This window comes from Apium graveolens, chromosome 5, assembly GCF_009905375.1.
Source record: "Apium graveolens cultivar Ventura chromosome 5, ASM990537v1, whole genome shotgun sequence".
Lineage (NCBI taxonomy): Eukaryota > Viridiplantae > Streptophyta > Magnoliopsida > Apiales > Apiaceae > Apium > Apium graveolens.
In genome coordinates, this window is record NC_133651.1 from 230,434,546 (window position 1) to 230,506,634 (window position 72,089).

Here is a 72,089-nt window from a genome sequence, read left to right on the forward strand (position 1 = left end):
AGAAGAAATTTTGAAGAAGCAGCTCGAGCGTGAACAGGAGGTGATTAAGGCATGGAAAACATCTAGGGATGTCCATGCTCAAATTATCAAGGTTCAAGGAATTGAGTCTTTCTGTGATGTAGCCTGGAAAAAGAACAAAGAGAAACAATAACTAAATTTGGTGGATGGAGTGCTAACAGATGTAGACTCGACGGATGATGAGGATCATCCGTCAGATAACAAAAAGGGTTATCCGTCGAATGATGAAAATCCTCATCCGTCGACTGTGAGCAAGCCTATCAGTAAAGCCAAACTTGTTAAGCTGAATGAGAAGTATGGATCTGTTTCCAAGAACTTTGTTTCAGGAGAATCGAGTCAAGTTAAGAAAGGGAAAAAGGCTAATGTTGGTCACATGACTGTCAAACAGTTAAGTGACAGACTTGAAAAGATTAAGGTAAAAACAGAGGCTAAAAAGAAAAATAATAACTACAAACATGATAAATATGCTCCTAGAAAAATCTGTGTCAAGTGTGATAGTGTAAATCATTTGTCTGTTAATTACAAATCTGCCATGCCTACTTCCATGTCTGTGCCACCTCACTTTCCTAACATAAATGCCATGCCTCTCATGCCTATGAATGCTATGTCTACACAGAATATGAATGCACAGTTTGCTAATATGCCATTTGCACCTAATCCTTATTATGCTGCATTTAGTATGCCACAAATGCCATTTAGCATGCCTTACTGGAATAAAATGTTTACTAATAGCATGTCATTCCCTGTTGATTATAATATGCATGATAATTCTGTTGCAATGAATGGTTTCAAAGGCCCAACTCAAATGACCAAGGATGAATCTGATATCCCCAAGTCAAATGAGATAAAGCCTAAGAAACAGAAAAAGAAAGCTAACAAGGCAGGACCCTAGGAAACTTGGGTACCAAAATCAACTTGATTTGATTTTGATATGTGCAGGGAAGCAGAAAGAATCTGTGGTACTTGGATAGTGGTTGTTCAAGACACATGACTGGTGATTCTACCCTGCTCACAGAGTTTAAGGAGAGAGCTGTCCCAAGTATTACTTTTGGAGATGACAGTAAGGGTTATACTGTGGGATATGGCTTGATTTCAAGGGACAATGTCATTATTGAGGAGGTTGCCTTAGTGGATGGTCTCAAACATAATCTGTTGAGTATCAGCCAGCTTTGTGATAAAGGCAACTCAGTAACCTTCAACTCAGAAGCCTGTGTTGTGACTAATAAAAGAAGCAACAAAGTGGTTCTCACTGGTGTGAGAAAAGAAAATGTGTACCTAGCTGATTTCAACTCATCCAATGCAGAATCTGTTACTTGTCTTCTCAGTAAAGCAAGTCAGGATGAAAGTTGTCTATGGCACAAGAAGCTATCCTATTTAAACTTCGAGACCATGAATGAGCTAGTAAAGAAAGAACTGGTTAGAGGCATTCCTCTAGTGGAGTTTTCTAAGGATGGATTGTGTGATGCCTGCCAAAAAAGGAAGCAGATTAAAGCATCATTCAGGAAGGAACTTGATTCAACAATTGAAGAACTTTTGCAACTGCTACACATGGATTTGTTTGGACCAGTCAATGTGTTGTCTATCTCAAGGAAAAGATTTTTCCTAGTAATTGTAGATGATTTCTCAAAGTTCTCTTGGACATATTTCCTAAAATCTAAAGATGAGGCTAGTGAAATCATCATCAATCACATAAGGAAAGTCAATAATCACCCTGATTTCAAGGTTAGAAGAATCAGGAGTGAAAATGGAACTGAGTTCAAGAATTCTGTCATGAGAGCATTTTGTGAGGAAAATAGGATTCTGCATGAGTTTTCAGCAGCAAGAACTCCATAACATAATGGAGTAGTGGAAAGGAAGAACATATCACTTATTACAGCTGCAAGGACAATGCTTGAAGAATCCAAACTGCCAACATATTTCTGGGTTGAAGCTGTAAATACTGCATGCTACACTCGGAATATTTCATTGGTTATTCAGGCAAGATGCATGACTCCCTATCAGTTGTTCAAGAATAAGAAGCCAACTCTAAATTTTCTTCATGTCTTTGGCTGCAAATGCTATATTCTGAGAAATCAAACTGATCAAAATGGGAAGTTTGATGCTAAAGCAGATGAAGGAATTTTTGTTGGGTATATTGTTGGTAAAGCATATAGAGTCTACAATCTAAGAACCAACATTGTTGTGGAATCAATACATGTTGTGTTTGATGATAAAAAGATTGAAGGACTGCAAGATGGAGATTACTATGAGAGCCTCAAATTTGACAATGTGGAGATGGTCAGTGATGATAGTGATGATGAAAGTGATCAAGAAACGATATCTAAGGATAATGCAGAAAAATCTACTACCAATGAAGCACAAAACTCAACATCTGTCGAGTTACATAATGCTTCATCCGTCGGGAGGCAATCTGTGTTATCCGTCAGGAGACAACCAGCTTCATCCGTCGGTACTCAAAATTCACCATCGTCGGTTTATCAAAAGGAGCAGGAAGTCAAGATAGATCACCTACAGAAAGTTCCCCTTTCTCAAATCAAAGATCCACAAACTCATGGGGAGTTTCTAACAGTCAAAACTCAATCACACATCGAGACAACAATGAGGTCTCTTCATCTAGAGCTAATCTACCTCAACAAAGAAAATGGACAAAAGATCACCCCTTTGAGCTTATTATTGGTGATGTTTCTTCTAGAGTTCAAACCAGAAGAGCAACTCAAGAAAAATGTCTATACATCAGCTTTCTTTCCAAGGAAGAACCAAAGAAGGTAAAAGAAGCTTTGTTGGATCCTGATTGGATTTTAGCTATACAGGAGGAGCTAAACCAATTTGAAAGGAATAATGTATGGAAGCTGGTGCCCAAACCTAAAGGAAAGAATCCAATAGACACCAACTGGGTATTCAGAAACAAGATGGATGAAAATGGCATAGTAGTCAGGAACAAAGCTAGATTGGTTGCTAAAGGTTATTGTCAACAAGAAGGAATATATTTTGATGAAACATTTTCTCCTGTTGCAAGACTTGAAGCCATCAGAATCTTCTTAGCCTATGCAGCCCATGCCAATTTCAAGGTCTATCAAATGGATGTCAAAAGTGCCTTTCTGAATGGAGATTTGGAGGAGGAAGTCTATGTCAGTCAACCTCCTGGTTTTGAAAATCCAAATTTTCCAGAACATGTCTATTATCTTTTGAAAGCACTTTATGGACTGAAGCAAGCACCTAGAGCCTGGTATGACACTTTATCAAAGTTCTTTTTGAAAAATCACTTCACAAGAGGTATTGTAGATAAAACTTTATTTTTCAGAAATGTTAATGGCTCTAGTATACTTGTTCAAATTTATGTAGATGATATTATTTTTAGCTCTACAGATTAGAAACTTTGCAAAAAGTTTTCCAAATTGATGCAAAGTAAGTATGAAATGAGTATGATGGGAGAACTGACTTACTTTCTTGGTTTATAAGTTAAGCAAGTTAGTGATGGAATATTCATTAGTCAAAATAAATACATTTTTGATCTTTTAAATAAGTTTGATCTAGTGGATTGCACATCTGTAAAAACTCCCATGGCCACTGCAACTAAGCTTGAATTAAACACTACTGAAAAGTCTGTGGATATTTCAAGTTATAGGGGCATGGTTGGCTCACTTTTGTACTTAACAGCTAGTAGGCCAGATATAATGTTTGCTACATGTTTATGTGCTAGATTTCAGGCTGATCCTAGAGAATCTCACTTAATAGCTATTAAGAGAATTTTCAGATATCTCAAGGGAACACCAAAACTTGGCATTTGGTACCCTAGAGATTCTGGTTTTGATCTAATTGGTTATTCAGATGCAGATTATGCAGGTTGTAGAACTGATAGAAAAAGTACAACATGAACCTGTCAATTTCTAGGAAACAAGCTTGTGTCCTGGTTCATTAAAAAGCAAAATTTAGTTTCTACCTCAACAGCTGAAGCTGAATATATTGCTGCTGGGAGTTGCTGTGCATAGATTTTATGGATGAAAAATCAATTGCTAGACTATGGTTTGCAAGTTGAAAGGATTCCCATTTTCTGTGATAACACAAGTGCAATTGCCATCACTGAAAATCCAGTACAACATTCAAGGACAAAGCATATAGACATCAAGTACCACTTCATTAGGGAACATGTAATAAATGGTACTGTGGAACTACATTTTGTTCCAAGTGAGAAGCAGCTTGCAGATATTTTTACCAAGCCACTGGATGAATCCACATTTTCAAGGTTGGTAAGTGAGTTAGGTATGCTTAATTATTCTTGAATCTTTATGAGATAATTTGCAAGTTGAAATGCAGCCAGAAATTTAATTGATTTTTCAGTCTTGGATGAAATTTTGGCTAAGTCAAAATTTACATCTCGACGGATGATCTCTGTCCATCGAATTTGATCATCCGTCGGTATGCTATTTGCTAATAAAAATCAATTATTTTTCTGGAATATTTTATGACTCGACGGATAACAGTTTATCCTCATCCGTCGAATTGTCTTAATCTTAGCCGTTAATTTCCTGAACATTATCCATCGAGTATACTTACAGTTTGTAAGCATAACACGACGGTTAATGGGTGGAATTTTTATAGTTTATTTTTAAACGGCTATTTTAGGCAATTTCTGTTGGTTACTTTATTTTACTTTATTATTTTTAACAGTTATTTTTTAGATAGTATAAAATCTTATTTCATTTCAATCGCTTTTCTTTTATCATTCTCAATTCAACTGCTCAAATTTCATTCTCTCTCAAAGCACTTATTATTTTTCTCTTCAAGCTCTTATTCTCTAACAATGGCACCTGTTGTAAAGATTATGTCTCAAACTGGATTCATTTATGAGAAGAACAATTTCACTGCACTAGTGAACAAGGGTATTCAGCAATCTGGTGACTGTCACAAGATGATGGACTTTGTGAAGAGTTGCAAGCTCAGCTATGCCATGCTAGAATCACCCACAATCTTTTGTGAAGTTGTTGAAGAGATGTGGACCACTGCTACCTACAATTCAACAGACAAGACAATCACACTCACCATTAAAGGTAAAGAGTTATGTATCAATAGTGATGTTATAAAAGCATGTTTCAAGATTCCTGATAACACTGTGACCTCACCACACACTGACACTAATGTAATCAATATGCTTAATTCCATGAACTATGCTCTTTTTACTTCTAAGTTAAGTGACATTAGGAGAATGGGTCTTAGGAAAGAATGGAGTTTTATGTGTGATGTTGTGACAAAGGTCTTTTCAGGAAAAATCAGTAATTTTGATTCAGTCAATATATCCATGCTTAACATGCTCTACATGCTAGTTACAGATAAATTCTATAATTTCAGTGACCTTGTCTTGTTTGAGTTAGGCTTTAAATTAGGAGAATTAAATAAAAGAGGTAAGAATGTGTATTATGCTAGATTCTTTATGATGTTAGCTAACCACCTCTGTGAAGAGATTGTGCTTGAGAACCCTAACAACAAATTAGATTATTGGGTTCAAGAGAGAAGGCTCATTGCAGATTTGAACAGGGCCAATCATCATAAGGATGTGCCATTGTTCTATTTCCCTGTAATGGAAGCACCTCAGGTAAGTGAGGTAAGTTCATCTATCCCTACCACTATTCCAGCCTTACTAATTTCTTTGAGTTCTAGTGTGGAAATGGCAACTGTGTCAATAACCCAACAGTTGCCTACCCAAGCCACAAAACCTGCAATTATTTCAAAATCCGAATCTAAGAAAGCTCCCTCTGGTATCTCTCAAAAGATGCCAGTTGCAAAATCCACTAAAACCAAAGAGGGGGTGTGAAGGAGGGAAAGATAGGTGAGGGAAGGGGTGAACATAAAAGAAACCCTAAGGATAAGGATGGAGAGTTGAGTGGATCCCAGCCTAGCCACACTGCAGTTTCCCAACAAACTGCAGTGCTTAAAAGGGTAAAAGCTCATTTCTAGCTGCATCCTCCCAAAAGGATGTAGTTATTGAACAAATCTCTCAACCAAGAGCACAAGCCAAGTGGGTTAGGGACACAAGCTCACCACAAACTTATTCCAAGAAGAAGAAATCTAAAACCCTTGGGGATGCACAGGGTACACACACTGTGCAAACTGGTACTAAAGACATAGTCACTGTACCTTCACAAATTCAGTTTGATGTGGCTCCAATAAATATGGAGTCACAGCCAAAATCTCTAGTCATAGAAGCACCTCAAACACCAAACTCACCAACAAATTCTCTGGATGTGGATATGATAAACACATCAATTCCTGATTCCCCTTCTTTAACTCTGTTGGGGAAGCCAAAATCTAGTGCAAGTGAGCATCATCTTTTAGATGATTTGTTGGCTCACTTGCCAATTCTTTCATGAACTGTTGTATCATCTGTGCCCAAAATATCTTCAATCAGCACAGAGTCAACAATACTTTCTTATCCCAGTTCATTCATTTCTACTCTCTTGATGGATATTGCTCATCCGTCGAGTAGTGATTATATCCCGACGGATAAGCTTAACAGCAGTTATCCGTCGGATAGCAAAACCACTCACTCGATGGATATCACTCATCCGTCGAGTATCTCTGCACAGCTTCAAACTTCATTTATTTCAAGTGCAGAAGATTTAGTGGTTGTACAGTCACTCTTAGGATTGAGAGAGAAGAGTGTTTTGAGTGAGAGTCTGGGTTGCTCCCAGGAAAAAGGAGAGGAAATGAGTGAAACTATGCAATCCATTTCTTCAGGATTGGCAAAAGAGAGTGAGTGGAGTCCCACCTTAGATGGTGAAGGTGAGGGTGTGAGGGTGGGGAGCCAAGGTGAGACCATGATGCAATAAAAGAGAGAAAACGAGAGAAATGCAGGTACTGGAACTATAAGGATGGATGTCATTGCTAGTGAGTTAATGAATGTCCAGGATGTAGACAGAGAGGGACTATCTCAGCAACCTAAAGTTGTTATAGATTCCATCTCCCTTGATGCTGAGGCATTTACTCACCCTGTTCCAGCTTATCAACTTCTAGCTGAATAGGGCAATGACAATGCAGAAAGGATGCTCAATCTGGTGCATACCACTCAGTCTATGCTAAGAGACAAGGATGCCATCATAGCTTTTCCTTCTATAGCTGGTGATGTAGACTATGAAACTGGTGGTTCAGCTGATTTCTTTGGTGATGGGAGTGGGGATAGTGAAGATGCGGCAATGGACATAGGGGAGAAGTAGGTTCAAGTTCAAGATCTGGTATGCCATCATGGGCATTTTCAAAGCACTATGATGAGCACTACTTCAAGACAACCCTGATCCAACTAATCAATTAGACAAATACTGTTCTTCAAACCACTACTAATGCCAGCACCAAGAAGCTCATTCAGGCACATCTAACCTCCCTGCAACTTCAACAAATCCAAGGCTTCCAACATGCTAGGGATGTAAACACCATGAAGGGTGATATTGAGGAGATGAAGAAGGCCATTTCAGATAAGATGGATTCTAAACTTCCAGAAGCTACAATTCTAGACATCAAGAGGCAATTAAGGAAAAATTCTGATCTTGGAACCAAGATAGATGCCTTGGACACAAGAATGTCAGCTATGGAAGCATCTTTAACAGCCATTCATCTTCATCAAGCCCAACAGACAGATTTACTTCAAAAATTGGTGGCTGCTCAAACCTCCTCCTCTACTCAACTTGATGATAACAAAAAGGGGAGAAAGGACCAAGTGAGGGGGAGAGGCTTCAGATTCAAATCAGTAAAGTAATTGTGCCTTCAATTACTATCTCAAAGCCACCAGTTACAGATAGTATAGATCTGATCAATGCAGCAGCAGCCAACATAAGAGCAGATGATAAGGAGAAGTTGAGTTTAGTCAACTGGGAGAAGATTGATGAGGAAATATAAAAGAAGTTTGAACTAGTCAAGGAGCCAGTTAAGTCAACCATCCATCACTCTCAAGTCAAGTAAATTAGTGTGAATGAGATGAGCATGAACTATCTGGAAAGGGGACAGTCATCCTGCATCAAATCTCCAAAGGCTGAGATGATTCTGAAACCAAGGGTGAACTACTCAAAATCATCATTGAAGAACCCTTTGGATATGTGTATGAGACACCTAAGCCTGATGAAAAGAAGCTTCTGTCAAGGTCAATTGCTTTCTACAAAGATCCAGCTGATTCAGCCTCTAAAAGAAAAATTGCTAAGATTTTCAGGAATGGGAAAGAAATTTGTGTGGTAGCTGGACATCCTCAATTTGCCCAAGCAAAGAGAGAAGAAAAGGCTAGATTGAAGCAGAAAAAGAAGCAAGCTGCTCTAGATACTAAAAAGGCTAAACAAAAGAAAGAGCAGATTGCTATCTTAGCCAAGCTACATGCTGTAAATTCATCACAACAAATTCCTTCTCAGCCATCTGAAGTTATTGAATCAAAGAAGCAAGTTGAACAACAGAAGAAATCTCCAAGAATTAAGGAATCGGCTAAAAGAACTAAAAGGAAACTGGACATTGATGATAAGGAATTGGAGAATCAGTTTCCCAAGAAATCCACTCCAAATACAACTCAAGCATCAAAACCCTCTGTGGTATTTGAAGATATCAAAGTGGTGGATCCTTACAGGAACATCTATGGTGAACCTATTGTGCCTAAGGATGGACCATTAGAATGGGAGAACATATCAATTCATGACTTCTATTTTCCAATCCTTAACAAGCCAAAGAGAACAAAGTCAAGAGCAGTCAAGAAAGTGAAGCTGTCACCTCTCAAATCCAAATCAATAGTCAAAGCTCAATCTAAAGTCAATAAGGGAGATTACATGTACTTGTGTGACATCAAAGAATTTTCTGATCTAAACCTCTATCTAGATGAACTAGATGAAGTGAGAGGAATTGATGCATACAGAAACCTACCTAAAAGGTTAGTGTTCAAGTACAAAGAAGGAAAGGAGATTCAGTGGCCACTTCACAGGATCCTTCAAGAAAGCCAAGCTATACTGATTAAAGTTTATTCATCCTTCAAGAAGAACTTTGGGTTCAATATTACTGTAAGAAGACTGGCACTGAAGAAGATTGAAGAACTAAGGAGTGTTAGAGCTAAAGATGCACTCCCAAAGACTCTAATTATCCCTTACACAGGGAGAAGAGTGCACCTAAGGCCCTACTGGCTGATGGAGTTCATGGATGATAAAGGTGTGTGAAGATTTTTCAGATTAGAAGACCAATTGAGCATCTCCAGCAATGAGACTCTTTTGGAAATGCAAGGAAAGTTAAATCTCTCATAATCTGATGAACTGAAATTCCACAGGCAGCTTCAAAATCAGATTGAGGAAAAAAACAGAAAGCTTGGAAAGAGATCCAGACCTTCAAGGAACTAGATAAATCTGCTCAGGCTAGAGGAGCATCTTGAAAATGACTGTGAGCAAAACTTTGTACATTTTGTTAATTGAAGCACTTTTCAGTATTATCTATTGTCTTTTAAAAGTTGTATTTTTAAGGTGTTTTGTCATCATCAAGTGTCTCTTAATTTATGGCTACAATTCCAGTAGACATAAATTGGGGGAGATTGTTGTGTATATGTTGTGTACTTGATGATTTCATGAACAAAATACCTTGGTAGATTTTACTTAGTGAAATTATGTAGCACTCGACAGATAAGGTTTATAGTCCCGACGAATGACTCAATATAATCCCGACGGATGATGACTTATTATCCATCGAGTGAGTAGCTTATGTAACCATACGTCAGTAGCACATTTCTGCATACACATTGTTTAGAATCTGTAGTAGTACTTAAGTCATGTTGACTTTAGTTAGATATGCAGAATAGGTTGATTAATTGTACATAAATGATGTCTTGTAATTCTGCATAAGTGAAATGAAGTCAAGTGCCTGATTGCTACCCGGCGGATAAACAACAATGAATTCGACGGATGATCAACAACCCGACGGATGATCAATAACTCGACGGATGATCATGAACCCGACGGATAAAGAATTCAAATATCTATTGACAGTGACAACACGGTCACATGTGTCGAGTGGATGCAAATGGAATGTTGTAGCCTATTCAACTAGGTTTTCAAGAACAAAGAAGCATTGCCATTTCCATGCTATTATGAAGATATTCAAAGATGCTGGAATAGAGTAATGAAGTAGCATTGTAATAGACTAGATAGTTTTTGTTTTATTATCCTGTCTCATTACTTTGTAATCTTGGTGATATATAAACCAAGAAGTAGCAACTAAGGAACTATCTGAGATACAAGCAGAGAAACATTTGTAAGCAGAATTCTTAGCATTTCTCTGCATTCTTAGTTGTTCAATATTTGTAAGCAGCTGTGAACTTTTTGCACACAGGGTTCTCTCGATATATATAATATATCTCTGGTGGAATTATTCAAATCCACCAGAAAGTTTTTAAAGACTCTTGTTTTTAATTACTTGTGTTTTGATTCATTTAAGTAACTATTCCGCATTGTGCTAATCAATTCATACTTATATATATATTCGAGTTAGATCATATTTCAATCAAGAAAAAGTTTCAAGAATTCCATTTAACCCACCTTCTGTAATTCTTGTTATATTGTTAAGGGACTAACAATACCAAATTAGATGCATATTGAGGCAAATTGATTAAAATATAAACGTTTAATTATATTCAAGAATAAATATGCCTTAAAAATTAAGAAATGTTATCATTTAAAAACTTAGGAACATCTGACAGAGCAAATAAGTCAAAAGTGTATGGTTTGATCAGTGACACATCCTTTGTTACTCTCTCACACCTTATTTGTTATGAAAGTAAATATGATTCTCATTCGTGCCATGTTAATCTCATCACCATTATAATTATAAACTTTGAAATTAGATAATATAAACATGACTCTCTTTAAGATTTTCTCCAAAGCCATCACATAACTTCCCACTCATAAACTCATAAATGCATGAATCGTAGAAAAATAATAATAGGAATAAAACATATAGTTGAACTCCTTTTATTACATCAATGAAGTGTAAAAGTTGTTGTCTTTGATCATGAATAATCATGATTTTCTCGCTCTTCAGACATAACCATGTGGTAAACTTAGTATGCATTTTACCGAAATGAAGAATGTGTTTGTTTCTGTGATGGTGGACTTCAATTAAAAGTTGGAGGATACAATTGTCTCTTTGGTCACTCACTTATAAGTGGCTTATCACTTATAATAAACGTAAGCGTTGTCTACACCTTGATAATAAAACAAAAGATCTGATCACCTATAACTCAATAACAATGATTAATAGTACATTTTTTGGGTAAAATATAACAAATTTAATGTGGCCATTAATAGTAGAGTAATCAACTACCAACTTGTCTATAATCTTATAAATTTTAATTTGGTTTTTATAGTTTATTCCCTAACATAAGAACACTACGATGTGTTTCTCCTCTACCTAAATAATTTGAAAATTATGAAACATGAATCTCAATGATCTAATTTTAACAGTTATTTTCAAATTACATGATTAAAAATTTGTTAACTTTCGTCATTCTAAACTATAATGACAATTACCTGTCCATCCAAGATTTGTTAAACATCTCTTGGAATCTTTGGTCATATCATTAATGAAGGTAACATTGACTTTATTTCTAAAATTTCATGTTTGGTATCACATCTAAACAAAAATGAATAATGTAATTGATTTCAATAGTCCTGCTATCTAAAATGTGAACAGAGTTTAATTTTTTTAATACCATCTATCTGTTAAAATAAATTTCATATATGACTTAGGTGGGTACTTCTTTCTGGAAATAAATCTGGTAGTAGAAGGGTCTATATTTTAATAACATCTAATAATTTTAATAAGATACCAAATTAGATGCATACTGAGGCAAATTGATTAAAATGTAAACGTTTAATTATATGCAAGAATAAATATGCCTTACAAATTGAGAAACGTTATCATTTAAAAATTTAGGAACATCTGACAGAGCAAATAAGTCAAAAGTATATGATTTGATCAGTGACACATCCTCCATTACTCTCTCAAACCTTGTTTGGTTGTGAAAGTAAATATGATTCTCGTTAGTGTCATGTTTGTGAAATCTATATATCTATATAAATTTTGAAATATATAAATCTATATAAAGGAAAAACTCGGGGTGTGTGACGTGGCAGTTCTCGCCATCCTCCAAACATGTTTCTCCTATTTCACAACCTTCCTCTAATTAGGGCTATTTTTTATAAAATAACGATTTTAAAACTTGTCGTTTTTCCGTTCCAATCAATTTCAGACGCTTGACTTTGCATCTCCTAGACTAACAGTTTTGGGCTTTTCTCATGCAAAACTCAGTCTCAGTAATCAACCTATTTATATATGGAGATAGACGACTACGCGGAGAGAGGAAAATATTTTTATTTCCATAAATCAGGTTTGTTTCAGCTCAATTTCATTTCATATTTGGAGAGCGGTATTCTTTTTTTGTGATGTATGTGGTAGGTATTTGCTTTGAGTATTCTTCCGCGAAATTATTCTGGTTGGTCTCAATTTTCAGAAATTTGATTTATAGTCATGGATTATATATGATCTTTTACCATCTCTTTTGAAAAATAATTCAGGCCAGTATATGTGGAAAATAGTATGCTATCCGGTCAGTTTTAAGCTTTCCTCGTACTAAATTTGACCGATTAGTGACACTATTTATTATTTGTGTATAATCATGCAGCTTCAAAAGCAATCTTGGGATGAGGGATGGAATCGAGAAATTCACCGAATTTTTTTGTCTAATCAGGTTTGTTTCTTTTTAGTATTCAATTCAGAAATTAATTTCGTCTAATCAGGTTTGTTTCTGAGAGATATGTACCTTAGAAAGGAGTGATCTACCGCAATTTCATTTTTTAGGCTTTGTTTAATATTTTTTATCTGCCCTTTGGCCTTTACAAAGGCCTATACTCTTACATCTGTAAAAAAATAAATATGTAAATTTGTTTCTTTATTTGACAATCTGTGTACTGAAAATAATAGTGTGTAGTTCTTTATACTTGATCATTTCAGGTTATTCTCAAAAATTAGCTACACTGTTCTTTTTTGGCTTAAGCATATACACCTGCAAGTTAATGTTTACAATTCTACTTTTTATTGATATGTTCATATTATGTTGGTCATTATGTTCTTTTTTCCTTACATTTATTCATGTATTGTATATAGAGTCTTACAGTTGCATAAGCTATGCTAAAAAGAGAAAGAACTCGCTGTATATAATTCACAAATGCAGGGGAAATTCTGCTCAATTTCAGCTCACCCTTATAAAGCTATATACATATGTTGTGTGATATACATGCACGAAATAGTATTCCGTGGACAAGAATTTGGGAACATCTGAATTACAATTGCATTTACAATATCCATTATGTTGGTTTTACAAAGTATAAATTTTTTGTTTGGTTAGCAATATATGGCCTTTTATGCTATGGTTCTGAGTCACTTTACATTTTATAGTGCCTTGCTTTGAGTTCTTACTTGAATTTTGATTATTATGCACAAGATAGGTTTGTCAGGGGTTAAAATTAATAATCTAGAAACTGTAAAATACTTCAAAAATACCTTTTCACATATGTAACGCCCCCAAATCCGGGGTCAGGAATCTGGGTTGTCACACATCCATCAAATCCTTTGAAACCTGTATTAGTCTCAATAATCCAACAAAATCACATTAAGACCCCAATCCTTCACACACACAAGTTATAACCTTAGAAACAATACATAACCAATAACATCTGTTATTACCCATCAAATACACCTTCCAGGATCTCACACTATTACTCATAACCTCTACATGAAGTTATGAATATTTCTAACTCGAACAACATCCTATCTGCATACTCCGGTCCACCTGAGCAAAGCTGCAAAGAGTTTGTGGGCAATCTACGTATTCTCCACGCAATTGCCTTCTCTCCAGCATACTGGCTATCTGTTGTGATATAATATATAAAAGCAAGAGTGAGCACTATGGCTCAACAAGGTACATATATATTTGTATGTATACATATATATATATATAACAATAAATGTACTTTATATTTTTCAAAGATTTCTGAAAACATATGTGCTTGTCAAACTTGTAATATTCTCAAAATTAACTGTAACATTATATCCACTTTATACTTGTATCCTTCTCTTTTTCAAACTTCAAGATTTTACTCGAACCGGAATTATAAACTGGGTTTGATATTCACATCATGTATCTCATGATTTAAAACTCAGCCTTATCGGCCTTCTGTTGTAGATTGCACAACAATTTTCCAAAATGGAAGAAAGGGACTATACTGGAATAAACCACGTACCGGTGATCAGCCGAGTACGAAATTTTCTCTACTAGTAGAAGGAATACAAACCTAGCCGCCTTTGGGCTTATCAAGATATTATACGATGGTTGCCCATTTCCGTGCAAGTCCAAAAGTCAATGGTCACAGAGACCATATAACTGTACACTGCGCCACTCCGCGCCTGGTCACTACTCGATACCTCTTCGTGTCGGGCATGCCACATTCCAGTCCCAAAACAATTATATCATTTACACAAAATCCTTTATCGAAGGAATAGATCGTTCTGAGTTGACCTTTAAATAAGATGATTTATTCATCACTTTTAATTCAATTGATCCTTGGGAGTTGTCGTAGTTTTGAATTTAAAATCATTTTCAAACCCTTAACTGTAGTAAAGTTTTACATATATTGTTCACTTGTTTTTCATTGAGCGAGGAAGCAAAACCCTTATGCTCCTAGACTAAGTTCCCTAAGGTTTTAATAAGTTTCAGATGATTGATCTCTTCCGAGAAATTTTGAATAATTTAGAAAGTATCCTTAGGAACTATGTCTATTTTTAAATGATTTTTAGAGGTACGTAATATTAAATATTTACGGTCTCATAATATTTTTAAGAAGGGTTCAATGAATTGATAAAACCTTAAGTACAAAATATTTCTCAATAAGGTTCAATGAATTGATAAAAATCTTAATTAAATACTTAAGACAGGATTTGACATCTTATAATTTTCCTTTGAATGGTTACATGCGTTTTAGACAGAGTGAATTGATTTAAAAACTTTTCAATATGTCTTTAAGTATTTTCCGGATATTTTAGTAACTCTTTAGGTATTACTTATAAATAAATAATCAAATAGGATATCCCTTGAGTGAATATTCGATTATCTCTTATAGTTATAAATCAAATCTCAATCATTCGCTTAATATATATGTTACGTGAAGGGACTTTGTTTATTGAATAGAAATCTTCCGCGTCCGGCTCGTTCCGGAATTAAATCAATTTAAAATATCTCTGACTCCCACTATCTTGTATTATAATAAAATTACGTTTCAATTTCTCATACTCGTATAAAATGAATTTTGTTTTCGTGAACAATCGCATAATTTGAATGTATTGATATCACAGACAAACATATATTTTCAAACTGTAAATTATGGCATCAATATCACAACAGTGTATATAGCATGGATAATTTGTGATAGGGTTTCGTAAACTTGCCTGATGTCCAAGCTCTACCTTGATGTATCCCTCTCGGTCCTGGAACCTCTACCAAGACATAATATAACCTCAGTTAGTCGGGTTAACCAATGATCGACTTATTCTAAGTAGACTCACTCTACCCGATCTTCACTCTCTCGGGTTCATTTAACTTACGACATCTCACACCTCGTTACTGTCCATTTAAAATCTCATTTGACACACCTATGTGTTCTTCTTACAATCCTTAACAACTCTCGTGTTTTGATCATCTCCAAATTATATTATTAACTTGGCCAAAACGGGCGGTCAAAGTAATACTTCCATAGTTGACTTTTCATTGAATTACTATTACGCGACTTGCACGCTAGCATTTTTAATAAATCAAAAAATTAAGATTTAAATGCGAAACCACCTCAAGGACTTCTTGAGTGTTTTTGATAATTATCACAAAAGTTTCGATTTGAAAATATGAATTTAAATAGGCGAAATCATTTCCAAAGTTCGGTCGACTATGGAGTTCTACTATTCGCGCTAGTTTTACTAAAACGCTCATAACACACAAACCGTTAAATCAATCGACACGCCGTCTTTGCGTGCACGATCTAGATAACTTCTAATCTTTAATCAAAAACAAACTCTGTCCTTTTTAGAAAACAAATTTCCCAGATTTAATCAAAACAGGGCAGTAGCTAAGCAGTGGCTACGCGTCGTGTAGCATTACCGCGCGACTTTGGTTCCAACATTTTTATAAAATTGAAATATCATTATTTTAAACTCAAATTTTGCAGAGACCTTTATTACATCTATATATAGCTCCTGTAAAATTTTCATGATTTTATAAAATGATTAAGTGAGCTTTTCATTGTAACCAACTCGGCAAATTCGCAAGTGTACGCCATGAAAACCGGTTTTACTAAAATGGCCATAGCTCCTAAACCGTAAATCGTAATCAAGCGATTCAAGTTCCCACGCGAAGATTATAACATGCTCTATCTATTCCAGATAGATTATATCCAAGGTTCCATAAGTTTTATTCCCAGTTTTCTGCTTAACCTAGGCAGTCGGAAATCGGGCATTACGACAGCTTGTTTTTAAGTACTTTACCATTCTCAAACACAACCAAACCATCATCACTTTATCAACGTCCAAGGATCTACCATTTCAATATCTCATAATCTCAAGAACATCAAGAACAACTCATAATATCCATATCTTACAATCCAACCATCAAAATCAATCTTTTATAATCCAAACTCCATAAATCAACATATACTTAACTATGACACAAACTCAAGTTTAAAACTCAACTAAATCAAAAGGGTGGATGATGTTTATACCTTTATTGGATCCTTAGAACATCTAGGAAGAGTGTAGTAACCTTGGAGAGACTTGATCTATCCATAACAAACCTTAAACTAACAAGAGAAATCAAGAAAACAAGTTAGAGATTTTCGGAGTTACTATTCAGCACCTCCTTAAAACATTTTTATAAAATTGAAAATCCACCAATGGACTTGAAATTTGGGCGAGTCTTACCCATGATATGAAGAAACTTTGATAAAAATTTCATGATTTTAGGAGCTCTAGAACTTGAGATATAAATTTTTCTTTCACTTTTGTTCATGCTAGGCAGTTTTGGAGAAGTGGAGGAAAAGAGAGAAAGGAGAGGGTTTTGATTGGCTTCTTGGAGAAGAATGACTATAATTGAAATGTGTGGTGTATATGCAATGTATATGGCTGGTCCTTGCTCTCAATAAAGCCACTTTTATTCACTTGTATAGCTAAGTGTCCAAGCTTGCTCAAAAATCTTCCATGAATCCCTAAATCATGGAATCATGTTTCTAACCATATTCCCTTGGTTCTACTATTCTAGTTGGCTTGATACTAATTGGTTTGCATGGCTCTTGCATGAGGTTTGTATGGGTGCAAGTTGGTTATTTATCATTTAACGGTTACCAATTTATTTCTGTAATCCCTCGAGACGTTACGTGACGAAACTCTCATAGCTTAATTCTTTAGTAATTCAATACTTGTAGTTGATTATTTTTCCATGGACTTGGATTCTTATATCCTCTCTCACTCCAAATGTACGCCTCGTATTATTCGCTAACCCGTAAAAGCGGTCGTTTTAAATATTGGTCGTTTGCGAAAACTAACGACGTTTACATACACTTATTTTCCATTTTAAGATGCGCTGTGAACTCGGAATCGTAAAATTCATACTTGTATATGGTGTGGTCGCAAAAGTTTTGTGTTTGTACGAAAAATCACTATTCATCTAAGTCTTTTATCGATGTCCAACAATTTGGGTTCTTACAACATATCTGCCTCTTTTGTCAACAAGTGGAAATAGTGTCCGGCCGTGGTCGATCCTGCCTAAAAGTTTTAAGCTAAAAATTAATGGTTACCCACGTCGAAGTAAATGGCAGGTGTGCGTGTGAATAAAAACAAATTCATTCATAGGAACCCATTTTCCAGCACCCTGCATCTTAATAAAAAAATCATTGTTAATGAAGTTAGGATGGAAATAGTGATGCATCAATGTTTAGGTTATTTGTTTAGTTGTTTAGAGTGAGTTCTGCACTCTTGCTAAATTCACATGTCTGTGCTGTATAATTAGAATGCTAGATATCTGCATTCTTTTTTATACATATGATCGGGGTGTTGTTTCTAGAGGGCTTGAAGATCTGTAAGCAAGTGACTGATTGTGAACCATCATCGCAGTTTTTGTATAACAATGTATACTTGTAGCCTGGCATTTTTACGATATCTCAAAATTTACATTTTATATTTGCAGAATGCGGGACTGAGAGGGTCTAGAACTTTTGGGGGTGCTGACATTGGCTAAATGAAAAATGAAAGAGTTTCAGAGTCCTCTTTGAACTATTGGTATGAGTACGAGAAATGTGAAAACTCCTGCTATTTGTTGAGGTTCTATGGCATGAAGAGGTACCTTAAATTTCTTAAAAACCCAAGATTGTTAGGTCGGTATAATTCCTTTTTAATAATTTATCAAGTTACAAAGAGCAGAAATTTCTTGGGCTGTAATGTTTATCGCCATTCATCTACTCTATAGTGCATTGGTGACTAGAAATGCATTGGACTGTATGTACATTTTGGCAGCTAGAAATGCAGGGCTAATGCTCTTGATGTAACCGATTCGATTCGTTTCTAGATGTAGTGTGTAATTATAAGTAAATTGTGCCTAATGATAATAGTTGCTTCCCTTGCATATAAAATGGTTGTCCTGGTTATTCCATTAATGTACAGGTATGTGATTGTGTTCTAGAACTGTGTTGACATTTTTATATTAGTTCTTAAAATTTAAGCTACTACGTTTTGCTCCTAAAACAATTACTCATTTTGCTCCTATGAAACTATAAATTTAAATGCACCTAATCCTAGTGCAAATGCACCTGTACCAATACCAAAATCTAAGCCAGTTATAACCTCTGGTGGATTCAAATTCAGCACTTCAGTTATAAGAAAATCAGCATTTAATTAGATTCCGATCTACTGGTGTTGCTCAACCAAAAAAAATTAATTCAGCCTCTTAATGCACTATCTAGTTGTTTTTATTAGTAAGCTTCAAGGAAATAATATCTTAACTGGGGGCAAATGATAAATATTACTCACACAACTAACAATTTTAATTCTTAATTATTTCAATTCCAAGGATGCAAATTCAATAATATCGTTCTGCAACTCGACATCACTCATCTCATAACATAAACTAAGGTAAGTATATATTCATACATACTTCATTAACTCAAAAAATTTGAGCACACCTACCTCCAAACATATTTCACCAGAATCAAAATTAATCTATGTGAGAATCTAAAACTGTCCATCCATTAATTTGTTTGTGAAAATCCGAAGTTTTATCCAAAGTGGCTTGAATTCAATGTGGCAGTGCAATAACCAAATCAATTCTGGAAACAAATCATACATGTGATAGCCATATAACCTGTTGGTAAAATAAAATATATAAGAAAAGGATACAACCAAAATAAGAAATATTTAAAAGGGTAGGGATGGGCATTTCCCCCGCCCGACCCTGATCCGATCCCCGCCCCCGAACGGGGCGGGGAATCGGGGATTTTTCGGGTACGGGACGGGGATGTGGGAGATATGTGTAAAAAATTTAGGGATCGGGGCGGGGCGGGGAGATACTAATCCCCGACTCCAAATCTTATTTTAAATAAAAATAATATTGTATATATAAGTATCTCAAATAAATATTGAAATATATAAAATATATTATTATTTTTAATTTCTTATCCCCTATATGATTTAAATTTACTTATCGTGATATTATTTTATTATAAAAATGTTATTTTTGTTTATTATTATACTAGAAATAAATATTAATTCAAATTAAGATTAAACATTAATATTAAATTTAAAAGAAAATCTATATATTATGATTTACTATGTGAATTTTTATTGAAAAATATTATTTAAAATTTAATTTTTATTAAACGAAAAAATAAAAAAAATTCCCCAAATCCCCGCGGGGATCTCCGTTCCCCGTTTGGGGTGGGGAACGGGGAGTAAAATAATCCCTGTTCGGGGATCGGGGCGGGTTTGGGGATCGATTTTGGGTTCGGGGATCGGGGGCGGGTATAGCACTCCCCGACCCCGAAGTGACCTGATGACCATTACTAGCAGGGAGTTAGATAAGCAACCATCATTATAACGCTCGGATGAATAGCCAGACCACTATCAATTACTTTTGAAAATCAAAGAGAATCAGGCAACGTAATTAACATAAGTTAATGATGAACATGAGTATTCTGTAATAATATTTACCTAACACACAGAATACCTCAGTTCAGAACAGACTGATGACCTGAGCGTACGAAATAGTTAAACATTACAATTACCTGCAATATACATGGTGATGTTTCAAAAAGGTGAATTAAGAAAGGTCGGATTCGAAATGATAACATTTGCTGAGTCTATCAACTCAAGCATATGAGGCCTGATATAACTTTATGTTTCAGTTCCGAACAGAAAAATATAAGTCAGTATTTGCAAACTAAATAAGAATTGTACTTATATATTGTGAATTCTAGCAAACCACACTTACTGATTTCATCTGCCAAATGTTGCATTCACAATCAATGAAACATAGACAAATTATTTGAAATAATAACAGTAATAATTAATTATTTTGAAGTATTACAAATATTATCTGCGATTCAGTCTTATACACCTATTCTGATTATAAATAAACTTCAACATAATTCATGAAATTGTGTGGGTTTGAGAGAGAGACCTGCATAATTAACAATCCAGTAGCATCCTTTATTTTGAGTTTACCATCTTAAGCTGGAGCAAGATCCCTTACACCAACTTTTCCAAATGTAGCTGAAAAGAAGTCTAAATTTCAATTCTAGATGAAAAGGCAATACATGTAATCACAAACAGAACATAAAGAGATCATTGTACCATTTTTATATTTATAGTCTTTTTATCATGAAGCTAATGTGTATAGATTTTAGAAATTTAGAAAATAGTTGACAACTTTCGCAAGATTTAATACTTAATCAAATCATTTATCGCAAGTTCCTATTAAGTGAGTTGAGATATAACATGAATAGACAATACAAAATCTTAGTTAGAATAAATATTACACATAAATAATCCTAATTATTCATAGCTATAGGCTACAAAACTAAAAAATCTTAATTAGTATATACCTATCATAAACTCCATCACATGAATAATTTTAATTACAAACAAAACGAAACTGAATTAACTTATTATGTAACCCAGAAAACATACATACTTACACATGGAACTATATTAATACATAACTTCACAAGACACACCTGCATATCTAAAAAGCTTTTCAATACATAAAAAGATCTTCAATTTATTGATAAGATAAAAATAAATTCATATACATGGTCACACAATAATATAGAGCTATTAAAAACTCATGATATACACGCGGAGATCTAAAATATATAAGTAAACTCATCATACCTTGGGAGAAGATGAGATAAAATAAAAGGTGTTGGGTGCGTTGTGAGGCCTCTCTCCCTCACTCTCGGATTGCAGAGTCTTGTTAAAATACAGGTGCTTATCCATAAATCACCAAGATCTGAGTTAAAAGAAGCTTGAAGAAAGCTGTTATGCCCGCTTTCGCCCATGGGCCCTAAACAGGTCCCCATGGGTGCATTGAATAACTGGACTCTCATGTGTGAGCTAGAATCATGGATTAATATGACTTGGGCCAGCACATGCTGGCTGGGCTCGTGACATGCGAGCTGGGCTCACACTTGTAGGGAATGCTCACACTTGCCATCCGGTGTCCTTACGCGAGGTGGGCTTAGGTGTCCACATGCGAGGTGGGCTCAAGTGACAGTACTCGAGCTGGGCTTGGTTGCCCACACGCGGGCTGGGCCCATAAGCCCACATCTTATGAAATCAAAGATAATATTGTATTTATTGATTAAAAAGGAAGGCGGTGCGGGCCAACCGGCCCGCACTAGGTGACTTTGTGTTCGACATGGAAAGAAAATCATAGATAACTGAGTTGCTCGTAGATTTCGGGGCCGACACGGGAATTCCTACAATCACGGGAAGGATTGTGGAGATGTCGCGAGATTGTAGGAAGCGTGTGAGGTCGGTTGAGATTTACGTGACTAATTGGCTGAAGACCTGACTCTATCATGGGCTTGGGCTGCACGGGCTGAAGAGTCCTAACCCTAACCTATGTGACTTGTTCCCCAAGAACTACGTGAGGCTTGATCCCTATAAATAGGGTACTTTGGCACTTGTATGAGATATGAGTCGACACTTGATAGAGAATAACAAACCCTATTCTTTCTTAGGGAGTCAACATACAAGCTCAACCACCACCATACATAACCTTCCTTCGCCCTCAAACACCGTCCTTGATCCTTGTTCCGCCTATTAACCTCCACAACACTGTTATACGAAATTCTCCCTATAACAATAGGAGCTAGAAGGAGGGGTATTTCATCTTAGGGAGAAGAGATGACCAAAGAAGGCAAACAAGCGGCGACACCAGGAAGCGGGGGCAAGAAGGACCAGAACGAGGTCGAGTATACGCCCCCAAAGAACCAGGCGCCACCTCCACCAATCGCAACCGTGGATGGGCAGGCGGTTATGACGTATCTCGAAGGGCTAGCCGATCAAATGAATCAGATCAACGCCCGGATGTCAAGGGTAGAGAGAAGCTCGGTCCAGAACGCCGCTTACGCTTGGCGTCTCAAGGTCTCTCAGCGTAACTGGAAGGGCAAAGGTCCTCAGAAAAAGCTGATCCACGATTTTGATGACGCAGCGACAAAGACTAAGCAGAAGAAAGAGACATCGCATGGAGAGAAAGACATACCCCAAGGTCATGATGAGCGGGGCAGCCAGATCTCTAAGGGATTGGGGCAGAAGCCAGCTTGGTCTGAGGCAAGGTCGACTAGCGTGCTAGACCGTGTGGTAAAAAGCTAAGTGAACATGACCTCAGGCTTAAATTAGAGAATTGTAAGAAGGAGATATAAGAGAAAGAGCCCGTGGACCAGAGAGGCTCGAAGAGAGAGCGGGCAGCGACCCCTCCGGGAAGACGTCAACACACCTCACCCAGGAGGGAGGAGCGACGTATGCGTAGAGACAATCGTGAAGAGGAGTCGCAAGTGCGAGCCGGAGGAGTGGGGACGCCGCGAGCGACCTCAGGGCTCACACCATTCGAGTAACGCGGGTGGTGACAGAGAAGGAGAAGTTGTTAGAGTAAGGGATCTGAGGAGGATCTTAGATGAGATGGAGCGAGAGAAGAGAGGGCCCCTGACCTCAACTGCCCCCTCTCCGTTTACGGCTGCTATCCGATCATCCCCCTACCTCGAGTATTTAGGCACAACCCCGACCTTCTATTCAACTGCGAAGCCGACCCAGCGGAATACCTTATACAATTTAACACTTAGATGGAAGTCTATCAGGTGCCGGAGATGACCCGCTGCAGACTCTTCGCGGCATCACTCAGAGGTAGTACCCAACAATGGTTCTCCAAGTTGGGACCAGCTAGCATAAGGACGTGGCGGCAATTGGAGAACTTGTTCGTCAGACAATTTCAGTCCACCCTCCATTACTCACCTCCAGTGGCCACGTTAGCCAACATCAAGCAAAGGGAGAGGGAGCCCCTGGCGGAATACTTTTGTCGGTTCAACGCCGAAGTCCCCAAGGTGAGGGGAGCCAGTGAGGAGACTAACAAGAATTTCTTGATTGCAGGGTTGAAAGAAGGGTCAAAATTCTGGAAGAGCCTCCAAGCGAGTGAGCCGAGAACCTTGGCCGAATTCTATGAGCAAGCGGAACCCTTTAAGAGGGTACAGAAGTCGATGAGAGAGCTTAAAATCAGCGAGAATTATCGAGATAAAAGAGACCGGTCTTCGAGCCCTGATGAGAGGAGAAAGACGTATCGGCGTAGCTCAAGCCCCAAAAAGTCTGCCCGAGGTAAATAGATAAACAAAGATTCGGGGAGACCTTATACAAGCAAATGGCAGACACACACCCCTCTGGTAGCCTCTATTGACCACATATATGCTACCTATGTTGGGAAGGGAGTATTCAGAAAGGCAACCCCCTCACAGACTATAACAAGAAGGATATTTCGAAGTATTGCGCATACCATGAGGCCACGGGACACGATACAGCTGATTGCAGACAATTAAATGATGAAATCGAGACGCTAATAAGATAAGGGAAGCTGACAGAATGGGTCGTCAAGGAGGTTCGAAGGCACAGGACTGATTATCATACCGTCCCTCTTCCACCCCCAGAAGATAAAGAAAGGGTACCTCGGGCCGGAAGCATTCATATGATTCTAGGCGGGTCTCATATTGGTGGAGACAGCCGGAAGGTGATGGACAGGTATGCCCGGGAATATGTCCGGGAAGCCAAGGATAAGCCCCTCACCAACGTCAATCATTTGAGCCAGAGACCGCCGGAGCTCTTTGAAAGAGAGGCTGATGACATCGTATTTAGGAAGAACGATGCCAAATGGGTACATTACCCTCATACAGATGCCCAGGTCATAAAAATGAAGATTGGGACGGTAAATGTTCACCTGGCAATTGTGGATACCGGGAGCTCAGCTGACGTTTTAACTTATGATGCCTACAAGAAGCTAGGATTGTTGGATAGAGAGTTAACCTCAACAGGGGGACACCTGTACGGGTTCACGGGAAACTCAATCGGGGTGAAAGGGACAATTCGGCTCCCGATGACCATAGGAGAAGAGCCTTATGTGGCCACCCAGATCGCTATGTTTACAATAGTAGATCAGCCTTGTGCCTACAACGTTATAGTGGGCAGACCCCTTATGAGGGGAATGAGGATGGTGACCTCAATCCACCACATGACGGTAAAATTCCCAACCCCCACGGGGGTCGGTTTCTTGAAGAGTTGTCAATATGAATCAAGGGTCTGCTACAACCAGGCACTCAGGGCGGCCGAGTCAGGAAATGCCTCAAGGGAGAAGGTTGAACCGGGAGAAGGTTGAACCGGGTGAATGCGATGTCCCAATGGAAGAGGCAGAGGGCAAAAAGTGAATACGTCCTGAGGGACACGAGACTTGTAACCTGATTTCAATCGAGGAGTTGCCCGAGAACTATTTCGAGCGCATGGGGATTCAGGTGGAACCGCGCTCAGGGGCCTTGCTGATGGAAGCCTCTCAGCACATCATATTGATACAAGAGGGGATTGTGGAGGAGGCGAGTGATGAAGAAGAGAGTCTGGAACAAATCGCTGCAAAACTCAGGAAAGGGAAATGGGCACGCGAAGAAATGACGACAACTATGGATCTTCCCAATGGAATCACTCGCACTGTCACTACGACCTCTGAACGCTTGATAAATCCGGCCCGAGCTCACCAGCCCGAGCTCGAGGGTACGGAGGGTTTGACAATCAAGGAAGTGGGAGAATCTAGTGAGGCTCGAGCAGACTTAGACCCAAGAATGCCTCCAATGATTGAGAGAGCAGGGGCCGCAGAGGACACAATCCCAATATTGGTAGACCCAAATGATCCCTCCAAGGTACTCAGAATAGGCTCTAACTTAAGTCCTGACTTGAGGGAGGATCTAGCCCGCTTCCTGAGGTGAAATTTGGATGTCTTTGCATGGTCACACTCTGATATGATAGGGATCGACTCGAATGTCATGTGCCACCGGCTCAACTTGGACCCGAAAAATAAGGGGGTCAGACAGAAGAGGCAGACGATTAGTGGAGAATGGGCAGAGGCCCTCAGAGAAGAGGTGGATAGACTAATGGAGGCAGGGCTTGTAAGGGAAGCCTTCTACCCCATGTGGTTGGCCAACCCCGTGCTTGTCAAGAAACCGAATGGCAAATGGAGGACATGTGTGGACTTCACCGACCTAAATAAAGCTTGTCTGAAGGATAGTTATCCTCTACCCCGAATCGACCAGCTGGTTGATTCCATGACTGGGCACGCGCTACTTAGCTTTATAGATGCTTATTCGGGATATAACCAAATCCCCATGTATGGGCCAGATCAGGAGCACACCTCCTTTATTACTGATCGGGCCCTCTACTGTTACATCGGGATGCCCTTCGGGCTCCTTAACGCTGGGGCAACGTATCAAAGGCTGGTGAACAAAATGTTCAAAGATCAGTTGGGGAAGACCATGGAAGCCTATGTAGATGACATTCTTGTGAAGTCAAAGGAAGCAAAGGATCATGTTCGTCACCTATCGGATATGTTCCAGATCCTAAGAGAGTACAGGATGAAGCTCACCCACAGAAATGCGTGTTCGGGATCGAGTCAGGGACACTTTTGGGATTTATTGTTAACCATAGGGGCATTGAGGCCAACCCTGCCAAGATACAAGCCCTACTCGAGATGAGATCCCCCCGACGGGTGAAGGACGTCCAAAGCTTAACGGGGCGAGTGGCAGCCTTAAACCGCTTCGTCTCAAAGTCCTCCGATAAATGTCAGGAGTTCTTCAAAGCAATTAAAGGAGTGGGGAGGAATTTTGAATGGACAGAAGAATGTGAGGAAGCCTTTCAGAACATAAAGAAGCATCTCAGCAGCCCTCCAATGTTGTCCAACCCAAGGGCAGGTGAGACTCTGGTCCTATACTTGGTCGTCTCTGACTTATAAGCTCGGCCAATTCGAGGTGAATTATAAGTCAAGGACCGCAATCAAAGGCCAAGCCCTGGCCGATTTTGTGCTTGAATTTCCTCCACACCAAAAAGTGGATCCGGGAGCCCTTGTTGTCATACCTAGCACAGAAGAAGTCGGGCTGGAGAGCCAAAATAGCGCCCCATGGTGGAGCTTATTTGTGGACGGAGCCTCTAATGGTGATGGTGCTGGAGCTGGAATTGAGTTAATCAGTCCGGAGGCGCACAAGATCAGACGTGTGACTCATCTGGCCTTTCATGCAACCAACAATGATGATGAGTATGAGGCCCTGATCAACGGTCACAAGCTAGCTTTGGAAATGAAGGTGGAGAATTTGAATGTGTTTAGTGACTCCATGATTGTGATCTATCAGATAAATGGGGGGTATCAAGCTAAGGGACCGAGAACTAAAGGACCGAGAATTGAGCTTTACCTGAAGTGTGCGCAGAGGATAATCGCAAGGTTCAACGAGGTGAGGCTCGAACTAATCCCGCGCGGGCAGAATGAAGGCGCAGACGAGCTAGCTAAACTCGGCTCGCGTCGCGAGGCCACCCTGCTAGGGGTCGTGCCCCTTGATATACAGAGGCAGCCTAGTGTGTCCGAGCACGAGGTGGGCAGCCTCAGTGATAACCTCGGCCCCACATGGATGACACCTATCCTAGTCTACATAAAAGAAGATTCATTTCTGGACGAAAAGAATGAGGCAAGGAGGATAAGATACAAAGCAGCCCGCTATGTGATATACGATGGGGTCCCATACAGAAGAGGATTCAGTGTGCCCCTTCTCAAGTGCATAGATGGGGAGGAGTGCAATTATATCCTAAGGGAAGTACACGAGGGCATTTGTGGCAATCACTTGGGGGTAGCTCTCTAGCTCAGAAAATACTCCGTCAAGGTTACTATTGGCCAACTATGAAAAAATATGCCTTTGAATTCTCCCGAGTCTGTGATAAGTGTCAGCGATATGCCAATTATTATAACAGCCTCGTGGCTCCCCTCACATCCCTCATGAGCCCATGACCCTTTGCTATGTGGGGAATTAATCTAATTGGAAAACTCCCGAAGGCCAAGGGAGGTGTCAAATTTGCGGTGGTTGCGGTGGATTATTTCACTAAGTGGGCAGAGGCCAAACCTCTAGCCACTATCACGGCAAGAAAGCTCAGGGAGGGAGTTTGTGCAGAAGGCTATTGTATGCCGCTATGGCCTCCCTTACAAGTTGATATCTGACAACGAGAAACAGTTCGATAGCAAGGAAATGCGGGAATTTTGTGATCAGCATTCAGAAGAGTTTTAGTGCGGTTTGCCACCCCCAAAGTAACGGGCAGATAGAGGCTGTTAACAAGATCATTAAGCACACCTTGAAGGCAAAGCTTGAAGAGAAAAAAGGGACATAGCCAGAAGAGCTCGCCCAGGTCCTATGGTCTTACAACACGACACCCCGAACTACAACTTGAGAGACCCCTTTTTCTCTGGTATATGGGTGTGAAGCTATGGTGCCCGTTGAAGTGGGGGCATGATCTTTACGGAGGGACAACTATGACTCAGAGGCAAATGAGGTCAACCATCGGCTCTATTTGGACATGATCGAAGAAACTCGGGAAGATGCTCAGATCAGGATAGCAGCATATCAGCAGAGGACAGCTAGGCACTACAATAGTAAGGTTAGAGCCCGAACTTTTAAGGTGGGAGATTTAGTTCTGCGTCGAGTCATGCCGAACACCAAGGTGGTGAGCCACGGAGTCTTTGGAGCGAATTGGGAAGGCCCCTACAAGATAAAGTCGGTGCTCTGGGAGGGAACCTACCACCTCAATGATATGCAAGACAAGTTGATCCCGAGAGCCTGGAACGAGAAACACCTCCGCAAATATTATCAGTAATATTATCCTTTTCAGACTTAGTACTATCTTACAATACTCCCAAGTCTCGGGGGTAGTGCCATATAGGTGCCTCTCTGAGACCACAAATATGTACTCCTTTCACTTTCCATTATCTATGAATGAACGATTGATATCTATTTTGTGCACTTGATATTTTAATTTCTGTTAATAGATTAAATACCCAGCAGGGGAGCCCATCCTTGGGAACCCATGCGAGGACAGAACGGTTGTTCTATTAACATGTTAAAATTACAAGTCAGGCCGGGCCCCGGCCCGCTTGGAAACAGGTATAGGAAACGAGCTGGGCCACGGCCTGCTTAGAAAGATATGAGCACAAAGTAGATAAAAGATGAAGATAAAAAGAGGTATAATAAAAAGGGTATGGGCTCGCACCGGCCCATACCCCGGCTCGCAGGACCACAAATACGACCTAGGGTGCCAAGCCCTCCATCAAGCATGGCCAGGGTTGCATTATGCGAGGAGAGGATACTTGAGCAAGTGGCGAGTCTATGTGCCCGGCTCGCCAGTGCAAAACTTGTGAGTTAGTAATGATGCGAGCCTGTTCCACTTAGCATTTTTTGTTAATTTTGTTTGATTGAACAAATGACGCGAGCTGATTAATTAGGCTCGCTGCGAAGGTGTAACGCCCGCCATACGCGGCCAGGGTTATGATAACTTCTGGTCAGTAGAGGCATGGTAAGATTACACAAATATAAGGAAACTAGCTAGCATAATAAAGAGGAATGCGGGCACAAAAAAAGTTGGGATTTTATACAGACAATAGATAAATAAGTCAGACCCCAAGGCAGAATACTTTAAATACAAACGCGAGGCAAGAAGGGTGCCCGCCTACCCAGTCAAAAGTCTAGTTTCAAGATAAAATTAAATCTAAGGGTTATCAGCCTCTTTCTCCCGAGCTTCATCAGCCACGACTCGGGCCTGCTCAGCTGCGAACCGGGCCTCCTCGGCAATCTGGGCGTCCCGCTCCATCTCCAGCTTCAGTTTCTCGGCATGCCTAGCTGTGCCCGCACCCAGAGCTCTGCCCAATCAAAATCAGGAACCTTCTTGATAAAGATTTTCATGAAGTTCCTGGCCCCCAGGTTCCTAGCATCAGCGAGGGCGGCCTCATGGCCCTCGTTCATGGCAGAAACTGACCCCTCCAGCTCGAGCACCCTCTCCTCGAGGCTATCCTTCTTCTTCTTCCACGCCTCCGTGGCCAGGTCGTGAGCTTCCTTCTGCTCCTTTAAGGCCTTGTCACGAGCCGCGTTCAAGTTAAGCATCTTCTGATTGTAATTGTTCACCAGATTAACTTTAGCCTGCCCGTGCTCGTTAACCTTGCTCTGAAGAGATTTGACTTTAGAGTCGAGCTTTAGGTTGGTTTGGCTGAGGGCTCGCATCTCTCGAGCCTTAGACAGCTGACGATAGTATACTGCGGTTGCGGCTCGGGACAGTGCTTTCTTGTTAGCCTCGAGAGCGGAGGAGGACCAATCCTTTACATCCTGGTCGCTGATGAGATCTTGAGCGAGCCGGCCGAATGTGGTCGCGGCTGTGCTAACAGAGGAAGAAGTGGGGAGAGGGGCATTAGATGGAACAGCCTTTTTTGGGTCGGGCTCGCTAGTCTTTCCATCCTTGTGGCTTCTATGCCGTTTCAGCCGAGGAGAAGGCCCTGACCCCTTGAGATGCTCGGTCAGAGTAATCATGCGGGCTGGAGGGTTAGCCTGCGAGCGGGCCGTTGTGGTCGCAGCCGCGGGCTGAACTTGGCCCGAGGCCGCCGCCTGTTCTGCCTCTTCCATAAAGGGGATAGGGGAGATGGCCATTCCTGAAAATAAGACAGTAAAGTGATGTATTAGTCACAACAAAATATTATGGAAAGAAGTAATGCGAGCAGGAGATAAATGCAGAAAAATAAAGTGCAATGCAAGGTGAGATGCATGTGGGAAATGTAAAAATGCGAGCACACAAGCTCGCACATGCGAGCAGATAGGGTCGCATGTGCGGCCCGATATTCTTACCCTTTCTGGCTCTCTTCTTAGGTTTCTTCTTTTGAGGAGTCAGCCTCACCCCTTCAGAAACCCACACGCGATCAGGTTCGAGGTCGTTATGAGTTTTCGAATATCCCTGTCCGCCTTCGGAAGATCTAGAAGGTTGTCCGCATTTATTTTTTCTTGTCCCACAAGGACAGTGCGAGGCGGGGTGGCTGGAGATGAGAAAAATAAAAACATTTCTTGTTAAAGGAAAGAATTATGGTAGAAAAGACGAGAGCGGCCAGGAAAGACTTACATGGATTGTAATAAAAATGAGTCTGGACTCGAGGCACCTCGTGGATATAGAAAGAAGGGCTCTTCCACTTCCCTGAGTTGCTCGGCCCTTTGTGGATGAGGTTCTTTTTGTTGAAGCACGGCCAGACAGAAAAATAGAAATATCTGAAGTCATTGGGGGAATGCTTTAGATTAAGAAAGTAGCTGAGTTGCCTCGCTGTGAGAGGAGGAAACCCACATTTGCTGTACATGATGTATAATGCGAGGGCGGCCCAGTATCCATTCGGGTTGATCTGCAAAGGCGCGAGCTGGTAGTACTCGCGGACATCCTTGATGAAAGGATGAAGAGGAGAGGAGATTCCCAGCCTCAGAAGGAAGGTAGACAAAACCATGCGAGGCACCCTGCCTCCATTCTCCGGATGGTTAAATCTGTAGCACCTCATGTGAGGCAGGGGCAAGACAACATGGCCCTCGAGCTGGAACTGCTCAATGTGCTCGGCCAGATATTTCTGAGTCAGCGAGGTGGGCAGGTCGCGGCAAGCGAGCACCTTAACCTCCTCGGTCGCAGACGAGCTCTCCTCCCCATCGGAAGGATCTGCTTTTTGATGATTATTTCACCCTCGAGCTCGGGCTAGGCAGGAGGCACGTAGGGTTCAGGAGAAGCCGCGGGGACGTAGTTATAGTTACAAATCCTCTGCCACCTCCTCGCTCTGAGGAGAATCATAGGACCAATGCGAGCCGTCCTCTTCACCCTCGAGCCCCAAGATGAGATATTCAGCAGCTACGGGCTCTTTTCCTTTCTTCTTGGTGTCGTAGTATGCACTCCCCAGATCGTTGTCAATGGATTCTGAGTCAAAATGAATGGGGTCGAGGTTGTTAGCTGCAGCTTGCCTCAGGCGGGCCGCTCTCTCTTCAACCATTTCCCTTAAAATCTCCTCAGCCCGTTCTTTGTCCAAAGGAGCGGGCTCGTGGTTTAGCAGCTCTTCCACTCTGAGGGAAGCTGGTATGTTGGAAAGATCAACAGGCCTGTTTCTCCAATCATAGATGTTCTTCTCCCTGGTGTAATCCTCAGAGTTCGGGTCGAGGTGAATATTGAGCGAGCCGGAGCCTCCTGCTCGCATCGAATTCTCGACTCTGGCAATATTTAGGGCCCCTTGGGGGGTGATACCAGAACCCAGGGAAATGGGTTGGCTGAGACGGCCAGAAAGAAAAGTCAGCTCGCGTTGGAAGTCCTTTGAGCCTCGCTGCTCAGGAGGGTATTGGTTTAATGGAGAAGGAGTAGCTGAAGAGCGAACCGAACTGGCAGAGGAATGAGCCGGGCTCGAGGAGGAGCGAGATGATCCGTAAGAGCGGGCTGAAGACGCACTCGACATCTGTAAAAGATGGTGAAAGTTAGTGTGTGGCCCTAAAAAAAAACAAGTATGGGGTCGCACCTAAGTGTCCTCACATCTCACACGGGATCGCACCTAATTATCTAAACGAGCAGACGGGCTCGCATCGCATATCGTGATTGTGTGTGATCGCATCGACTTACAAGAGAATGTGTGAGTTCACATTGCATGTTGCGAGTGTGTGTGAGCTCGCATCAAACAAGTGGTGTGTGCTCGAGTTGAAAGACTAAGTATGAATGTAAATGGGCTAGAATCGAAGAGTACCTGTTGGAGAGGTGTATGAAGATCCTGATGAATCTATGCCGGGAGAATATCGCCGCCGGTAGAAGGTTCTTGTGGAGATGATGATTTTCGCCGTGGTAGATCCTTGAGCAAAGTGAGCAGCAATTCGACAAATGTTCTTGGAAATGTTAGAAATGAAATGACAATCCCACATATTTATAGGGGATAGGAAAGAGAAAAAGGGAGTGATGCGTGTCACCATCTTAGAGGTGGACACAAATCCCCACGCCAGCTGTCCAACAACTGTCATGCGTTAAAAATGCATGCTAGATGAAAGGCACGCGAGGCGGCTTGGTGTGGCCAAATGGGCTCGCACCTGCGAGGCCATGAAAGACCTAGAAAATTCCCAGCCTCAAGATGCGACCAGGAATTTTAGGGGGTAGTTGTTATGCCCGCTTTCGGCCATGGGCCCTAAACAGGTCCTCATGGGTGCATTGAATAACTGGACTCTCATGTGTAGGCTGGAATCATGGATTAATATGACTTGGGCCAGCACATGCGGACTGGGCTCGTGACATGCGAGCTGGGCTCATGACATACGAGCTGGGCTCACACTTGTAAGGAAGGCTCACACTTGCCATCTGGTGTCCACATGCGAGGTGGGCTCAGATGACTTTACGCGAGGTGGGCTTAGGTATCCACATGCGAGGTGGACTCAAGTGACAGTACTCGAGCTGGGCTCGGTTGCCCACACGCAGGCTAGGCCCATAAGCTCATATCTTATGAAATCAAAGAAAATATTGTATTTATTGATTAAAAAGGAAGGCGGTGCGGGCCGAGGCCGCTAGGCCGGCCCGCATTAGGTGACTTTGTGTTCGACATGGAAAGAAAATCATAGATGACTGAGTTCCTCGTAGATTTCGTAGATTTCGGGGCCGACACGGGAATTCCTACAATCACGGGAAGGATTGTGGAGATGCCGCGAGATTGTAGGAAGCGTGTGAGGTCGGTTGAGATTTACGTGACTAATTGGCTGAAAGCCTGACTCTATCATTGGGTTGGGCTGCACGGGCTGAAGAGTCCTAACCCTAGCCTATGTGACTTGTTCTCCAAGAACTACGTGAGGCTTAATCCCTACAAATAGGGTATGTAGGCACTTGTATGAGATATGAGTCGACACTTGATAGAGAATAACAAACCCTATTCTTTCTTAAGGAGTCAACATACAAGCTCAAGCACCACCATACATAACCTTCCTTCGCCCTCAAACACCGTCATTGATCCTTATTCCGCCTATTAATCTCCACAACACTGTTATACGAAATTCTCCCTATAACAAAAGCCAATTAGTCCGTTTTAGATACTCATAATTCTCACCTACATAAACAAAAAAGGAGGACGTTAGAAGGCCGAAATAAGTAAAAAGTAAAAACAACCAAGCCAAATTATTTTAACACCATCACAAAAGTGCGTAGTTGCATATCAAGAAACAAATAAGCACAACAGTTATATATTATAAGCTGAATGAAAGAGAATGAAATTTTGAAATTTAAAATTTGAATTGGATAATAGAAATTGAAGTCAGAGTGACAGGAGGTACATTAAAGTAAAAATTGCTTTTTCAACTTGGATACTGTGTCAACCTCTTTTGAAAATAGTAGATTTGAACATACAGCCTATACGTATAGACTATACATAACAGTAAAAATTTTAGAATGACTCAAAAGGGTAACATAGTAGTAGAATTTGTATTGTATTCAAGTGGCACATTTTGTAAATATGTCTCAAGTGTCAGGGTATGGAGTGTAAAAAAGACTTGATTTGGATTCAGGATTTATTATATAGATAGATTAGATGCCTCTCGTAGATGCTACACATCTTTCCGAATTTCTTTTTAGAAGGAAAATTAAAGGAATTATGTAGTAACATTTATCAATGTAGAATTTTAATTCATATTTGCCGCATTAGTAACTTCCAAACATGTACACCCTGTACCACACATGTACCAACTTAGTAAATAAAAACTGTTAAACATTCTCTGTAGTCCCACACTAAGTTATATGATCTAAACCCCAGCACACATATGCATTACTTTGCGACCAAAGAAGAGTTGTTGGACATGGAACACTAATTCTACTGTGCTGAAACAGTAAACTGTTATGAATGCATTTTCAAGAAACCTGGAACTTTAATACATTGTTACATGAATTCTAAGTAATGTTTACCGTTAACGGATCAAGACAGACTTAAATAGAATGTGCAAACCTTCAGAACCCAATGTATGAATGGAAGGATAACATGTGAGTTGGCCGAATCACACAACCTATTACACACCTGAAGAAGAGAATATCTGTCCGAGGCTGAGCAAACACTTCACAGAAAGACAGAAAATACAGCTTTGCCTACAATAAAGTGAAGCTTAAGATTAAGTCCTAGAGTTTCGTGCTAAGGTTTAAAGGTTAGTTTATAAAATGAGAGAATTAGCCCAGGATTATTAAGTAGAGACTCTTTTATTTCGCAACCAAAAAAAAAGTTAAAACAAACTCAGTACTTGTATGTTAGATCATTGATATTTCAAACACCCACCAAGTATGTGACCCCTGTAGACTGCCATACATGCATTTCAGCCAGTAAAAACCACTCTGGAACGCCGCCGCAGCAGCAGCATTAGTTGAGTATTGAGAACATTTCCAAGGTAGACAGTAATAAACTTTCAGATCTGCTACATAACAGATATCAAAACAAAATTAAAAAAAAAAGGAAAAGTAAGAGAGAAATGCAAATCAGGTATTAAAACTAACTATCTCTTGATAGATAGATGAAGAAACACAAACATAGATATGAGATCCACATCCTCATCTTGCCTTTCAACATTGTCCTGCAAGAACACAACAAAAAAATCAAGTTCTTTAGACCTAAGATCAAACGGTTGGAGCGCAAAACTTAAGATGCTACAAAATTGAAAAAATTATCTGAATCATGATAAGAAGAAAAGATCGGATGATTGTGCATCCCAATTACCACAGAAGGTCATCTTTTCCCAATTTAAGAACCACTTTATTCCTCCACGATCTTCAAATGAATTAACAAATACAAAAGAGTATCGAGCCAACCAATATAGAGCCAACTACCTGCAGAAATAAGTGAGAAGATAATATTTATCGAAATAATTAAAAAGAAAACATTCAGCTTAGATACCAGACGAAGGAGAAGAAAAAGATTCAATGAAAGATGTCATTTTCAACATCGTAAACATACCATTCTCCAGCCTCCCAGTGACACATGATGTCAACATTAAATCTGCAAGAAAAAAACAACTTATCTTAGGATTATTCAAATTTGGCTCGCTCACATGCATTACAATTTACACACCAAGATAATCTAGCAATGAAGTATATATACATATCTATCCATCTTCCTCACTGAACATAACATATATAAAATATAACCAAAAGCCATCTCAAAATAAAGAAAGCTTACCTAAATTTGTAGACATTTATTCACAAAGATATAATCAAAATACGGTAAAATACAATCCAAAAGTTTTTAACTCTTTTTGCCCTCACAAGAAACATAATTACCAATTTTGAGAATGGTAATCAAGTTTGAGATGCATACCTTCGAGTCATTGGAAATTACACTTTATATAACCCAAATTTGCATAAATTTTATCTATACAGAGATATAAATTAAAGACACAGTTGAATATAATTCACAAAATTTCTAACTCAGTCATTTCTCAAAAGAATCACAAATACGAACTTTGAGAACGACTATCCGATAAAAACATGCATACCTTCGAGTTGATACACATTCCAGATTACAAAATCATCCAAATATACATACAATTAATCTATACGAAGACATAATCTAGAGAATTTATCGGTATAAATATACATTCAAACCACTAATAAGATTAACGCAGAACTTATTTCATATTTCTTTCAGAATTTTATCAAACAGTTGGAGTATAACATATTACAGTCATCAAAATAGTACCTTGATGGAACTTTGATATTAGAATGGTTAGTACTAATAATTTAATGCGATTAGTAGAAAAGCGGCAAAATCATATGAGTTAAAAATCAAATTATAAAGAATGAAATATAAAAAGTTGTAAAATAAAAAGAAAGAAATAGAAATTTGCGACAAATTAAATGGGCGAGACTCAAATGAAATACAAAGAGTGCATATTTTCTTGTACATTCTTAGCATTCCTAAATCACACTGTAGGTTTTATGAGTATGACGTCACTATTGTAAATGACACGGCTATGACACTAAGTTCCTGCAAAATTCAGAAAAATCAAATTACATCAACTTTCAACATTGTATTTTTTTCAAAAATAGAGTGAATCAATTCTACAAAACAAAGTATACAATTAAAATGCTATAAATCTAAAAGCCTGGCATCAAAATACTAAAGAAAATTGTATCAACTTTCAACCAAATTTTTTTAAATACAGTGAATCAATTCTAAGGAATAAATTATACAATTAGAATGCTATAAAACCTATAAGATTACATAAAAAAAACTGAACAACTCATATACTTATGATACTAAAGGCCTGTTAAACTATTGACACATTGTATCGAACACCTGGTGGAGAGAGCACTTCATCCGTTCTAAACTATGTACTAACTATCACAAGATACAGTTGCAAGCTCTCTCAGACTTTTAGTCAAATAGTTGCTATGCAAAATATACATAAAACTTCAACTCAAATTTTCAGATCCTCAAATATGTAGTCATCCCAAAACTTTGATGCAAAATTAATCATACCTTTGTTATACCTCTTTTGCAAAAAAGAGATTCCTGAATCTACACAAATCTTACATCTTGAGCATGGGGATTAGATCCCGAAAACAAAGCAATTGTATCATAGTGAGTCTAAAAATTTGTGATATAGCACGGAGGGATAAATGGATTAGAAATCATCTCGAAGCGACACGTCGAAGAAGATGAACATAGATTATGTGCGCACAAAGGGCCAAAGTCAGAGATATTTTCCGAATATAAAATATTAAAGCAACTGAATGTTGGGATGATCAATTGGTAGGTGAGGGTGTTAGCTGAGTGAGACTGGGAGGGGGTAAATTTTCAGACTCCTATTTCAAATTTTCCATCTACTAATGGATCAAGTATGCTGCTGGTTTCTGAAAATCCTTTTTTCAATGACTGAACCTCTAAATCTAGTAAAGGTCCACTCAAATTACTGCGTAAATCAATCAGATGAAGAGGCTCTACACTATTGGCTTTAATACTTCCAAGCTTAGAATTATAGTTGTTGCAAGAAACAAACATGACCACAAAAAACATACGAATCAAGAAAATACATCCAAATACACATCAAACTCCAAATTTCAATCATTTCACAAACACAAATCATAAACAAACCAAAACCCAAAATTCCAAAAAAAGAAAAAAGGAAAGTTAAAGAAATACCTTGATTCTTGGGATATAATTTCAGAAACTAATAAAGTGATCGGAAAATAGAGAAAAAATGTTCTCGAGCCTTGTCCTAGAACCATGCTGCTTTTCTTGCATTTTGTTCTCCATATATTCATTAGGTGGTCGCTTGCACTTGCAGTGAAAATATACCACATTCCTCCTATAAATTAAGAAATCGCACCTTCCAAGCAACGGCAATGTTCAAAGTCATGACTATTTATTCGTACAGCAATAAAGTACTGAACTTGTTAGAAAAAAATTAGGTCCAGCAGTTCCATCTGGAAAGGAAACGGCATGTTCAAAAATATAGTATAAAAATAGAATAGTAACAGAAAACCTTAAGGTACCTGACCCTTCTTCTCTATAAAATCTCAAGCTTCACAACGTTTATTGTATTGAATGCAATGGATTTATTTAACATTTCAGCCTGATCTAAGCGCCCCAGGAATAGCTATTCTAGCTGCATTTCCGGAAAATGTTTCACCTTCAGATTTTGATGAAATTCCTAAGAGATCAGTAAAATACAATATACTATCTGGAATTCCTAAGAGATCAGTAAAACCCAAAATTCCCAAAAAAGAAAAAAGGAAAGTTAAAGAAATACCTTGATTCTTGGGATATTATGCGGAAACTAATAAAGTGATCGGAAAATAGAGAAAAAATCTTCTCGAGCCTTGTCCTAGAACCATGTTGCTTTTCTTGCATTTTGTTCTCCATATATTCATCAGGTGGTCGCTTGCACTCGCAGTGAAAATATATCACATTCCTCCTATAATTTAAGAAATTGCACCTGTCAAGCAATGACAATGTTCAAAGTTATGACTGTATCCGTACAGCAATAAAGTACTGAACTTGTTAGAAAAAAATTAGGTCCAGCGGTTCCATCTGGATAGGAAACGACATGTTCAAAAATATAGTATAAAAATAGAATAGTACCAGAAATCCTAAAGGTACCTGACCCTTCTTCTCTATAAAATCTCAAGCTTCACAACGTTTATTGTATTGAATGCAATGGATCTATTTAACCTTTCAGCCTGATCTAAGCGCCCCAGGAATAGCTATTCTAGCTGCATTTCCGGTGGAGGAACTGGTAAATACTGCAGTATGTACCCATCTTGAGGAAAAAAGCCTTTCCCTGAAAGCTTCTTTCTAGACTCTTAAGGAATTTTCCTCAGAATTACCATAACCTGGTAATATATCTATACTATATTATAATAGACGAAACATTAAAAGTTGGGCAGTCGGTCGGTTGGTACTTGCTGAAATTACTTAATTACCCTTACTTAGTTTAAATTATATCACGTCAAATTATATAAAGTCTCCTTCTTCTAATTGATATCGGCAATCTTAATACAAACTTAATCATGTACAAACATACCTATACATAATGGCTTCCTAATCGGCCTAAAACACTTATGCGACTTGGAAGATTTGAAATCGAACCAATGGATCATGCACTGCTTAAGTATAAACTCTGAAAATTTACTTGATTATTTATGTTAATTTTAGTACCTATTTATTTTAAAAATCAAATACCGTTTTTAACTACAACACATTTTTTTATATTTTTGCAACTAAAATACCAATTATTTTCAAATATGTCAAGGTCGTTTCAATTTAATAAAATAACCGGAATGGGGTATAATTTGGTTCAACGGTTATCCCCTAATTTTGGTTATTAAAGAAAATAAATAAATAGTATTACATATCCGCTAAACTACTAAATTGTTAAAATACTAGATATAGTCTACTTATCCTACTAAACTACGATCACAACGTATCCTATTATTAAAAAAATAAATAAAGTGTTATATATCTGCTAAACTACTAAATTGTTAAACCACACTTATTCTACAAAAGTTATTCTATTATTTTTATTATAAATTTATAATTATTATATATTTACAAAAACATTTTAAAAATTAGAATATGATGAGATAAATAAGATTTTAAATATTAACGGAAACCCGTGCATCGCACGGGATTTAAGCAGTATTATATAAAGAGAGGATGGAGGGAAGAGGCTAGAAAACATGGGGTGGACCCAATCAAAAAGCAAGCAAAAATAATGCTATATATATTCTTGTGCAGATTTCGCATAGTAGTCATAGGTGATGGAATTTTTCCACACATTTAACAAAATCCTTACCTCATATATAAGAGACCCAGCCCCACTTAAACTTAAGTAGGGGAGCTGTCCAAGAAAGTAGAATTCTCGGTCATCGCAAGAAATTGCCAAATTCTGGCTGCACCACAGTGGTTTCTGCGAATATCCCTGCCAACTTGATGAAATACACCGAGTTAAAAAGATGAAGCATATGAGTTGAAACTCCAGTAGGCTTTATAGTAGAGCATCATTAGCTCCTTAAATCTTAACCAACCTCCAAGAAGCTGAGCAATAACAACGCAAAGTAATTAAGGGACCAGATGAAATCAAATCAAATTAAAAAGAAGTATAATTTTGTTGCCTTTGCAAAGATTGCTTCATCATCAAGAATCTCCTCTGGTAATCCAATGCCATCTTCAGCCTGCAAAAGTGAGGGCGTGTACCATATTGTTACAATGTGCAATAGAGCAGTGTGTTAAACTTAATAATATTTGCAGCTATATTAGAATGCTTGTCTTAATATATTAGAGTACCTTGGCAGTATCCCTAACTCCAAGATACTGAGAAACCGCCACTTGCAAGTCATTGGCTTCAACCTCAGTAGACTCAAAATTCTGAATCTCAGACCTTGTACTTTTAATTACATCAGCTTGCTTTAACACTTTCTTAAGGACTGACACGGAGTGATCCTGAAGAAAAAGAAAGCTAAATAAGGGTACGAATTGAATTTAAGAGTGTAAAAATATAAATCAAGAACAAATCTATTGAAACAGTAGATGAGAGGTAGTTTTGAAAACATCTCTAAAGTCAAGCAAATTTGATATGAAACAACATAAATCGACTTATACCCAAAATCAATCACTTAAGCGATTAAAGCAACTACTAAAACTCACATATGCATTTTATCAAACACGTTGTGTATGCCTATTAAGAGTGTAAAAATATAAATCAAGCACTAATCCGTTGAAACAGTAGATGAGAGTACCTCTAACCTTCTGTATTTCGATTCATTAATCACCAGGGTTTTATATCAAATTGCCCACCGAACTCGTTAAAATGTATCAAGTAGCTACTCAATCTCCACGACGACTCATTTAGACCACTAAAATACCAGTATATATCACTCCGTTAGTTTTTTTAAAAAAAATTAACGGAAAATGTTAACTTTAAAAATTTGTAGTCGTATATTTTTGTTAAATTGCCAGACACATACAATTGAGATATAAATAACGAGAGTCCTAATTGAAAGGACATATTCTTTTCATCTCTCTGTTGAATTTTACTCAAATTAATACTGCAATTGCAGATCACCCAGCTTTTATTTTACTCGTTAAGATAACGATTATTTTAGGACCAATTAAACAGATATACAGATTAGAGAGAGGCACTCAATTTTGCTAATAAACGATAATAATCAAAGAAATACACGGCAAACACAGCACTTCTGTTAAAAAAAATTAAAAATTTAACGAAATGATATATACTAGTATTTTAGTAGTTTAAATGAGTCGCCGTGGAGATTGAGTAGCTACTTGATACATTTTAACGAGTTCGGTGGGCAATTTGATATAAAACCCTTAATCAGCACGACCTGAAACAATTAAACAACCACTATTAGCATAAACCCAAACTCATGCAACAGAAAAAGCAAGAGAAAATGGAGGCTGACTCTCAATTTTTGCAAGATAGAAAAGCAAATGGAAATCATCTCGGCCCGACACGTATAAGACGAACGGGAAGATCGACGGATGAGAAGTGAGTAGAGAGGAGCCTAGGTATTGGTGCACGATTGTACCAAGAATTTTTGGCTCGTAACCTAAACTGTAGAGAGCAAAGGGTCAATTTCAGGATTATCATCGGGAGCATGACCGTCACTGTACGAAGAGAGGAGAGACGAGAGATGAGAGGAGAGGCAAAACAGTGGAAGCCACAACCGTGTGGAGGGGCAGGAGCAGAAGAAAACAGGGGAAAAGAAGAGTAGATACGGTGAGAAGGGGAGGACAGAAAAGTAATTTCAGTTGAATAATGTGCAAAACATATTACAGAACTTTATAAATAGAATGTAGTACTTAATTATAAAATATAATACTTTTAAACCTAAATAAAAAATATAATGCAACTTGAAGAATCAAATATTATATTAAAAATATATTAGAAAAAATATAGTGTAGAACTTAGTATAGATTTTTTTTATAAATAAAATGTAGTACTTTAAAATCTAAATAAAATATATATTTAACATGCAGAACACATATATTGAAAAATATATTTAAAATTGAGTTTTAATGCATAACTTAATCTAATAAAAATTATAATATAATATATTTGATGTGGAGTAAATGACAAAAAAAGTATTTATACATATATAAAAACTTAGTACTTTTAATCCCAAGTAAAAAAATATAATGCAATTTGCAGAATAAAATATTATGTGAAAAAAACTATTAAAAAATATAGTGTTGATAGGGAATAAAATAAGGCCTGAGTATGTAATTAATATGGCAATAATTATATCAGAATTAGGCCAGCAACCAGGCCCATGTGAGAGGGCCCAAAACCCTGAATATTAATTAATTTCGTAATTAATTAATAAGGGATAAGTCAGCTGATAAGATGAGCCCTAAAGGGTAAATAAATCCTTGTAGATTGGCCTCCAAGGAATCTTGTGGGATAAGGATCAGTTTCCTACCTCTTAGGACTCCAAAATCCATTCTAATTGTCAAACTTGCCCACCAAGTCTCCTAACCCAAGTCCAATTCAAGGACTCCCAACATCTATATAAGGGGCCACACCCCACAGATCAGAACTATGTTTTTTGACTTGATCCTTGACATACAGCAAGGTACGTAGGCATCTTGTAAGGCAGATCGAGTCACGAAACACAAGAGCAGTCAAATCGAGCCTCGAAGCTTACGTTCCTTAGTAATAAATACATCACTTATTATACCTTAGTTTTTGATCCATAACATTTGGCGCCGTCTGTGGGAAACTACAACCACCATGGCGAGAACACGGAGAACAAGCAGCGCCCAAGCAGCGCCCTTGAAGGAGGAACACCCGCGGGGACAACCCAAACGATTTCGTCAACCGTGGAGGTACCTCCGCATTCATCCTATGCCGCCACCCAAGGAGAAGCCCCGGTAGGGGCAACTGAACCTCAACCTCAAGGGACGATTCCACCGGCTCCTCAAGGGACGAATCCCCAACTTCAACAGCTACATACACCTGTAGTTGTGACCACTTCGGTTGCAAAGACCCGTTGGGTATGAGTATTCAACTTTTGTGACCACTAATCCCCCTTACAGGATGCCTCTTTACCCCAAGGTTGGAGGAAGTGGACATACTGGATGGAGTGAGGCACGGGGACAAACGCCCCCCCCCTACATACGAGGTATGGCTCCTATCCCGGAGGATCGGGAATTTTCTGGTCCTTATACTGAGAGAGACTCCGAATCTTCGGATGATGAAGTGGCCCCGAGAGGGAGACGTGCTGGCAAAGAACCGATGCCTTATGGTAACCAGCGTCCCAGGAGCACCCAAGGGACGAATCCCCAAGAAGTGCAGGAGAGAATTAGGGCTCACGAGGCTGAGATTCAAAAGCTAAAGCATGACATGAGGGTGCACCAGGTCCCCAGACCTCCACTACCTCAAAGGGGGAGAAATCCTCCTCTTATCATAGCTTATGATGGCACTGGAGAACCCGCTAACCATGTCAGGACGTTCTCTAATGCACTGTTGTTGCAGCCCGTGAACGACGCTATTAAGTGTCGGGACTTTCCTCAAACCTTGTCAAGAATGGCTCAAAGATGGTATAGTCGTTTGCCTCCGAATTCTATTGGGTCTTTCAGAGAGTTAAGTCAGGCTTTTATTAAGCAGTTCATCAGCGGGAGAGTGTATTAGAAAAGTTCAGCATCCCCCATGAGCATTGTGCAGGGAGCGAAGGAATCCTTGAGAGACTACCTGAATCGCTTCACGAAGGAAGCTTTAAAAGTCCCGGACCTTGATGACAAGGAAGCCATGATAGCACTGCAACAGAGAACTAGAGATGAGTTCTTCAAGATGCCCTTGGCCAAGCGCCCCCTGAAAGCATGTTGCAGCTCCAAGATAGGGCTGAGAAGTACATCAAGGTGGAAGAGAGCATGAGGAAGACCGTAGTGAGCAACGAGCCCGCTGGAGGCAAGAAGCGAAAAACTGATATGGAATATATCGCTAAGGACAAGTATCCTAGAACTGAGCAAAACCCTAATTCAACCCCTAAGAAGGGAGGACCTGGGCAAAAGTTTGCTGAATACGCTAAGCTGAATGCTCCTAGAAGCCAGATCTTGATGGAAATCGAGAAAGATCAAGATATTTGTTGGCCTAAACCCTTGAAGGCAGATCCTGCCAAGCTAGACAAGAGCAAATATTGTAGATTTCACAAAGATGATGGTCATGACATCGATGAGTGTAGGCAACTGAAAGATGAAATAGAATTCTTCATTCGGAAAGGAAGATTGAACGAGTACACTGGGGAAGGAAGAGATAGAAATAACAATGGGAGAAAGAACTTTGAAGATCATAGGAGGGACCAAGATGATCAGGGGCGGAATCCCCAGCCTAGGGGACCGGTTATAAATGCAATCTTTGGAGGACCGCGACACCGAGGGCCTGGGATAAACACAATTTTTGGAGGACCAACTGCTGCTGGATTATCCAAGAACTCCAGGAAAGCATATACCAGAGAAGTTATGCATATTGTTGGGGAAGCCCCGAAGAGGGCCAGGACAGAAGTGACAATGGCTTTTGATGATTCTGACCTGAAGGGTGTGAAATTTCCCCATGACGACCCGCTCGTCATAACAGCGATAGTAGGAAACAGCCCGGTTAAGAGGGTCCTTGTGGATAATGGTGCTTCAGAGGATATCTTACTCCATGACAACTTTTTAAGGATGGGTTATAATGATTCTCAACTAACCCCGACCAATATGCCGATATATGGATTTGCGGGAGTGGAGTGCCCCGTGGAAGGGATGATCAAGTTGCCAACGACTATAGGACAGGAACCAAGGCAAGCAACACAGATGTTGGACTTTGTGGTGGTGAAGGCTAGTTCAACTTACAATGCTATCATGGGGAAAAATAGGGATACATGCCTTCAAAGCAGTCCCTTCTTCCTACCATTCAGTTATGAAGTTTCCCACCCGGAATGGGATTGGAGAAGAGAGAGGAGATCAAAAAATGGCTAGAAGTTGTTATGTAGCCTCTCTGAGGGCAGATGGAGTTGGGGTGGCAAGTTCTGCCTATTGAAGATCTGGATATCCGAGAAAATGATGAGAAAAGAGGGAAGCCAGCAGAAGACTTGGTTTCAATTCCTTTAGCTCCCGAGGATCCTGAGAAAGTGACTTTCGTTGGAGCCACACTAGAGGAGCCCCTTAGAGGGAAGTTGGTGAAATTTTTGCAAGAAAATAGTGATGTGTTTGCATGGTCAGCAGCTGATATGCCAGGAATTGACCCGGAACTGGTTACTCACAAGCTGAATGTGGATCCGAGTCGGAAGACGGTGAAGCAAAAGAAAAGAAGTTTTGCTCCAGAGAGGCAAGAAGCTATAAAACAGGAAGTAGAGAAGCTCTTAGAGGCTGGTTTCATTGAGAAGATACAATTTCCAGAATGGTTAGCAAACCCTGTAATGGTGAAGAAGGCCAATGGAAAATGGAGGATGTGTGTGGACTTCACTGATCTGAATGACGCATGCCCTAAGGACTATTTCCCGTTGCCAAGGATAGATACTTTGATAGATGCCACTGCTGGACATGAGATGTTGAGCTTCATGGATGGATTTAGTGGATACAATCAGATCAAGATGCACAAGGACGATATCCCAAAGGTATCATTCATCACTGACTTTGGTGTTTATTGTTATCTTGTTATGGCATTTGGTCTCAAGAATACAGGAGCCACCTATCAAAGGTTGGTAAATAAAACTTTTAAGGATCTTATTGGCAAGACCATTGAAGTTTATGTTGATGACATGTTAGTCAAGAGTCTAGTGAAGAATGACCGTATAACCCATTTGAGGGAAGCTTTTGAGGCCCTGAGATACCATAAGATGATATTAAATCCTACGAAGTGTGCTTTCGGAGTAGGGTCTGGAAAGATTTTGGGATTGATGGTCTCCAAGAGAGGAATCGAGGCCACTCCCGATAAAATAAAGGCAATCCTGGACATGGCGCCACCAAAAACTATCAAAGATGTTCAAAAGCTCACAGGAAGGGTTGTTGCGTTGGGACGATTCATCTCCAAGTCTGGGGACAAGTGCTTGTCATTCTTCAAGTCCTTAAAGAAGGTTAAAGATTTTGTATGGAGTCAGGAAAGCCAGAAGGCATTCGAGGAATTAAAGAAATATATGGCTCAGGCCCCGTTGTTAGCCAAACCAGTTTTGAATGAAGTTTTATACTTGTACTTGGCCATTTCAGAGAGTGCCTTGAGCGCTGTATTGGTTAAGGAGAAACTGAAAATCCAGAAACCAGTATACTATGTCAGCAAAATTCTACATGGAGCTGAGTTGAATTATTCAACTATTGAGAAGTTTGCTTTAGCCTTGTTAATGGCTTCAAGAAAGTTGTGTCCCTACTTTCAGACTCATAAGATTGAAGTACTAACAAATCAGCACTTGAGAAATATTATTCATAGTCCCAAGGCTAGTGGGAGGCTGATCAAATGGGCAATAGAGTTGGGAGAATTTGATATCAAGTATAAGCCACGAACGAAAATAAAAGCCCAGGCATTGGCCGACTTCGTGGTGAAATGTACCATACCCAACCAAGAAGTCGGGGGGCAGGAAGATACCATACCTCAAGACAAGGAAGTTGATAGGGGGGACAAAGAAAAGGATGATAACGAGAAGGAATATTGGGTTCTCTATTTTGATGGAGGGAAGATACCATACCTCAAGACAAGGAAGTTGATAGGGGGGACAAAGAAAAGGATGATAAGGAGAAGGAATATTGGGTTCTCTATTTTGATGGAGAATCAAAAACAAATTCAAGTGGAGCAAGGTTAGTTTTACAAAGCCCTGATGGGTTCTTGATTGAATATGCTATGAAGTTAGACTTCCCGACCACAAACAATGAGGCAGAATATGAAGCTCTGATAGCTGGTCTTGGCTTAGCAGGGACACTTAGAGTCAAGAACTTAAAGGTCTGTGGAGACTCGAAGCTGGTCATATCCCATGTAAAGGGAGAGTTTGAGGCAAGGGATGATACGATGGCTAAGTATGTCTGCCTAGTAAGGGTTGTGATGACCCAATTCGATGAATGCAATGTTGAGCACATTCCAAGGGAAGAAAATGCTAAGGCAGATGCATTATCAAAATTTGCTTCATCTGAGATGGAGGAAAATTCAGGAAGTGTATAATTCCGCGTTCTGAAGACACGGAGCATTGATGTTAAGCTTGTAGCTCCTATAGGTCTGGGACGTCATGGATAGATCTCATTAAGACCCATATTTAAACCGATTGGTTGCCAAATAATGCTACTGAAGCACGGAAGTTGGCTGTTCGAGCACTAAGATACTCCTTGATAGATGGGATTTTGTATAAAAGATCTTATGTAGTTCCTTACTTAAGATGTCTCAGGCCCGATGAGGCACGCTTGGCTCTTGAAGATATGCATGAAGGTATCTGTGGGCAACACTTGGGGGCAGAGCACTAGCTCATAAGATAACCCGTTTAGGCTTCTATTGGCCAGAAATGATGGCTGATGCCAAAGAGTATGTGAAGAAGTGCGACCGATGTCAGAAGCATGCACCTGCCGTTAGACAACTCCCCGAGATACTGACCTCCATCAACTCACCCATCCCCTTTGCTATGTGGGGAATGGATATACTTGGGTCTTTTCCCATGGTCACGGCACAAAGGAAGTTCCTGATTGTAGCCATTGATTATTTTACTAAGTGGATTGAAGCCAAGCCTTTGGCCAAAATCACAAATAAGCAGGTTGCACAATTCCTGTGGGAAAATATCATGTGCCGGTTTGGAATTCCCCTCATCCTAGTCACTGACAATGGAACACAGTTCAACAATGAGGAATTCAAGAAGTATTGTGAGGAGAATGAAATTGAATTACGATTCACCTTTGTGGCTCACCCGCAAGCCAATGGGCAAGCAGAAGTGGCGAATCGAATAATCCTGGATGGACTAAAGTAGAGGATCGAGAAGTCGAGGAATAATTGGGTGGATGAAATACTCCCAATACTATAGGCCTATAGGACTACCTGTAGAGTCACGACTGGAGCAACTCCCTTCATGTTGGCATATGGGGCAGAAGCGTTTGTTCTTGTAGAAATATCACATTCCTCTCCCAGGATTCAAGCTTTCAACGCTGAGGAAAATGAAGAAGGGCAAAGGTTAGCCCTGGATCTAATCGATGAAGCACGAGATAAGGCACATGCGAAGGTAGTGGAATATCAGAAAAAAGCTTCGTCCTACTACAACCTAAGGGTTAAGGAAAGATTCTTCAGGCAAGGAGATTTGGTCCTTAGAAAAGTGGAAGCCTCTGGAGTAGGGCAGAAAAGAAAGCTCGCCCCAAATTGGGAAGGGCCATATAAGGTTAGGAGCATTCAAGGGAGAGGAACTTATAAACTGGAGACCATGGAAGGAGAAGAAGTTCCTCGGACTTGGCATGCTCAAAACCTGAAAGTTTACTGCCTATAGTTTATACATACTGTAGGGGAACCAAGGTTGAAAAGCACCTTGAAGCTTTGCTTGCTTATGATTTCATGTGTTAATAAGACTATTGCTTTAGATTCTAGTTTTACTCAGAATTATGTAAGGGATTTATCCCCAGAGTTTCCATAAACTTATTTTAGAACTGTTTCGTTCATCTCATCCCAGGACTGTTTAGACCATATTAAATATGGTTGAGTTTGCTTATTTTTAGTGCAAGTACTTGGAAATAAATCAAGCCCAGATAAGGGCCCAAATATTCAAATCAAAGCCCTGCACCAGGGTCCAAAATCTGGAAGAAAATATATGTAAGTATTATCTTCAAAAACCAGGAAAAACAAGGGGCCCAAGGAAGCCCAAATGTTTAAAAGGCCCAAGTTATAAAATATAAACTAGATCTTATTGGGCCTTGGAATATAAAAAGCCCAGCATGGTCCAAATTAGAAGAAGGCCCATTAAAAGAAGCCCAGTAAGGGGTTGGCCCAAAAGAAAAGCCCAGAGAAAAAATGGGCCAAAAAAAATATATAAAAATCCTGATCCCAATCGATCAGAATTCTTATTAAATTTCTGGTCTCGACCAGGGCTAAAAAAGTGGGATAAATCGACCAGAATCTGACCCAATTCGATCAGAATTTCTATTTGATTTCTGGTCGAATGTTTGAGGTCGAAAGAGCTTCGACTAGGACTAAAAAATAAGGTTTAATTCGGTCAAAAAAATGGATCCTAACCGAAAGGGTTAAAATCCTGGTCGAAAAGGGGAGGATTTAAAGAAAAAGGATAAAAATCCTGATCGAAATTCGACCAGGATTCCTAGTCGAATGCCTCCTGCTCGAAAGGGATTCGACCTGGGCAATATGAGGGATAATTCGACCAGGATCCTGGTCGAACAGGATTCCTGGTCGAAACAGGTATTAAAAAAAAGAATTAAGGAAAAAATTCCAGAATTAAGGGAAAATTCCAGAAAATTAAAGGGAAAATCCCGGAATTAAGGGAAAATTCCAGAAAATTAAGGAAAAAATCCCAGAATTGAGGGAAAATTCCAGAAAATTAAAGAAAAAATCCTGGAATTAAGGGAAAATTCCAAGAAATTAAGAAAAAATCCCGGAATTAAGGGAAAATTCCAGAGAATTAAGGGAAAAATCCCAGAATTAAGGGAAAATTTCAGAAAATTAAGGAAAAAATCCCGGAATTAATGGAAAATTCCAGAAAATTAAGGGAAAATCCCGAAATAGTTTCTCGGGTACGCATTAGATCGAGTGAAAATGGATGGCAAAGTTTTAGTTGAAGTTTCTCAATCATCTTGTACAGAGCACTGGCTTCAGCTCTAGCTCTATCTGAACTTCATCAAAGATAACATTTGAAAGGAGGCAGGAATAGGAGAAGAGGCCCCAGATGGCGCAAAACCCACAAGTAATGCCCAAAATAACAGAGTTGGGAGAAATGGGCAAAATACCATTTATAACAACTTAAAATAATAATAACATACCAGGTTCGACAAAATGAGTATTTTATATCATTTTAGCCAATGATTATGGACAACACGTTGGAGATGCTCTCTCAAGAGCCTTGGCCTTTGTACAACAAGCAAGAAAAATATTATGTAACAGCACCAACCTTTCCATTAAAACAGGGGTATAGATAATGTGAAGGAAAATACTGGCCAACTCTAAAATATTGCAACCAAAAAAAACATTATTGATGGCTCTAATGTCATCAGGTACCGGTAGATAATATCTTTCAAACACAGATCGAATCTTTAAAAAAGAGTACTTATACTTTAACTGCCTAACATTCACAACAGAGAATATTTTTGCCACACTGCATTTGCAATATAGAGTTCCAATTTCAGATCATAGACAAGAAAATGCAAAGCAGCTACACAGGAACATTTTCCAGTTATAAATAAGTATTGTACGGTGCACAAAGGAACATCTATCAATTATAAATAAGTATCGTGCATACTCTTAATAATACAACGAAATTTAAGTGATGTTAAACAACTCATGGACCATAACTAATTGCAAAGAGGCAACGAATCAATCAATCCAAGCACGGCCTCCCCAAGCTTCGATCAGCCTTTAGATTATCCAGATTCAAAGTATCACGCCTACAAAATGAGAAAGGCCAGTGAGATGAGAATCTTGAATTTCAGGGATAAAAAAATGGAAGAGAAAGATATCAACAAACCCTAACATGCAACTCAAAGACACACTCTACTATTGACCAATAAAATCCTAAAAGCTTTACATGCTCAAGACTTGCTCAACTGATTGAGAGCTCAATAAGAGTTGTAGAGACGCAGATACCATAAAAAAAGAAAGACATTGCTTTAAATAGTTCACAAAATACAATAAGAACTGTCTCACTAGATCACAACTCAAGTCTCACTACATCACAACTCAATGAAAACAGAGGAAACTATCAATCAAAGAATCAGAAGATATTTTCTTACTTGAGGAAAGCCGAGCAAATATCTTGCTGCAATGATGAACTCGCTAGTCTATAGAAAGGATAAATTTGATAGGCCTCGAGCACTGCAGTGAGTTTCTTCTTGTCGTCAAGGTTTGAGATGGTCATCCGAATCACGGCTACACGCAAAAAGAAGTCAAGGTTCCTATCCAAGTCGGTGCAGGGGGCCGGGCCCGAACAGATGAAGCAAAATTTTCCGGCATCATCATCGAATGGGATGATAAAGGCATTGGAGGAACTTTTGATGCGGGAATCAGCAAACACCTCCTCAAGCCCATCTAGATTCTGATAAAATTGTGGGAAACCATCTGCATCCAGCTCATAAACAAGAAGCTCTTCAGAAAGGAAGGCTTGGCAATTAGAAACTTGTCGTATTCAGCAACACATTGCAGAACAGGTTGCACCTTGCTATCCTTATAGATGTGCCGCATATCTGTCCATTTACATGCTTTTGTGTCAAAACAGTAAGACATGCCCTTCCCAAGACAAACAACAATCTTGTGGTCCCAGGCATAGAGGGACAGAAAGGAGTTCCGGAATGCTACAAGATATGCGTCCTCGTAGTTGTCACCTTCAGTGCATCGTAAAAAGGGTGGAGGAGGCAGAGTTTCCCACTTTCCATCAGCGAAGACCTCGAAACTGGGCTGATCAGGGTATGGCTGTAGGGCCAGAACATATACTTTCCCACGAAGAGTAACAACAACTGGATCGACCTTTGGACCGGCTAATCGAGGAGCAATGGTAGGAGGGCAGGGGATGAATGACGGAGACTTGACAGTGTCAACGGAAAGGACGTCCAAAAAGGGGGGTTGGGGAGGCAACTTTGGCCTCTGCTTGTGACGGATAAAGACATCCCCCACCATAAAAAAATCAGACTCAACGTCAAAACAGACAACCGGGCTTAAGCAGGTGCGGGGATGGGAGCGTTGAAAATCACAAACAAGCTCGAAAACAGGGGCCTCGGATAATTTAGTGAGATTCAAACGGCTCAGTCTTTCACATCTCTGTACGTAGAGATATAAAAATGATTTCTTTGGAGACGGAGTAGTTTCTTTCTGTTGGGAAGATAAAGAAAATACATACTACATGTGAGTGACTTAACACCTAACATTGTTAAGACGGTTAGATTAAAACATTCACATAGCAAATAAAACCCTAGAAATAGGTCTTCTTTCTCATCCACAGTTACAAATAATCAAAAGGACAACAACATAATTGAAAGGATAACTAATCAAAAAGACAACAACAACATAATCGAAAGTGAACATAGTAATCCACAAAAAACATACCACCGAAACCAAAGATTGGTCCAAAAATTTCACCAATTCCTGGAGCTGTGTGTCATCGTAGGTACTGCGGATGAATTCAATTCGTTTCTCAAACTCATTCATCAGATTCGGATTCGAGATACTTGTCTTTGAGAGGGCCATGGCTGTGATTTGGAGGCAGAGAGAAAGGGGAAAACTAAACCAAACCCTAAAATATTAATCAAACGACTCCTCTCCCATATCTGTAATATATATCTCTCATCTCTCATCTATTACTCCCTTTCAATTGTTTACATTTTTTAGACAGTTTTCGACACATATTTTAAGGTGCATATAAAATATAGTTCTATACTTTTTTTTACAATTTTATTTTTGTGAATAAAAATTTAATGTTACTTCTCTTCTCTTACTGTAAAAATAATCAATTTAATAACTTTGAAATTACGATTTTATCCTTTTATTTTGGAAAATTATAAAAATGTCATTTTTACACAATTTTTGTTAAAAATAACTAAAAATGGTGTATTCAATAGGAATCGAACCTATTACATCCTACTAACAAATTTTTTGAGTATAAATTAAAATTCTTATTAAATAAACCATCCTCTCCTTTTATCAAACTATATTTTTTATTACTTTAACTTTTGAGTGGATAAACGCACACATATATATCAATTATTTTGTAATTGTTTTTTTTTTATCGTAGGTAACCCGCAGCCGCTACCCTTCGGGTGCGCACTGGGTAAACCATACGGGTTCATGTAATAGCCTGCAAACCACGTGAACCAAGGTAAACCGCATTTAAGCGACAGGCTCTGGCTCATGAGGCATAATCATAAATTCTCCTCCCGTGGGATTCGAACCTGTGACCAAGAGGTTAGTTTTCCTCTCTTTAACCAACTGAGTCAACCCTTGCGGGTTATTTTGTAATTGTTATGATATATGTTTTATAAAATTAAATTCTTTTTATACCTTTTTGGGATTTGTTTTCAAAAACACATAATTTCATTTAATTTAGTTTGACTTGTGTGCTTATCGAATCAAAAGTATTCGGTTTAATCCGGGAATACTTGGAATAAGTAATCGGATCAAAAAAATCAAAATATATTAAAAAGTTAATTTTAAAAACTCTTCCTTAGACCATCTCCAAGTCTCATTTTAATGGTTGTGAAATCACGATTTTGCCTTTTTATGTTGAAAAATATAAAAATGTCACTCTTACACAATTTTTGTTAAAAATAAGTAAAATTTGTGTATCAAAAAGGAATCCCCTTACTCCTACTTAAAAATTTCATGTCACTACCATTATGATATATAACTTTTTAAGTGCAAATTAAAATTCTTATTAGATAACATCATCTCCTTTTATCAAAATATATTTTTATTACTTTAACTTTTGAGGAAATGAAATGTTGGTTTATATTATTTACGTGACTCCGCTTTTTAAGTTTTTGCAACTTTATTCTAAAATTTCATAAATGCCACCATTTTGTTATTTAAGCAAAAAATGTATTGAAATTGTGTTGGAATCGAGAATCGAACCCGTAACTGAATTTTATCTTAGAACCATGGTGCTATAATGAATTTTGATTTTATTTTAAAAGTTTTGTTAAACAAATTATATTTTCTCTTTTTTTAATTTTAACTTTTGAGTAAATAAAATGATAGTTTATACAATTATATAACTGCAATTTAAATTTGTAGTTATACACACACTAATATATATATATATATCAATTATATTTTAAAATATATTTTAAAAATATAAACATTTATTATACTTTTTTGGATTTGTTTTCAAAAAATCATAATTTCGTTTTATTCAGTTTGACTTGTGTGTTTGTTGAGTCAAAAGTATCCGGTTTGAACCAGGAATACTTGGAATGATTACTCGAATTAAAAAAATCAAATATATTAAAATTTTAACTTTAAAAAATAATTCATTAGGTCATCTCCAAGCATTCCTCTATTTCAAAATATCTTATCTTCAAATTTCACCTTTTTTTACTTATATTTCCATTTCATCTCCAATCATTCCTTCAAATTTTACTCTAAATCTACTTAATCACTATATGCAATAAATAAATAATTTTAAAATGCATAGAGAGTTGGACCTGCATGATATACAAATATGTGAGAGGGTTTATTCTAAAACCAATATCTTCGTATCTACAGTGTAACTCCAAATTTGGAGTTGCACGATGCTTTCCTTTATCTATAAAGACAGGGAAATTCATCGTTGGAGCCTCATAACTTCATCTAAAGAGTAAAAAATGTAGTAATATGGCATATAAAGATGTGATTGGAGATACCCTTAGTATAGATATGTATCACATAAAAAATTATATATTACTTTTAAAGATGAAACCAATCGAAACAATATGTAGTACTCTTATTGTTATCATTATTATATACGTACTCCTATATAACAGAAAAAAATATTAACTATAATTCATTACGGAGGTAAAAATGTTAATTTTGTATAAAATCGGGCATATATAGATTACACAACTAGATGAGGAGTAAATCATAATTATGTTTTATTCAGTTTGACTTGTGTGTTTGTTGAGTCAAAAGTATCCGGTTTAATCCGGGAGTACTTGGAATGAGTACTCGAATTAAAAAAAAATCAAATATATTAAAACTTTAACTTTAAAAATAATTCATTAGGTCATATCCAAGCATTCCTCTATTTCAAAATAACTTATCTTCAAATTCACCTTTTTTTTTACTTATATTTCCATTTCATCTCCAACCATTCCTTCAAATTTTACTATAAATCTACATAATCACTATGTGCAATAATTAAATAATTTTAAAATACACAGGGAGTTGGACCTGCATGATATAAAAATATGTGAGAGGGTTTATTCTAAAATCAATATCTTCATATCTATAGTGTAACTCCAAATTTGAAGTTGCACGGTGCTTTCCTTTATCTATAAAGATAGGGAAATTTATCGTTGGAGCCTCATAACTTCATCTATAGAGTAAGAAATGAAGTAATATGGCATATAAAGATGTGATTGGAGATACCCTTAGTATAGATATGTATCACATAAAAAATTATATATTACGTACTCCTAGATAACATAAAAAAATATTAACTATAATTCATTACGGAGGTAAAAATGTTAATTTTGTATAAAATCGGGCATATATAGATTACACAACGAGATGAGTGAGTAAATTTTGTAAAACTCTTAAATAATTAAGGTAATTGTGTAGGTTTAATATTTTTTACCTTCTATATATTTTTAAACTTCTTAATGTTTAACCCGAGTAGATACAAGTTTGGCCCAAGCTAGACTCAAAATCGGGTTTTATCCGACTAAAGAAAAATTAGCTCATGAATAAGTTCAATTATGTGTACTTGGTCGATATCTTGGCTAAAACGTTCGAGTTTTAGAATAATGAATTGGATTAGTCGAGCAGTGACACAGAAAAATAAAATACTAAATTTGATTTAATATAAATAATATATTCAATGTGGTGTATGTTAGGTCACACAACAGTGTAGAAAGGGGTTGAATACAGTGTAGAATACAATCAAATCGATTTAGAACACAAGTAACAGAAAACATATGTATTCAATATAATAAACTCTGTTACAATGGAATTGTCCTCTCTTAGTGATGAACAAATATCACGAGAGCTGCTAGGTTACAATGTATGATCTTCTCGATGATCGTAACACATATAGTGTAAACCTATGTCTGTGTTTATATAGACACACAGTTAAATGATAACTTCTAATTGATATGGAATATAATTTTGTCTCCTAAAATATATCAATCAGATATCTTATATAATTCTTCTAGTCCTCTAACTCTTTTCATGCATATCTTCTTCTGTATTAGTCTCGATCTTCTTTCCTGTAAATCAGCTTCCTTCCTTAACTGTTAGTCATCCAGTACTTAAGTTCTTATATCCATCTTCTGATATTATCTTCTGATAATCTAAGTCCTGATATCCTTAAGTCCTGACTTCCAGGAAGAACTAATATTTCCTGTTTGTTAAGATCTGAAAACTAAACATGAAACATATTAGACATGACATCTCAAATATATTCAACAATCTCCCCCAACTTGTAAATTATGCAAGAATGTACAAGTTAATAGATTTGATGATGTCAAAAACATTTAAGTATAAATGCAATAAGAGTTTAATAAGACTATTAACTACAACTTACAAAACATCCAGCTTTACCAACATCACTGAATCAATCTGAATCCATAATGATTCTTAACAAAATCATTTATCAGATTATCTTCAGATTTCCTCAGAACTTCAGCTAACTGTGCTTTGACCTGCATCAGATCTTCTTCTTTACTATCACCAATTTGATAAATGGTTGTTCTGAGAGCTTGAATGGATGTTCTTCCAAGTCCATCACCAAGTCTGATAATCCTAAGATGTGAAGAGTTTTCATTATAACATAAGCATCTTCCTTTCAGAATAAATTCCACCTTAGCAGAATTCTTCAGCATAGGAATTTCTCTTCCATCACCTTCAGTAATCATTGGACTGTAATGAGAAGTCTTTGTACCAGAGATTCTGAATAGATCTCTTATAGCCTTCAAAATATATTCTGACCATCTTCTTGTAACAATAGATTTTACTTCCAGAAGATAGTGAATATGTTGAAGCTCTCTGACAGACTTCCTCTCTGACAGACTTCTTTAGTACATCAGTAGCAGCGAGTCTATAAGTCCTTCCATCATTAAGAAATAAGATCAATTTCTCTTTTAGATTCTCTTTGTCATGAGCATCTATCACAATTTGAGCAGACAACACCTTGTCAAGGTGCCTTTGTTTGATTTATTCACATGGTTTGTCTGTCAACATGAAAGGATCTTTTAGAGTAACCTCTACTCCTGTTTGAATCTTCTCTTCGTCAGAACCTAATCCAGCTCTATCTCTAGGTTGCTTGGATCTCAACCCAAATGTAGTGAGTCGATTAATCATGAGATTGGATTTTGGTTCAACTGGAGTAGCTTTCTTCCATAACAGCTTCTTCTTATCAGCAATTGTCATTTTCTTCAAATCAACTTGAGCATTGTCAGTAGTTGATGTCTTGTTAGCTTGATCAGAATTTGTTGTTTATTCTGTACTTTGCTGTCCTTTATTCTAAACAACAACTTGAGCAGTGTCAGAGGTTGTTTTAGATTCTTCAATTATCTTTCTTCTTTTCAGAATTTGAACAGTTTCATCTTCAACAAGATTATCATCAGTTACTTGAACCATTTTGCACACTGGTTTCATCAGATCTTGAGAAGTTTTCAAGTCTAGTGTCTTGGTTGGTTCATCAACTTTTCCTTTCCCTTTGTCTTTGGGATCACTCTTAGTTTGTGATCTAGTCTTGCATCTTGAAGTTTTAGAATTTGACTTTTCCTTGATCACAATACCTTTTTCCTTAGGCCTTGGAGGTTTCTTTGTATCAGAAGCTTTAGACTTAAGATTTGTCTTCTCAACATCAAATCTAGCTTCTTCCTCCTTGAGAGTTTCTAAATCCATTCCTGGATTATGTTTCAGAAATAATCTTCTAGCTATCTCCTCATCAAGTGTCTGGATTTTAGGATTTTTGTAATAAACAGCAGTCTGCTTCCCCTTTAACTTCAGAGTTTACAAAAACTTCTGAGAGTCTTCAGATCCTGATTGAATCAGAATATCAGAACTTGACATCAGACTTTGTTTATTAGCACTTGACTTTAGTCTTTGAGCATTCACAACATCAGAACTTGACTTGTTCTGAATAGAAGATTTTCCTTGAACTTTTCTTTGACCTCTTCTCTTTTTAGAGTTTCCCTGGTCATCACCTTTATCATCCTTTTTCTTCGGTTCATAAGTAGGCGGGCATTTGGACTTAACTACCTTCTCCCCCTTTTTGGCATCATCAGGAAGTAAGAGAGAAAGAAGAAGTTCAACTGAAGATTGGATTTCATCCAATTGAGCTTTTTGAGAAGCTTGATTAGCCAGGACCTCAGCAATTTGGGCTTGTTGCTCCTCTTGAGTTTTCTCAATGGCTTCAACTTTTTCAGAAATAGGTCTGATATACCTGTTCTTATCAAGCTTGAGCTGTAGATCGAGCTTATCAGATTTTTCTCTGAGTGTATCAACTTTTTCATGAGTAGAAGTATGTAGACCTTGAAGATGTTTTGTAGACAGAGCCGTGATCTTGAGTTGTGTCTTAAAATCAGCATTTGTGAGCAACTCATCAGCTTTTGCAATATGCTCTGTCAGAACTTTAGAACATGGAATAAAATCCGATTCATTCCACTTCTTGGTCCACTCAACACCTCTGTGAGTATCCTCCCAAGGAATAGGTGCTTCCTTTTCAACAAATTTCTTCACAAATTCTTCCTTGCCCAGATTAGGAACTTGATGCTCAGCTGAAACACTGTCATCAGAACTTGAGGAAGACTCATGTTGTTCTGATAGCTCAACAGTGTGTGAAGCAACTGGAGATTCAGGAATATCATTATCTAATTTCTGAGGATCAGAATTTATCTCCAGAGCTGGTGTCTTTGATGTAGATGGAGCTTCCAGATAAAGAACTTCAGGTATATTCAAATTATGAATATCTATTTCAGAATTTTCAGCTTGTTCTTTAGCATCATCTGTAGCTTTAATATGAGAGACAGGAGGGGTAACAACTGTATCATTAGCAGTATCTTTGGCTTGAGCTGGAAGGGCTTCAATGATAACTGGTTCTTGTGAGATCAGAGATTCCTGATCCCCTTCCTCAGCTTCTTCAGTATCTTTTGATGGAGCCTTAACCAAATACCTCATAGCCTTCATTTTCTTCAATCTCCTTGCCAATTAAGGAGTTGCTTCAGCAACAACAGAACTTACAGATTTCTTTCTTTTTAAAGTATCAGAACTTTGAGCTGCTGTTTCTTTCTGAGAATTAACATTCTCAGCTACATCTGTCACAGGTTCATGTGCATGAACCCGTGCTTCAATTGTTTCCTCTTCACTCTCAGAATCATCTCTGAGAATCATCTTTCTTATCTTTTGTGGAGGTTGAGGAACAGACTTTGTCTTCTTAGAAGGTTTGGAAGATGAAGGTCTGGTTGTTTGTGCTGTTGGTTGAGTAGTTTGAGGTGTTTATGTAGAGGTGGTAGGTGCTGACGGTTGAGGTTCTGATGATTGGACATCAGGATATAGTGCAGTGTATTTGACTGGATCATAGGTTATTAAGGCATGTTTGACAGATAAAGGAACTCGGAGGGGTCTTAACACAGCCTTCTTATTATCAGTAGATAATAAGTCATTAAAAGCTCTTTTAGCTAGTATGAATGATGGAATTAATTCATTGGCTGATTGGGGCTTATTATCACAACAAAAACTATAAATAAGCTGACAGAATCTAGTAAAATAGACAGTATTCCTATCTTCTGTCATCCTATCCCCAATGAAACCTAAAACAGCACTTGCATAATCAAAATCAGTTTGATTAATGAGAGCATACCCGATTTGTTGACTGAATATAGGGATTACATCGAAGTTAGAACATTTGTTGGCAAAAGCCTTGGTGATGCAGTCAAAGAAGAAACTCAATTCCCTCCTTATGTAAGGTCTCTTCAATTGACCCAGCTTTGCCAATGTCTTTTCATACCCCAGACTGGCCATCATATTTTGAAGAATGGGCTCCTCAATAGTTGTATAGGCTCTGTTTTCAGGCAACTACAGTGCTTGGCGTACTGTATCCAAGGTTACGACATGCTCATCCTCCCCTGTTGTAAAGATTATACTTGGGGACCCTTGAGCACCACCATCATCATATACTCCACTTCTCCAGAACTCCATCACTTGAGTTCCAGAGACTGCATCAGGTTGGGTTAGAGCGAACTCAATATCAAAATTAGTGAGAAAATCCTGAATGAAGTGAAGTTCCGATGGAGCTTCAGCCTTACTAAGAATGGCGGAGTAGTTGTTAGGAACAAACTTAGCTCCATTGAAAATCACGTCTTTTGGTGCCATTGTTGTAAGAAATTAAGTGAGAAAGAGGGTGTTTGCAAAGTGTTTGTTAAAAGTCCTGAAAGTAAACGCTTTAGAAAATATTAGAAAGAGAGAGAATAAAACAGATAAGAATAGAAAAGTAAGTAAAAGATTAGAAAATCTTTTAACTCCCATATATATACTCTCTCCACTTAACAGTTATATTTTTAAAGCATGGGATACACTTTACACCTGTCAATGTGTGAACAGTCAATAAATGGTTAGAGCAGCAGTTAATGGGCACGTAAAATAGGCAATAATTACCGTGCACATGCAGGTTTTTCAAGACATACACATTTACCACTTACCCAAAATGATTATGAATGTTTTTATCTTACCCAAATATATTCTGATTTAAATATGACAATTTCAGATTCTACCACAAATAAGTCAAGTAAAGAATAATGCCACGTAAGCATCAAGGATTTCATCAGGATTTAATATCAGAACTTAACTTATATCAGATGTTAACAGTCATCAGAACATGGCTTCTATACTCAAAAAGTGAATATCTTGTTATGTAATTCTTCATACAAATACTGACTTGTTTTCTTCAGAATTTAATCATCAGAACTTCCATCAGAACTTATCCTCAGAATTTATGCATATGACACTTAACTGTTTATCAACAACAACTTAATCACCACAGTAATTTTCATCATTCATATGGAGTGAAAGTGTGTGTGCATTCAGCAAAATATCAGATAAAGATTAAAGTCTGATAAACTTCAGTACATCTTAGAAATAAGGCATAACTGAGAAAAATGCTTAAAATCTGTCATCAGTCATGATGTCTACTATAGAACAAATTTATGCAAGAGTCCACCTCAACTGTTTGTACTCATTTTATGCATCTTTTGAAATTCCTTTTACAGTGGCTTCTCAGTGTAAGTGAGTCACGACTGCTTATCAGAATTTATGTTGTTATCAGAGTATTTCTCCAGTAATCATAGAGTGTGAAAAGTCACCAAGAATTTATTTTTTTTTGCTTTTCTAATGCATATTACTTAATACCAGCAATGCACTTGGGTCTTCCCTTCCACATATTTACTCTAGATCTCAAAGGAGTACCTTACTTTTATTCTTTTATTTTCTTTTCTTTTGATAAGTGAGGCTTATCAGCACTTAGTTCATTCTTAAGATTTACTGACATCAGAATTTGACATATAAGAAACAAGAATCTAGTTTGTGACTCAGTAATACGATACACAAAGTAAACTTGACTAAGCTCAATATCAAAATCTGCTTGTGTTAATGAGTTTCCACATAAACAACTAATTCAAAAATGGGATTTCTAATATATTAAAGACTACTAGGTCAGCATCTAGCACAGTTATCCTCATTGGATTGAATAGTCACAGAACATTCAAAACACTTATCAAGTATATAGATCCACATCAGATAATAATCAGCATTTAATGAATTTTCAAATTAAGCAGAGATTACATATAGATAATACAATCTGTAAACACTGATCATAAAGTCTGATACATGAGAACAAAAACTAAGCAGATTTAGAGAAAGAACCTGAAACCATTTCAAGTTCATTTACCAATCTTATAAAAGTAGCTTCACATAGGGGTTTTGTGAAGATATCTGCTAGCTGCTGATCTATTGGAACAAAATGCAATTCTACTATACCTTCATCCACATGTTCCCTTATGAAATGGTACCTAATGCTGATGTGCTTTGTCATTGAGTGTTGAACTGGATTACATGTCATAGTAATTGCACTTTGATTATCACAGTAAATAGGGATTTTAGAAAATTATAACCCATAATCTAGTAACTGATTTTTCATCCAAAGAATCTGTGCACAACAGCTTCCTGCAGCAATATATTCTGCTTCTGCAGTTGATGTGGAAATTGACTTCTGTTTCTTGCTAAACCAAGAAACCAGTCTGCCTCCATGAAATTGGCAGCTTCCACTAGTGCTTTTCCTGTCTATTTTGCATCCTGCAAAATCTGCATATGAGTAACCAATTAGCTTAAAATCTGATTCCATAGGATACCACAATCCTAGATCAGTTGTACCCTTAAGGTACTTGAAAATTCTTTTCACAACTATTAAGTGGGGTTCTCTTGGATCAACCTGAGATCTTGCACAAAGACAGGTAGCATACATGATATCAGGTCTACTTGCAGTTAGATAGAGTAAGGAGCCAATCATACCTCCGTGATTAGTAATATCTATTGATTTATCAGTATCCTTATTTAACTTGGTTGCAGTGGCCATGAGAGTGGATGCAGTTGAACAATCTTGCATTCCAAATTTCTTCAGTAAATTTCTGATATACTTGGATTGACAGATAAAAGTGCCTTCATCATTTTGCTTGACTTGAAGGCCCAGAAAATAGCCGAGTTCTCCCATCATACTCATTTGATATCTTGACTGCATTAGCTTTACAAACTTCTCACAAAGTTTGGAATTTGTAGAACCAAATATGATATCATCAACATATATATGTACCAAAAGTAAGTCATTTCCATGGTTGAGGTAGAATAAAGTCTTGTCAATTGTGCCTCTGTGAAATCCACTTTCCGAAAGGAATTGAGCTAAAGTCTCATACCATGCTCTTGGAGCTTGCTTAAGGCCATAAAGTGCTTTGTCAAACCTGTAGACATGATTGGGAAATTTAGGATCTACAAAGCCTGGAGGTTGTTCAACATATACCTCTTCTTCCAATTCTCCATTGAGAAAAACACTTTTTACATCCATTTGAAAGACTTTAAACTTCTTGTGAGCAGCATAAGCCAAAAAGATCCTTATGGCTTCTAATCTAGCAACTGGTGCAAATATTTCATCATAATCAATACCCTTTTGTTGAGAGTAGCCTTTAGCAACCAGTCTTGCTTTATTCCTTGTTATTATGCCATCACTGTCAGTTTTATTTCTGAATACCCATTTTGTGCCTACAACAGATCTGTTCTTTGGTCTTGGCACTAGGGTCCATAATTTATTTCTTTCAAATTCATTTAACTCTTCCTGCATTGCTTGCACCCAATCAGCATCTTGAAGAGCTTCTTCCACTTTCTTTGGTTTAGTCTGAGATAGAAAGGAATGATAGAGACATTCATTTGAAGTTGCAGTTCTAGTTCTGACACCTGCTTCAGGATCTCTAATGATTAAATCAGGTGTGTGTGCTTTAGTCCATTTCCTTGCAGATAGAAGTTGATCTCTAGAACTAGATCCTCCCCCATGATTCATGCTGTCTCCATTAGCATTTTCTGATGCTCCCCCTGTAGTTATGCTCTCTGAGACTTCAGAATTTGATTTTGATTTTTCAGGTGTTGAAGAATCAGAGCTTCCAGAATTATCAGTACTTGGCTCATCAGAACTAGATGAATCAGAACTTGAAGAGTCAGTGACAGGTTCTGATGCTTCTCGAGAGTCTTGAGATGTGGTAAGATCTTCAGCTTGCTCCCCCTGGACATGTGCATTTTCCTTTGGAGTTGTTACCACAGTTTCAATGACATCAGAGCTTAATCCAGTAGAACTTACAGGATCAGGATTTAAGTCATCAGAATTTCCAGAATCAGAATTTAAATCTTCATTCTCAAATCTCAGCTGATCATGATCATCGAAATCTTCAAGTCCAGTAATCTTCTTATCATCAAAAGAGACATTGATAGATTCCATGACAACCATTGTTCTTAAATTGTAGACTCTGAAGGCTTTTGTGGAAAGTGGATATCCAACAAAGATTCCTTCATCAGCTTTTAGATCAAATTTTGACAGCTGTTCAGGATGAGTCTTAAGAACAAAACACTTGGAACCAAATACATCAAAGTATTTCAAATTTGGCTTCTTTTTCTTCACCATCTCATATGGTATTTTTCCATGCTTGTTTATGAGTGTAGCATTTTGAGTAAAATAAGAAGTCTGCACAACTTTAGCCCAAAAACAGGTTGGCAACTTTGCTTCTTCAAGCATAGTTCGTGCAACTTCAATCAGAGTCCTGTTCCTTCTTTCTACAACTCCATTTTGCTGTGCAGTTCCAGGTGCAGAAAATTCATGTTTGATTCCATGCTCTTTGCAGAACTCTTCCATGATTGAATTCTTGAACTCAGTGCCATTATCACTTCTTATTATTTTTACAGAATCTTTGACCAACTTATCCAGCTGTCTGACATGATCAGTTAGAGTAAATGCAGTTTCATTCTTCTTGTGCAAGAAGTACACCCAAGTGTACCTTGTGAACTCATCCACTATAACCATAGCATATTTCTTTTTTGCAAAAGATATGACATTGACTGGACCAAATAGATCAACATGCAGTAGGTGATAAGGCTCAAGAATTGATGACTCAGTTTAGCTCTTGAAAGAAGATTTTCTTTGTTTTGCCTTCTGACATGAATCACAAAGGCCATCAGGAGCAAATACTATTTTTGGCAGTCCTCTCACAAGATCTTTCTTTACAAGCTCATTTATATTGTTGAAATTTAAATGAGAGAGTTTCTTGTGCCAATTCCAGCTTTCTTCAATTGATGCTCTACTCAATAGACAGATAGTAGAACCATCAGTACTTGTTGAAAGTCTGGCTTCATAAATGTTATCATGCCTGTAACCTTTCAGAACCACTTTGCCTGTAGAATTACTTATAACTTCACAGTGTTCTTCAAAGAAATCCACATGATAACCTCTGTCACAGATTTGACTTATACTCAACATATTGTGTTTAAATCCCGAGACTAGAGCTACTGATTCAATGATTACATTCCCAAGATTGATCTTGCCATATCCCAGAGTTTTTCCAATGTTGCCATCTCCATAAGAAACTCCTGGGCCAGCTTTCTCCACAAAGTCTGATAGCAGGGCTTTATTTCCAGTCATATGTCCTGAACATCCACTATCCATAACTAGGATGTTCTTCATGTTGCCCTGCAATCACAAAGACCGCTAATAGTTAGTTTTAAGGACCCAGACTTTCTTGGATCCTTTGGCCTTATTTAGTTTGTTAACATTTGCAGCGGATTTAACATCAAAGTTTATGCTAACATTTTTCTTATCAGATTTTACAGTATCAGACTTTGCATCATACTTTACACTGGAAGGAATTAAAGCAACTTTCTTCAAAGAAGGTTTTATCTGATAATAATCATAGTACAAACTATGATATTCCTTACAAGTATAAATGGAACGACATATACTACCACAATGAAAACAAGGATTTTGTGGTTTAAACCTAACAGACTGACTCTTAACTTCTGACTTAGGAGGTAAAGATTTATATTCTTATTCTTCCTGCAAAAAGAAGCAAGATGGTTATAGTTTCCATAGTTATAGCATTTCTTTCTAGGAGCATTAGGAACAGGCATATAATTGTTGCTTTTATTCACACCTTCCTTTCTATTCCTATTTTTCCTAGTTTCTTTTACCTTGTTCACACTGGTAATTTCTTTCAGCTTATGTTTAAGCTGCTTCTTTGTCATTAAGCCTATGTTAACTTCAGTTGGTTTATCCTGTTCTAATTTGTCAGAAGTTGACTCTGCTATCACTTCTGTCTCAATATCTTTCATCTTTTCAGAATCAGACTTTACAGTTTTAGCTACAAATTTAACAGGATTTACCTTTGGCTTAGTAGTCTGTTTAATAATAATTGGCCTAACTTCTTCAGTTCCTTTTTCACTTTTATCATCTCCATAACCTAAGCCCTCTTTCCAGTTTCCACTACTTAGTATATCCTGAGTTGCTCTACCAGAGTTAGTCCAAGTCCTGATAATCTCTCTCTCCTTTTCTAACTCAGTTTTTAGAGATTTATTCATTTTCAGCAATTCATCTCTAACATAAAAGGCATCATCTCTTTCTTTCTGAGTTTGATGGAACATGACTAACTCTTTTTCTAAATAATCATTCCTTTTTTTAAAAGCAAGATTTTCAGAAGTTATTCTTTCACATGTTAGAGTTTGATCTCTGTAAGTAATAACATGGTTTTAAGATATAATCTCAACTCAGTAATATCATCAGTATGAAAGGCATAAGTTATTTGAGGTATCTTTAACTCAGCAGCATCAAAACTGCTATCAGCATTTGCCATCAAGGCATAGTTCTCCTCATCTTTAGAATCTGAAGTGTTTGTCCAGCTTTTCTTCTTTGTGACAAGAGCCTTGCCTTTGTCACTCTTTCCTTTCTTGCAGTCAGGAGATATGTGGCCTTTCTCACCACAATTGTAGCATTTAACATTTGAGTAATCTCCTCTGTCAGACTTTCCTCCTTTGCCTTCAGATTTTCTAAAGCCCTTTTTATCAAAACTTCTACCTTTCCTGAAAAAATTCTTTCCCTTTCTGAATTTCCTATAGGCTATCTTTGTGATACCCTTCACCATAAGAGCACACAGCTTCATCATCTACTCATCAGCATCTACTCAGGTAGACTTTCAGTTTCTGAATCATCATCATCAGAACTTGATGATTCTAAATCGGATTTTATGATGAGAGCCTTTCTTTTGCCTTTCTTTGAGACAACCACTTTGGGGGATTCCTCCTCAGCCTTAAGAGCAACTGTCATTGACTTTCTCCCATGTCTCTTGCTTCTTTGATCCATCTCAATTTCATAAGTCTTAAGCATACCATAAATTTCATCAAGAGTAGTTTCATCAAGAGCATAGATATAGCTTCATCATCTACTCATCAGCATCTACCCAGGTAGACTTTCAGTTTCTGAATCATCATCATCAGAACTTGATGATTCTGAATCGGATTTTATGATGAGAGCCTTTCTTTTGCCTTTCTTTGAGACAACCACTTTGGGGGATTCCTCCTCAGCCTTAAGAGCAACTGTCATTGACTTTCTCCCATGTCTCTTGCTTCTTTGATCCATCTCAATTTCATAAGTCTTAAGCATACCATAAATTTCATCAAGAGTAGTTTCATCAAGAGCATAGTTATCTCTTATAATAGTAGCTTTCAAATCCCAACTTTCAGGAATAGCTAAAAGGAATTTTAGATTTGAATCTTCAATATCATATTACTTGTCCACCAGTGACAGATCATTCAAGAGTTTGACAAACCTTTCATATAAGTTAGTTAATGACTCATCACTTTTTGAGTCAAAGTGCTCATACTCTTGAGTCAGTATAGTCCTCCTATTTTTCTTGATTGCATCAGTTCCCTGACACCTTGTTTCCAAAGCATCCCATATCTCCTTTGCAGTCTTGCAATGAATTACCCGGTTTGACATGACATTATCAATGACACTATGTAGCAAATGCCTTACCTTTGCATCCTTAGAAATAGATGAGATATCTTCAGCTGTGTATTCACTTTTCTTCTTTGGTATGGTCTTTGCTGGCTGATCTGCAACTCCAACAGAGAGCTTGGTTGGCTTATCTGGTCCTTCATAAATTCTGTCAAGGTATTCTGGATCTGTAGCTTCCAGAAACATAGCCATCTTCACTTTCCATATGGGATACTCAGAAGGTCTCAGCATGGGAACCCTGATAGTCTCATATCGACTGTGGGTTTGAGTCTTTGGAGTTTCTTCAGTTTTGGCGGGCTTGATTTGATTTTTTGCTTCTTCAGACATGATTGTTTTGGATCTTTACTGTATGTGTGTTAACAGATAGGCTTTGATACCACAAGTAACAGAAAACAGATGTATTCGATATAATAAACTCTGTTACAATGGAACTGTCCTCTCTCAGTGATGAATAAATATCACGAGAGCTGCTAGGTTACAATGTATGATCTTCTCGATGATCGTAACACATATAGTGTAAACCTATGTCTGTGTTTATATAGACACACCGTTACAAGATAACTTCTAATTGATATGGAATATAATTCTGTCTCCTAAAATATATCAATCAAGTATCTTATATAATTCTTCTAGTCCTCTAACTCTTTCCATGCATATCTTCTTCTGTATTAGTCTCGATCTTCTTTCCTCTAAATCAGCTTCCTTCTTTAACTGTTAGTCCTCTAGTACTTAAGTTCCGATATCCATCTTCTGATATTATCTTCTGATAATCTAAGTCCTGATATCCTTAAGTCCTGACTTCCAGTAAGTCCTGATTCCAGTAAGAACTGATATTTCCTGTTTGTTAAGATCTGAAAACTAAACATGAAACATATTAGACATGACATCTCAAATATATCCAACAGTGTATTTCATTACTTGTTATTAAGTATATTTCTAAAATAAGAAAATTAGTGCTAAAAGTTTTATTAAATTAGACAATATTCATTTTTACACCTTCATTTTGGAAAAATTATTTGTTATCATGATATTTTTCTGAGTGTACTTTATTTGTTATTATCTTCTAAGAGAGAATGTCGGTTTTTTATTAGTTCCAAAATATTTTACACTTTTATTAATTTACCCGCCATTTTTCAATTTGTTTCACTCATCTCACATATAAAAATCCACTTTGTCAACCTAAGTGTTAACAATTGAGAATTGAGACGAACTAGTAACTAATCTCCTCTCGTTTTTTACTCCTCATTTTTTTAATCTCAACGAAATATATAGGGATGAGACTTAACGCCGTCCCTCCTGACCCCGATTGATCCCAACCCTGTTCAGGTCAGGGATTTTGAGAAGTTTTCGGGGGCGGGCCTAGCAACGAGGAAGGTTTTATAAAATTTCGGGGATCGGGCGGAGTCTAGGATTAATGTCTCCCCGCCTCATTTCCCCGATCCCGATTATATATATATATAAAACATATTTATATATTATATTAAATTAATTATTATAAAAATATTAATAAATTATTATTTTATTCTTAAAATAATCTAAAATTTTAATGATCATTTTTTACATTATAATTTCAAATATTTGTCTAATTTTTAATTTGTCATTTCTTTATATTGTAAATCAATTTTAATGTGATTTAATTTTAAAAATACGAGATATTACTAATGTTTTTGTATAATATGAATTAGTTGATTGTTTTTTTAGAACAAAATAAAGTAACATAAATATTATTTCTAATTATATCCAGAATCCTCGCGGGATTCCCCCATTAGGGTGAGGATTGGAAAGGAATAAAATCTCCGTTTGGGGTGTAGGGTGGGTTCGAGGATCAGATAGCACTTCCTGATCCCGAAGTGACCCAATGCATATACCTACAAACAAACTACAAGTATTTTTGTTAAAATAGTTGAAGGGTTTTTAGCTCATAAACGCAGAGAAAATGTAAATTTAAATCTTAAAAAAAATGAAACCCTCCGCAGGATACATGCGAAAAATAATATTTAATTCGTAGTTCAGTATGTTTACCTTAAGAAGCATTACATTAATGGAAAGATGGAGGTCTTTACTGGCGATCCAAAAACGATGAACGGAGACCCTTAGCAGCTGCTCCTCAAGTTTGAAGCACTCCACCGGTATCCACCAAGAAAACGATGTAATGAAGGAGGAGGAGATGGAGAGAATTAGGATTTTGTAAATCTTTTTGGTTAAGGCAAAAAGAGGGTCTATAATAGTATATTTATAGGCAACATTTTCAGCTGAAAATTTTGCCATAAAATATTATTATTATTTTAATTATTAATCTTTTTTCTAAACTCTTTAGAAATAATTCTCTCACTTGATTTAATTTCCAAAAATTAAATTCTTAATTAATAATATTAAGAACCTTTTCTTAATTAATTTATAATCAATTAAATCTCATTTAATCAATTATTAAGTTTGCCAATTAATTATTTATTTCATAAATAAATAATTATCAACCATTATTAATTAATTCCTCCACCATTAAATCATTTTCTTTTATGGTGTGACCCTGTAGGTTCAATATTAAGCCGGTAGAAGAAATAAATAATAATAAAACTATTTTATCGTTATTTATATAAATTCTCTAATTCATTAAATATGATTAATTAATTAATCATATTTATTCTACATCGTGAGGTAGGGCTGTCAAAAAAATTCGAAAAATCCGATATTCGTCCGAAAAATTCGCATTCGTATCCAAAATAAAGCGGATATTATCCGTATCCGACACAAAGAGGATATTATCCGTATTCGAATCCGACGATTGCGGATACGGATACGGATATAGGCATATTCGTATCCGATAATATCCGAATCCGAATAAATATATTTTATATTTAAATATTTAAATAATTTAAAAATATATTATATTAAATTTATAGTGTGTTTATGTGTATATACACACACATATATATTATATTATGTTTATACAAATTTTATAGATATATAGAAAAAAAGTATTTGAGTTCAACAATTTAAAGATAACGATTATACTGAAAAGAAAAATAAAATTAAGTTTTGAAAAATTAAAATATAATTAAATCACTTTATCACTAATTTTAATTTTTAAAATGATTTTTTATTATTAACTATATTTTTTTCAATTTTTTTTCCAATTTTTAATATAAAATAAAAAAATCGGATTGAAAATCGGATTCGGATCCGGATATTTTCTGTATCCGGATAGTATCCGTCGGATCCAGATTCAGATATTATTCTTTAAATATTTCCGGATTCGGATACGGATACAGATACAGATTTTCGGATCCGGATCCGGATCCGGATATAGGGAGATCTGTATCTGAATTATCCGTTTGACAGCCCTATCGTGAGGGATACTTCTCAGCATATCGCGACTATCCGGATAATAGGAATTCACTGCTTAGAATACCAAGAACCTATTCAGTGAGTAGTTACCGTACAATTAATTCCTTCTACCCTACAATGTCACGATTAAATACAAGACATGGAACTTGTGTCAAGCCTATATTATTTAATCACTTGCTTTCTCATTCACTATGCTTAGTTCTATTTAATGTAAATTAGAAACTCCTTTCTAATTTCATTCACTTTGGCCAGAGATTCATGAACTAACATAAGTGGATCAGCATTGAATATTCTCTTCGTACACTGAAAGGGGTAGATCCTTTATTGATCATACACTATCTTCGTGTACAAATTCCTATACCCAGTAGAGCCCTTATAATTGTCCCTTGAGACTAAGAACTAAACCAAAGCATAGTTCAGTGTACACAAGATGAATATGATGACCTCAAGTCTAAGGATACTTGTACAACTATCACTATGTGAACAACTGCTGACACGTGAGTGAACTCCATCAGTTGTTCAGCTGTGTGAGTCATGCTCAGTGAACTTATTCTATAATAAGCAACTACATACTAGCTATAGTGTCACCACACAAATGTCTACGAGAACAGACATCCTTCATAATGAAGCAAGCATAGTATGTACCGATCTTTGCGGATTACTAATTACCAGTTAGTAATCCTACGACCAGGAACTATTTAAGTTTAGAGTTATCATCTTTTAGGTCTCATTATTATGGTCTCATCACAATCCATAAAAAGCTTTACTCTAAACTGTGGTATATCTTATTTAAACATTTAAATAGATAGAGCCCGCAATAACAAACAAAACAAGTCTTTTATTAATATCAATGAAATCAAAACAGATTACATAAAAGTTATTCCTAAATCATCATACATGATTGGACTTAGGACATATCTCTTTCAATAGTATAGAACTACAAATTACAAACTAAGTATCTAATATCAAAATTATCGAGGGTGACCGAGAATCGAACTTTATGACAAAAACAAGTTTTTCACCACTTAAGTTATCTATATGTACGAAAAGAAAAAAAATAAAAAAATAGTGATTACCTTTATGCCATCTCATTTTCATTGCATATTAATTTATTTAAATTTTTATGAAATTGTTAGATATAT

The 72,089-nt window shown here is 37.7% G+C and overlaps 3 protein-coding genes and 1 long non-coding RNA gene across 16 annotated transcripts; 1 reads left to right on the forward strand and 3 right to left on the reverse strand.

The window, feature by feature from the left end:
* Positions 1 to 13,666: 13,666 nt before the first annotated feature.
* LOC141661705 (uncharacterized) lies at positions 13,667 to 17,179 on the reverse strand. The gene is made up of 4 exons (XR_012550093.1): positions 17,035 to 17,179; positions 16,836 to 16,913; positions 15,517 to 15,564; positions 13,667 to 13,942 (listed from the first exon to the last, which is right to left on the reverse strand). It is a non-coding gene; the product is annotated as an uncharacterized LOC141661705 (long non-coding RNA).
* Positions 17,180 to 21,530: 4,351 nt separating this feature from the next.
* On the reverse strand, positions 21,531 to 41,963 carry LOC141724922 (uncharacterized). Of its 13 annotated transcripts, none has more exons than XM_074527227.1 (15): positions 41,632 to 41,963; positions 40,948 to 41,553; positions 40,496 to 40,651; positions 40,237 to 40,383; positions 40,005 to 40,137; positions 38,810 to 38,990; positions 38,460 to 38,645; positions 38,203 to 38,339; positions 37,850 to 38,036; positions 35,663 to 35,704; positions 35,426 to 35,535; positions 35,206 to 35,282; positions 34,991 to 35,126; positions 34,739 to 34,806; positions 21,531 to 30,352 (listed from the first exon to the last, which is right to left on the reverse strand). In XM_074527227.1, the coding sequence occupies exons 12-15, from the start codon at positions 35,276 to 35,278 to the stop codon at positions 29,532 to 29,534; spliced, it is 1,098 nt and encodes a 365-aa protein (XP_074383328.1). In that variant the 5' UTR covers positions 35,279 to 35,282; positions 35,426 to 35,535; positions 35,663 to 35,704; positions 37,850 to 38,036; positions 38,203 to 38,339; positions 38,460 to 38,645; positions 38,810 to 38,990; positions 40,005 to 40,137; positions 40,237 to 40,383; positions 40,496 to 40,651; positions 40,948 to 41,553; positions 41,632 to 41,963; the 3' UTR covers positions 21,531 to 29,531. The 13 variants fall into 13 exon arrangements, with proteins under 13 accessions (XP_074383328.1, XP_074383329.1, XP_074383332.1 ...); XM_074527228.1 differs by having other exon boundaries at positions 38,810 to 39,042; XM_074527231.1 differs by lacking the exon at positions 38,810 to 38,990 and having other exon boundaries at positions 37,850 to 38,133; positions 38,203 to 38,315.
* Positions 23,445 to 25,018, forward strand: LOC141660778 (uncharacterized). The gene is made up of 2 exons (XM_074467764.1): positions 23,445 to 23,970; positions 24,231 to 25,018. The coding sequence occupies exons 1-2, from the start codon at positions 23,445 to 23,447 to the stop codon at positions 25,016 to 25,018; spliced, it is 1,314 nt and encodes a 437-aa protein (XP_074323865.1).
* Positions 41,964 to 50,580: 8,617 nt separating the features above from the next.
* Positions 50,581 to 52,628, reverse strand: LOC141724923 (uncharacterized). Its single transcript, XM_074527235.1, has 3 exons — positions 52,422 to 52,628; positions 51,116 to 52,187; positions 50,581 to 50,770 (listed from the first exon to the last, which is right to left on the reverse strand). Exons 1-2 carry the CDS (start codon positions 52,560 to 52,562, stop codon positions 51,411 to 51,413), a joined length of 918 nt encoding a protein of 305 aa, XP_074383336.1. The 5' UTR covers positions 52,563 to 52,628; the 3' UTR covers positions 50,581 to 50,770; positions 51,116 to 51,410.
* Positions 52,629 to 72,089: the final 19,461 nt, after the last annotated feature.

Excerpts from the sequence above, each read along its gene's own strand:
- LOC141660778 (XM_074467764.1), top strand. The coding sequence starts at position 23,445 with ATGGAAGTCTATCAGGTGCCGGAGATGACCCGCTGCAGACTCTTCGCG. Across the intron at positions 23,971-24,230 it reads CCCCAAAAAGTCTGCCCGAG|AATGGGTCGTCAAGGAGGTT; the intron begins GTAAATAGATAA and ends GGAAGCTGACAG.
- LOC141724922 (XM_074527231.1), bottom strand. The coding sequence starts at position 35,278 with ATGTTGAAAGGCAAGATGAGGATGTGGATCTCATATCTATGTTTGTGT. Across the intron at positions 35,127-35,205 it reads CATCTATCTATCAAGAGATA|CAGATCTGAAAGTTTATTAC; the intron begins GTTAGTTTTAAT and ends TCTGTTATGTAG. Across the intron at positions 30,353-34,738 it reads ACAGATATTCTCTTCTTCAG|GAATGGCCATCTCCCCTATC; the intron begins GTGTGTAATAGG and ends TCTTATTTTCAG.
- LOC141724923 (XM_074527235.1), bottom strand. The coding sequence starts at position 52,562 with ATGGCCCTCTCAAAGACAAGTATCTCGAATCCGAATCTGATGAATGAG. Across the intron at positions 52,188-52,421 it reads ACCAATCTTTGGTTTCGGTG|AAAGAAACTACTCCGTCTCC; the intron begins GTATGTTTTTTG and ends TCTTCCCAACAG.